Raw genomic sequence first — 72089 nt, forward strand, 5'->3', positions numbered from 1 at the left:
AAGAGGAGGAAGCCAAACAAGGGTCCGATGGAGACAAAGTCCGAGGAAGGAAGCATCACCCTAATCCTACAGGGGAGCTCTGGGGTGGATGTTCTAGTTCAAAGACACCCCAGTCCAAGGCAGGGGAGCTGAGTTTTCATACTCCCATGACAGAAAGTCAGTTGTTACGGGCTGCCTGCCCTATGGAGGTTGTACCTCTGGTTCTCTGCACCTGTCAGCAAAGTGGCTCCAGTTGGTCTAAGGCATCCTGCACAGAAGAGCTGCGAAGTCTCCTTGTTGGATGCCATACACAGCAAAGGTGGGAAACTGGGGAGAGGGCAGGAGGTGGGAGGTCCAAGAAGAATTGGGAGGGGAGGAGATCTGATGGAGGGTGATCCTGTTTGCCTTACCATTGTCTGTCGCATAGTTGAAGGAGATCCATCAAGCAGACTGATTGTGGGGGTGGGGACTGTTGTTTTAATTCATCAAATTGACTTATCCTTGGCTGTGTAGATAGATATGTAAATCTATGTCTGTACACACACACACACACACACACACACAGAGGCACATACATGTATATACACTAAGAAATACAAAGTTGATGCAGCCCAGATGTTACATGTCAGATATCATAAACTGGTGACTCATGTGTTGAATGCAATCTGCAGACATTCTTGATTCGACTCTGTCTGAGTTTTTAGGTTAAAATTGTTATTTAAATATTTTAAAAGTTGGGTGATTTCAGTGAAAACTCCTGATTTCTGACCCCTTCTGACATTCTTACCTCGTGTTATTGACTACAGATGGGTAGTAGACGATGCCTCTTGAATCAGGGCATGTGCAGTCCAATTTGTCCCATTCTTTACCACCCTTGGTGATCACTCTAGTCATCACCTCTCCTCCAAGTCATCTGTGGCTCCTAAAGTCTATCACTCAGTTATGTCTGACTCCTGCGACCCCATGGACTGACTGCAGCCCACCAGGCTCCTCTGTTCACGGGATTTCCCAGGAAAGTATACTGGAATGGTTTGCCATTTCCTTCTCCAGGGGATCTTCCCAATCCAGGGATTGAACCCAGGTCTCCTGCTTGGCAGGAAGATTCTTCACTGCTTATCCACCAGGGACAGATCGGGATATTTAAATTTAAGGCTCCTGTTGTGCATAATTTCTTGACTATCACAAATCTTACTAGTTTCTTGAAACAAACTACTCATATCAGATTCTAATAACTTCATTCCTCTTTCTCCTAGGTTTCTGACTATTATGCACCCTTTCAGGGGAAGTATAGTATTAGGTTAATTCAGTCACTGTAGACCATCACCAAACCAGGTGGGTGTTTAATGACCTGGGTTGACTTCTCCTTGTTGAAATCAGCACAGCAATTGCCAAACCACTTCTTTCCTTGTTGTGCTAAAACTTCTATGGGCACAAAGCATAAACTCTTAAGAATACACAGAATTGGCAGGTAATCAATTTCTAATTATTTCTTGCCTTAAAGACATCCTAATAAATCTCTCAGCAGCTTCCAATATGTTCATTTTCTATGACAAAAGAACAGATATGAAAATGAAATCCTGAACTGGATGGGAGTTTAATTATAGTAATTTTCTGGTTGAACAAATAATTATATTGTTTCAACAAATAACTATCATTTCCCCTCAATTAAAGTCTTTTTCTCTGCTTTTAGGATTCCAATGAAAACATACATTAATGGGTCAAACCTTAAAACTGAAGGCCTGGGAAAACCCTTATGTTATAAATACCCATCTTATTTTAAATTTTCCAGAGTGTTCTCTTGGACATTTTTTTTTAATCAACTAAATGCAAAATGATCAGATTTCAAAATAAGATATTAAAAGTATTTTTTTCAGAACATTTAATCCAGGTTATAGGTCAGATGAAGATCAAACGTACATTTTTGTTGATTGCTCTTTGGCTATAATTAAAGAAGTTGAGATTATGTCTTTTAAAATATATGAAGGCATATGTAATGACTTTTTCACCAGTAAAAATGCTCTAATAATGCTCATTAAGCATATCATGAGTCCCCTAGATGAATAAGAAAAGCTATAATTCCCCCAAATACTTTGGCTGTTCATAGCAATTCACTTTTTAGTATGTAGTTATTATTAAATTTCATTCAAAAGAAGTTGACTTTATAGTACTTAAACTATGAGAGCTTAAACATTTTTTAAAAGCCTTTGGAAAGGTTGAAATCAGGTCAGAAGTCTGATTTGGGGCTGTAGTTATCTGCAGATAACTCCTTTTAAAAACTCAAATGAAAGCAAATGTTCTCTCTACTCTCTTTACTTCCCACAGTTACTCTTCTTATAATTTCTTTACTATTTATCTGACATTCTTGTTGTTGTTATTATTTACTGTGTTTGCTAGTAAATGGACAAACTTAAAATTCGATACTTGGGATCTGCCTGCAGTGTAAAATATACCGATGGAAAACTCTAACTTTTGGGGGGCTATTAAGTCACTTCAGTTGTGTCCAACTCTTTGGACCCCATGAACTGCTCCTCTGTCTATTGGATTCTCCAGGCAAGAATGCTGGAGTGGGTTGCCTCACCCTCCACCAGGGGATCTTCCCAACCCAGGGATCAAACCCATGTCTCTTACGTTTCCTGCATCAGCAGGCAGGTTCTTGACCACTAGTGCCACCTGGAAAGCCCTTGAAAAGTGGGGAGAAGGACATTTACTCTACAAAAATGTAAAGTTTGTTACTTTTCAATGACCATTTTTATTAGGGAGTTGGGTTTTTCTAATTTGTGGTTTTAGAGGCCAGGAGCGCACAAATTTAGAGTGACAACTCAGTCAATTTCCCTGGGATTGAGATCAGACCACGCTTCTCCCACCTCCCCTTCTCCCAAAGTGGGGATGTCTTTCAGTGTCCTCTGAGGCTGGAAAGGCAGTACTGTGAGTACAGAGATTTGGAGAAGAGAGAAGTCTGAGATGGAAGAAGTCTTTTGTTTTTGTCCTGGTCTGTTCCTTACTAGGCAGGTCACCTTTCTTTCTCTTAGTCTCAGTTTTCCCATTTGTGGAATGAGATTGATGATAATTTTTCTGGTTTCCTTGCAGGATGATTACAGAAGGAATAAAATTAGATGTTGTATAAGAAGGCTCACCATTGAAGGACTTGCTACGGTCTCTCTTGATCTATCATTGTTGTTGTTCAGTCACTTAGTTGTGTCCAACTCTTTGCGACCCAATGGACCGCAGAATGCCAGGCTTCTCTGGAGTTTGCACAAACTCATGTCTATTGAGTTGCTGATGCCATCCAGCCATCTCATCCTCTGCTGTCCCCTTCTCCTCCTGCCTTCAATCTTTCCCAGCATCAGGGTCTTTTTCCAATGAATCAGCTCTTTGCATCAGGTGGCCAAAGTACTGGGGTTTCAGCTTCAGCATCAGTCCTTCCAATGAATATTCAGAGTTGATTTCCACTAGGTTTGACTGGTTTGATCTCCTTGCAGTCCAAGGAACTATCAAGAGTCTTCTCCAACACCACAGTTTGAAACAAACAATTCTTTGGTGCTCAGCCTTCTTTATGGTCCAACCCTCACGTCAGTACATGACTACCAGACCTATATGGATATATATTTACTTTTTAGTTTATATAACAAGAGAGCATTTCATTTCATAGAAAATCATGTTTCTGTGCACTAGATGTCACTAGAGCTCTATGTTTCAACTGGTATCACTGCCTGGTTGCAATGATCCATTCTTGAAAAAATTTCAAACTCATTGTGCTTTTGCTTTTTTGCATTTTTTACCAAATGGCCATGAATTCATGGGTCCTTGACCCATACCCACCCTCATATCCATCTCACTAGAATTCTGCTTTCAGCACAATTTTTTGCCTTACTGGAGATTTCCTCCTCTTCATTTTCTGGAGGAATTTCTACAAAATCATTCTTTCTCAAGGGCTCCTTTAGTAGAAAATGTGAAAACCAAGAGAAAACCTGCTATGGAGTACAAATTCACAAGAACATTTTGGATAGTTATTATGGATAGATTTATTGCTTTTAAAATCAACCGTCACAAGAAATCCTGTTTGCATTGCTTTTTCCTCACCATCCTGTTATCCTCACTCCTATTTTAGTTTTCATTCTAATTGAGAAATAAAGCAGATATACCAGAGAGCACTTTGCCTTACCCAGAAATGCTTAGCAGACAAACCCTGTTTCTTCAAAAGCACTGACTGTCTCTATAGAGAAGAAAAATAAAATCTCTTGGAAGTGTAGCTAGTCTTGCTTCCCGGAAATAGTTAAAAATCTCAAGTTAAAGTGTATGGTTTTAGGGCCATCACCCATTCTTTGGTGAGAGTTACACTCTTTCCAAAGGTGCAAACCCAGTTGTGAAGCAGGGCCACATTCTAGCTGGCTTTTTTGGTCACAGCCGAGTTCACTAATTTAACTGATTTTTTAAACTTTCAATTTGAAAATCATTTACAAGTATAAGAATTAAGAAAGTGCAGAATGTGTTCAGGATTTTTTTTTCATCTTAGAACAAAGTGCACTCAAAGTATTCAATGTATGAAATTTCCCAAGATCTCTGTGTTACATTCAAACATACAAAAGTTAAATGACTTTGAAGTAAGACATACTATTCATTTTCATTTTTAGAGAATATTAATATCTACTCACATGAGGCAACCCAACCCAACAGTGTCACATTCCATTCTGTACAACTGCTGTTAGTTAGAAGGAAAATGATTCAATTATTTTTACTGGATGTCTTTTACTAGATAGTGAAGTCGCTCAGTCGTGTCTGACTCTTTGCAACCCCATGGACTATAGCCTACCAGGCTCTTCTGTCCATGGGATTTTCCAGGCAAGAATACTAGAGTGGGTTGCCAATTCCTTCTCCAATTACTAGATAAGCACTATCTCATATATGTGCTAAATGCTGCAGAGAAAACCCAGCTCTCTTAGAGCTTACAGTCAAGTGAAGAATATAAGTATTAATCAAGTAACCACATAAACAAATGAAAAACTGCAAATCTGACACCCTCTGTCTCTCTCTGTTCTACTTCCCTGCTTTATCTGTTTTGAAAGTACTTATTCTGTGATGTTTATATTTATTTGTTTGTTTATTGTCTGTTTCCCATCCTCGAAAGGCAGCTCCATAAGGGAGATGTCATCTGTCCTGTTCAGTAACTCGGCTCTAGTACCTAAAATAGAACTTGACACGTTGTAGATTCTCAGTAAATATTCTTTGGATGAAAGTATTAATAAAGTGCTGTCAGAAGTACTCAGTGTTCTCATATCCTTTATTAGAATTAGTTGATTCATCAGGGAAGTCAAGAAATACTTCCTTGCAGAAGAGATACTTGAGAAGGAAAGTGGGAATTAGGCTGAGAAACGATGGGAGATCATTCAAGGTAATAGGCGCAAAGTCCCTGTGGCAAGAGGGAATATGAAAAAAGATAAAGGACAGAAAGATGACCTGGAGGCAGAGGAGGAGAGACCAAATGAAATAGGATTGCAAGATGAAAGAGGAAGGGAAGGGTGGAGGCCAGACCATGGAGGATCTTGCAGGCTGAATTACGAAGTCAAGAAGTTGTCTTTATCCTGAAAATAACGAAAAATCATTTCAGTATTTTAAGAAGGGAGGTGACTTAGATTTGAAAAGGTTACTCACCTAGAATGAATTTGGGAAACCCAGCTAAAAGGCAGTGGTTCAGATAAGCAATATAGTTAGTGTGAACTTAAGTGCAGGTAGTGGAGATTGGAGTAGATACATGCAGAAGTAGATGCATTCATGGAAATGTAAGGTTTGGTGAAAAGTGGGGTAAAAGGTGAAGGTGGAGGAGGTGTCAGGGTTGAGCTGAAGGTTATGGTTGAATCATGGGATAATGATGGGGATGGTGGTACCATCCAGTGGAATAGTGGTACTTGGAAGAGGATCAAGTTTGAGAAGGAAGATGATGAGTTCAGTTTTAGTTACATTGATTTCACAGTTTCTTGGGCACCCTCAAGAACTTATTAAGTTAGAGACAGTTCAGAGCTTGGAAAGCCTGGGCTCAAGCAATAAATATATGAGTATTCTAAAGAAGGTGATTAAAACCGTGGACTATGGGACTTCCCCTGTGGTCCAGTGGCTAAGACTCGACACTCCCGATATAGGGGACCTGGGTTTGATCCCTGGTCAAGGAACTAGATTCCACATGTAGCTACTAAGAGGTTGTATGCCTCAACTAAAGATCCTACAGGCTGCAACTAAGACCCACTGCAGCCAAATAAATATTTTTTAAAAAATCATGGGCCAGAGAATAAATTGAGAAGAGGAGGGATGTGTAGTTTCATATAAAGATCTCTGGTTGTTGGGGAAAGGATGGAAATGCCAACCAAGCCCTGACACAGGCTGGCAGCCCTGGCCATTCATGCCCACATCTGAGGAGTACTAGATAACCTTTGGTGCTTACTTGGTAGAACATTCAATGGACCATAGACAGCAGCCTTCTAGAACTTTCTAGATTGAAGCATAGCTGAAAGTCAACTTCCTCTTCTTCCTTATCAAGGGAAAGAAGAGAAAAATCTTATGATATTGTTACTTTGATAAAGTATTTTACCAAACCTATACTTTTAAAGTTGGTGATGGACAGAGAAGCCTGGCATGTTGCAGTCTATGGGGTTGCAGAGTCAGACATGACTGAGCCACTGAACTGAACTGATACTTTAAAACATTCTTTCTTTATGGTATGTCTGTATATATTCAAAACATAAAACTACTGTGGTAATTTGTTCCCATTCAGATCAGATCAGATCAGATCAGTCGCTCAGTCGTGTCTGACTCTTTGCGACCCCATGAATCGCAGCACGCCAGGCCTCCCTGTCCATCACCAACTCCCGGAGTTCACTCAGACTCATGTCCATCGAGTCAATGATGCCATCCAGCCATCTCATCCTCTGTCGTCCCCTTCTCCTCCTGCCCCCAATCCCTCCCAGCATCAGAGTCTTTTCCAATGAGTCAACTCTTCCCATGAGGTGGCCAAAGTACTGGAGTTTCAGTTTTAGCATCATTCCTTCCAAAGAAATCCCAGGGCTGATCTCCTTGCAGTCCAAGGGACTCTCAAGAGTCTTCTCCAACACCACAGTTCAAAAGCATCAATTCTTCGGCACTCAGCCTTCTTCACAGTCCAACTCTCACATCCATACATGACCACAGAAAAAACCATAGCCTTGACTAGACGGACCTTTGCTGGCAAAGTAATGTCTCTGCTTTTGAATATACTATCTAGGTTAGATATTAATGAAAAGATTTTTTTAAATACATTATTTGTAAGCATTTAAAGGTAGATGTTTTTGTGATTTTACACAGGTGGTTGATGAGACACTTGGAAAGTAAAATTATGTTTATAACTCAGATCAACTGAGGGGTTTTTTGAGCCAACAGCTGCCTGAAGGGCTTTGCAACTATTACCTCCTTTACTTAACCCTAGGAGGTGGCTACTATCATTCCCATTTGATAGATGAGGGAACTGGCATAGCAAGGTCAGCAAATTGATTCAAGGTCACACAGATGATAAATAGTGGATCCAGAATCTGAAGGAGAACTCCCCTTCATGGGAAATACTCATAATAACTGTGCCAGATTTTATTAGAATCTACCATGCACATTTTAAAATGTTTTGTATTTTGAATTATGCTGAAAGCCTTTGCATGCATGTGTGCTAAGTCGCTTCAGTTGTGTCCAACTCTTTGCAACCCCATGGACTGTAGCCCTCCAGGCTCCTCTGTCCATGGGGATTCTCCAGGCAAGAATGGACTGGAGTGGGTTGCCATGCCCTCCTCCAGGGGATCATCCCAACCCAGGGATCGAACCCATGTCTCTTATGTCTCCTGCTTCAGCAAGTAGGTTCTTTACCACTAGCAGCACCTGGGAAATCAGAATGCCTTTAGTATGAGCTTTATGCACTACTTAGCGATTTGCAGATTCTGCTGCTGCTGCTGCTGCTGTGTCGCTTCAGTCGTGTCCAACTCTGTGCGACCCCATAGACGGCAGCCCACCAGGCCTCCCATCCCTGGGATTCTCCAGGCAAGAACACTGGAGTGGGTTGCCATTTCCTTCTTCAATGCATGAAAGATTCTGGTGAGCTTTAAAAAATCTGTTTGGGCCTGCTACCCTATTTCCCAACCAAATTCCCTTTGGGTTGTCTGGAATGAAACAGTCCTAAAAGGCCACTCTGGCCTATAGGTTGCTTTCTGGCTTGTGGAATAATATGTGATACCCTGATCAAGTTGTAATATAATGCTTTGGGGTCTCTTAATCATAGAAGAGATCATTTTCTCAACTTGAAGCAGAGGTATGTCCAGACATGAGGGCACAGGAAAAGTATTTAGCAAAATTCCCCACAAAACCAAAGGTGGAAGATTTGGTGGTTTATGTCATTGGCAAAACTTTGGAGTAGATGTCACAGCCATTGTTGAAATAATACTTCAAATCCTAACAACTCCAAAAGGCAACTACAACCACCACACTCAGGAGTTCATCTGAATCAACCGCTCTGGGCACAAAGGAGACTTCAAGAGGGGGACACAGGAAACTCAGGGTCAGACCCCTCTCCCCATCGTTTTTTCCCTGCTACAGGCTCCCAATCACACTCCCTCCCCTAATTACAGCTCTAAATCTTTCAGCATTCACTGGTCCCTCCAGCCACAGGATTTGGCAAGGAAAGTAAAGTGGAAATTAATTTAAGTTTAGATCCAGAGCAAAGACTTCATTGCTGATTTCCACTCACTCATCATCTGATGAATGGTCAGGGGGAAGATGGGCTAGAAGAAGAGGATAGAAGAGTTTCTGTATAGTCACTAAATGTTGAGAGAAACAAACACTATCCATGGCCAAAAGAGTATGAAATTCATGCCTTCCTAATTCTGTACTAGTAATAGTAACTTTAATTTTTCGTTTTATTGTTTTCAATTTTTATTGAAATGTAGTTGATTTATGATGTTATGTTAGTTTCGGGTGTACAGCAAAACAATTCAGATATATATATATATATATATAATTTCTTTTAGATTCTTTTCCATTATAGTTATTATAAGATGTTGAGTATAGTTCCCTGAGCTGTACAGTAGGTCCTTGTTGACTTTCTATTTTATAGGTAGTAGTGTGTATATTTTAATTCCAAACTCCTAATTTACCCCTCCCTCTGCTTTCCTCTTTAATAACCATAAGTTTGTTTTCTGTCTGTGAGTCTATTTCTGTTTTCTAAATAAGTTCGTCTGTATTGGGTATTTTTCTAGATTCCACATACAAGCGATCTCATGTGATATGTCTTTCTCTACCTGACTTACTTCACTTAGTATGATGATCCCTAGGTCCATTCATGTAGCTCTAAAATAATAATAGTAGCTTTTAAATTATGATAAATGTTCAAGAGCCTTTCCAATTCTGTAATAATGATAATAACTTAAAAATTATGATAAAGGTTAATATTGAATACGAGTAAAGTGCCAGAAACACCTCTGAGCATTGCAAGAGTATTATGTCTTTTAATCCTCACAACATAGATAATCCTAGGTATTATCTATCTAGGAGGTAGATAACATTATTTTCCCTCCATTTTGGATGCAGAACCCAAGGCCCTGAGAGGTTAAATAATTTGTCCAAGTTCACACAGCTGATTATTTTCAATCCATAATTTGTATCCGTATGGAGTCACACAACTCAGTGTAGAGACTGCTCTCTTGACCACCAGGAGCATTCACTTACCAAGGGGTGACTGTCTTCTCACAAAGGCTGGAGAGGAGGGCGGGGACGGTTCCTCAGGACTGACGGACTCAGCGGGCCTGGGAGCACAGCTGGAAGTAAGTTAGGTTGGAGGCAGCATGGGAGGGACGAGAAGGAACCAGCAGTTCTCTGAAGAAATGATGGGCAATCTGACTCCACTGCCAGTGAGGCTGAATGGGCCCATTCTGGGAGCATGGGGCCGAAAGCGCAGGCGAGCTTCTTATGGGGCACTTAGCTAAGCCCCGCTCTGCTTTATATGAGACTGTTGCTTTGATTGCCTTTGCCTGTGAAGTCTGTACTTAATAAATCAAAGGGATCTCACCAAGGGCTCTTCACTGTGAAAGTGTCCAGTCCTGCTGTTGTGAACTCCCAGGACAGTCTCTCCAGCCTGCTCGGGGCACACAGCCTGCTCTGCTGGTTCAGTTCTGCTCTCTTCATACTTGGTGTCCATTTTTGCAGCTGGTCAAAGTGTGGTCTGGTGTCATTGCTCTCCCTACCTGCCTCCACAAATAAGGAAGATTGGAAAGATTTGTCCTCAGTGAAATTTTACTTTGTTGCTGGCACATGGTAATAGACATTGAATCAATCACTCTGTGTGTGTGTGTGTAAGCAGATGAATAATAGAAACATTGGAGGCTCTTTGCACACCTCCAATCTGGGCACAGGACACTCACTTTCAAGATGGGAATAGTCTTCGCTTGTAGGGCATAAGCAACTCCAAAACCTCTTGGTCATATCACCATGAACTTTACCTCGCCAGCATTTCCTCCCCAGAATCCTGCCACGGAGGCAAACAGGAACTTCCTGCGTTGAAGGTCAGATGTTCTGAATCACCCTCCATTCACGTCAGGCATTTTAACATTTATTCTGCTTTGGAGAAAAACAACCGGCCCGTGTACCATTGCCCTTGGTTTTTTTCAAGTGTTCAGTTTTTCACCAAGCCCCACCCTGAGCACACCCACTAAGATTACAAACATTCAGAAAATTGCAGGCTTTTGCCAGATAATTGGCAGTGCTTTTCTGAATAAAAATACAGCCACCCACACGCCACGTTTGCTCCAGTTGGCAATGAATCAAAAGTCAGGCACACTCTCAGTGGTGACCACAGGTCTGCTCCATCAGGTAGAGAATTTTTCTAATAACCTTTTAGTCTCCCCAAGCATCTCAGTAGCACTTGGGCTGATTGTATAGACCAGGTTATTAACCAGAATGGCAAGGTGCGCTTTACTGTGTTTTCTAAGTACAGCCAGCATTGTCTGATGCCAAGAAGAGAAATGGCCAAGTTGGAACTGTGCACTCAGCAGGGATTCCCTGGCCCTTGCTGAGCATGTCTCTCCCCGCAAAGACTATACTTTGCTCCTAAACTTTGTTCTCGAAGATCCTGCAGCTCAGATTTAGGCATTTCCCGCCTAGCTGCTACTTAGTCAAAAATATACCTGTGTATTGACTGACAAGCAGACACAGAGAGATGTTTATGTTAAATGAGAAAATCAGATTATCAGTGTTATACAATGTATTATCCCAAGTTTGTAAAAACAATAACATAAATATATACAGAGGAAAAATAACTGTTAACAGTGATTAGTGATATTATTAAGTTTTTATTTGATCCTTTTCACTCATTTATACTGTCTGCATGCCTGCTCAGTCGTGTCTGACTCTTGGCAACCCCATGGACTGTAGCCCACCAGGCTCCTCTGTCCATGGCATTTTTCCAGGCAAGAATATTGGAGTGGGTTGTCATTTCTCCAGGGGATCTTTCTGACCCAGGGATTGAACCTGCATCTCCTGCATCTGCTGCATTGACAGCTGGATTCTTTACCACGGAACCACCGGGGAAGCCCATACCGTCTACATATATTTATTTCTCTATAATAAATAAATTAATAAGCAAAAGAAAAGAAAACCTACCATCTCTTATGACCAGTTTAAAATCTCAATCTTTCCCGTACCTGAGCGTATGTAGAAGATACATAAAACATACATAGAATATGCAGAATTGCACGTGTGCCTTTGTAATACTTACAACTTTCCTCCTTGAACTATAGATTTGAGAAGTGTTGTCTCATCTCATCTCCCACAGCAGATTTAAGCACTTTGAGAGCAAAGACTGGATTGAGTCTTGTTCTGTCTCCTGCAGCACCAATGTTCACTTCCCAGTCCCTGTCAGGCGCACACAGCCAGGGGTTCCTTTTGAGAGAATAATTATGCACATCCTTGGACACATTCTGTGTTTTCTGAAAGGTCCCACCAAAATTTTCTCTTTCAAAATTAAAAATCCTGTTTTGGGATTTCCTTGATGGTCCAGTGGTTAGGACTCTGACTCCCCAATGCAGGGACCCTGGATTCTACCCTGATCAGGTAACTAGATCCTACAAGCTGCAAATAAGACCTGGCAGAGCCAAAAAAAAAAAAAAATCCTGTGTTTTTTTTTCAAAAATTATGATTCTAAAAGCTACACACTCCAGTGTTCATCGCAGCACTATTTATAGAAGCCAAGACATGGAAGCAACCTAAATGTCCATTGACAGATGACAGATGTATAGATAAAGAAGATGTGTATGTATACACAGTGGAATACTACTCAGTCATAAAGTGAACAGAATAATGCCATTTGCACCAACATGGATGGACTTAAAGATTATTATACTAAGTGAAGTAAGACAGAGAAAGACAAATACCGTACTTATGTGGAATCTAAAAAATGATACAAATGAACTTATTTACAAAACAGAAGCAGACTCAGACAAAGAAAACAAATTTTTGATTTCTAAAGGGGACGGCAGGGGACAGATAAATTAGGAGTTTAGGATTAACAAATACATACTACTATGTATAAAATAGATTTAAAAACCAAGGACCTAATATTTAGTACAGGGAACTATATGCAATGTCTTGTAATAACCTATAATGGAAAAGAATCTGAAAGAGAATACTTATATATTACTGAACCATTTTGCTGTATACCTGAAACTAACACAACATTGTAAAACCGATTATTCTTTGGTTAAAAAAATCTGTCTTTTTAATGAAATGAATAACTAAAAAGCTTCACATAGGTATTTTGCCATGGCTAGTATATTAAAAAATAACAACATCAATATCACTAAATAGAAGATGCGGTGACATTAGCTCTGGGACTCCAAAAAGCAGGCACATTGAGAACTACAGGGATGTTCAGTTTCTTACAGTTAATGCCTAATTTTCCCAAACCATAGATGCTGCTTTTAATTTCTGAAAGCTTTTAATTTATTCTGAGATGCTAATATGTCAAAATTCCAACGATTAGCCAGGGAAAGGTGAAGTGAAACTCGTGATTCTTTCTAAAAAGAATCATGACTTGTGACTTATTTAGTGTGTTGGCTTCCATCTAGCAGAATTCCTAAAAGATAATCACAGATTTATCTACTATGTGAAAAATAGGATGCAGAAATACATCAAATAAATTTATGTGTAGGCTTGGCAAGTGGTGAAGATCAGATAAGCCTTTGTGTTCCACGACTGAGGAAAAGACCCTTGGCTTTCAGAGCTGGGCCTCTCTGCTCAACATTCACATGGACCCTCATTCAACTCACATTCCGGTCAGCACCTAGGGGCCTGCAGAACCTGTTTCAAGTATACCTTCACCACATCACTGCCAACTCAGCCCGCCTCTTTAATTTCCAGCTTCAGCCATGCCTTAAACATCTTTATAAATTAGAGGGTTTTATTGGGTACCAGACAGCAAGGTCTGATTCTTTAATGACTTTTATTTATACCTTCAACAAACATATATGTGCCAGGCTAGTTCCTCTGAATAAAGTGGTGAGCAACAGAGGCAGCAAGCCTGGCTTTGGAGAGCTTCTGGTCCAGCCAGGGAACGCAGACACTATGCTACAGATAAACAGCCAAATAGTTGCTTCCTTCCGGTTGTCCTAAGTCCTATGGAAGAAAAGCATAGTGGAGAAGACAGTGAATAATCAGCATTTCTGAACCAATCTGAGGAGTCAGGGCAGCTTCTCTGCAGAAGCCAAGCCCTTAAGGGTAAGTTCAGAGTCTCCCCAACAAAGAGGACATGTAATGGCATAGGGTCAGGAGTGTGGAGCATCCTAGGAACTGAGAAAAGCTGTTGAGGTCATGGAATGCCTTGCAGGTCACACAACCGGGTATTTATCCACAGAGTAATAGAGAACCAGGAAAGGTAGTGGTGCAGGGGAACAACACATGCAGGTTGCTTAAAAACCTCTCTTGTTGCTGTGTGGAGAATACATGAGGGGTAAAGACATCAGGGTAACCTGTCAGAGGCCATTGGGTCATCGAAGTAACAGGTGACAGGGCTGCAAACAGCATGCAGCATCGTGGAAGTGAGAATGGGCAGAGACGAGGGATTCAAGATACGTTTTAGAAATATATACATAAAACACACAACAATAACAACAACCAAAATTGCATCTGTGTCACTCTGTAAGATGTACTAAAACTAATGCTGGTCATAATAAAAGATTTCAGTGTAATCCTTGTCTATTTTCATTTCATAGGTTTATGAGACTAGAGACTTCAGTGGACAACATAAATCATATATATTCCATGACTAGTTTGTTTTCTTAAAATTCTTCTCTAAACTTTCTAGAGGGACATTATAGACCACCACTCCTGGAATTATCAAGTTTAAAGCAGTGATGAGTGTTGAGCTCCAAGTATATGCCAGGCCTTCTGTGATATTGAAAAATATATGGTCCCTGTCCCTAAGGGGTTTGTGGTCCATGGTAGAAAGTGAGCTCTCTTTGGGACAGAAGAATAGGAGTGCAAGGAACTGAGTCTCAGAACTGTAATTAATGAACGGGGTTGGAAAGAGGAACTAGAAAAGGATTCTCAAATAAGCTGTTGAAGAGATAAGAGGAGAACCAGGCATCACAATGGAAACTGAGAAAGAGGAAGAGATGAGGATTACTACGACTGAGGGCTAAACTGGCGCAGAGGTAAGGAGTGAGAAAAGCCATGAGGAAGAATCTAGTGGCAGAAGACAGGTCCGTGATGGGAGACAGGGCAGGCAGAAGCCACTGCAGCGAGCCAAGAGAGAGGAGAAGACAAAGAAATACGACCACCATTATTGATTAACCTTTATTGATTAATTTATGTGTTCCCTGGTTCCAGGAAAAATTTAAGAACATTTAAAAGGATTTACATATACTGCAGGGAAACATAAATTGAGAGAGGAATGAAAGAAAGGAAAACAAGGGTGGTGTTCTAAAACGAAGCCAGAAATGTGGCTAAATATGTGGCTTTGGCTGCACTCAAAGGAGGGAATTTGATCAAACGGTATGAACTACGCAGCTGCAGATGATAATCCAGTCCCCGTATGTAGCTCTTCTCCTTATTCTATTGTTAACTTGGGTTTTTTCCATTTCAAAGTCCAGATTGTGTTCCAAACTGGGTCCATCTGTCAATATTTATAGAGTTTTTGCTATTTGAAAGGTATCCTTAATTAAAAGATGGACAGAATGAGTGCCAAATGTCTTCGTGGAAGCTCATCACCACCACCATAAGGCAAATCAAAGCTTATACCCTTCAGACAGAGGCTGCCCAGGTGGCGCAATGGGCAAAGAATTCACTCGCAATGCAAAGACACAGAAGAAGCGGGTTCAGTTCCTGGGTCGGGAAGATCCCTGGAGGAGAGCATGACAACCCACTCCAGTATTCTTGCCTGGAGAATCCCATGGACAGGGACAGAGGAGCCTGGAGGGCTACAATCCACAGGGTCTCTCATTTTGATATTTGGCAAAACTAATACAATTTGTAAAGTTTAAAAATAAAATTAAAAAAAAAAAAAAAAAAGAGTTGGACATGACTGAAGCGACTTAGCACGCACGTACCGGACATGACTGAAGCGACTTAACACGCACGTACCCTTAGGACATGTCACTACTGCCTCCTGTGAAAATAAAGGGAGGAACACTTGAGGATAATATATAGTCTCTTGATAACAAGAAGGGGATGGAAAAATGGAGCTGTTCCAAGTGTAGGTAACAATCTCAATTTAGACCAAAGAGAAAGGAAAGCCGTAGTAAAAGAAGCAATGGAACAAAGCAATGTTTGTCACCTGGCTCCTGGTTGTCTGCCCCACTGGATGCAAAGCCTCTTCAGAGCCTGGCCTCTGTTCACTTCTCCAGTGCCACTGAAATGTGCTAGGTTCATGGAAGATGCTCAGTGCTTGGGGAACAAATACATGTTGAATAGTAGAACAGCACGACTTCTGGCTCCAAATGGGTGTTTAAATAGTTACAACTATTGAAATCAAGCAGATAACTTCTCTCAGCCTCAGTTTTCTCATCTTTGAAAGTAGACTGCATGCAGCAAAGGTCACTAATTACACCCCACCTTCCTTCTGTTCTTTCTTATGGCTGTTTCTTAGCTGGAGACTCCTAGTCTCTCAGCTGATCTCTAGGGATTCTGCAGTCTGGCTCATAGGGAATTCTGACTTGTACTCTAAAGGAGCCTTATTTAAGCCCAGAGTTGAGAAGGAGATGGCCCTGGTGACATCCCACCAGTCCTGAAGGTCAGCCATGGTGCAGCAGATTAATCGTGTATGAGTAACTAAGAGCTAGCTTGGGCTAGGCAATCTCAGCTGGCAAGCCTTGCTTTAAATGACTTTCTATCTGGAAATACCCAGAAAAGAGTAATTAAGGTCAATTTGTAGTGCCCAGAACATACCAGGGACTTCACAGCTTCATAAAAAGACTTTGAGCAACAAGTCAAAAAAATTGCCATTATTTAGTACACTGGTACTTTGAAAACTGTCCTTTGATGTATGTTTTTTAAAAAATATCCTTTGAAAAATATTACAAGATTGAGTGTACCATTAAAAAGGGATAAAATATAGTGTTATTTTGAAAAAACACTGAAGCACTTTGTAAATAACATTGATACATTCTGATTTTTATTAATCAGATTATCCACTATTAGGATATTTCTTTTGTCTGAGGAAAGTAAGTGTTTACTCTCCCAAGCCCAACTAAACAAAAGGATTCACAAAGTATCCTTTAAATAACACAATGGCCTATTGTTTATAAAATATGATTCAATATTCAGAAATTAGAATTTAAATACATATGCACCTATCACAATGTCCAAAAATGAAGGGTTGTTTCAATGTGCTGACCTAAATAACATGGAAAAGGCACACGACCAAGTGAGAGAACTTGACCTTAGCTGCCTTGCTATTCAGTGTCAAAAACACCACCACCAATAGCATTTGCAGGACCAGTCCTCACCACAGATTATTACATGCTCTATGTAAGTCCCAAATTTCTCTTTCCAAAGCAAGAGAATTTGGGGGTTCTGAAGATGCTCTAAAGGGGAAGATCTAATATTACATGATATCACTCATATGTGAAATCTAATTTTTTAAAAAGACACAAATTAACTTATTTACAAAACTGAAACAGACTTACAGACATTGGAAACAAATTTATGATTCAGTTCAGTTCAGTGGCTCAGTCGTGTCCGACTCTTTGCGACCCCATGAACCGCAGCACTCCAGGCCTCCCTGTCCATCACCAACTCCCAGAGTTCACTCAGACTCACATCCATCGAGTCAGTGATGCCATCCAGCCATCTCATCCTCTGTCATCCCCTTCTCCTCCTGCCCCCAATCCCTCCCAGCATCAGAGTCTTTTCCAATGAGTCAACTCTTCTCAGGAGGTGGCCAAAGTACTGAAGTTTCAGCTTTTACCAAAAGGCAAAGTGTTGGGGGAAGTGATAAATCAGGTGTTTGGGATTAACACTCACAATACTATATATGCGGGAGGAGGAAATTGCAATCCACTCCAGTATTCTTGCCTGGAAAATCCCATGGACAGAGAAGCCTGCAGGCTACAGTCCATGAGGTCACAAAGAGTCAGACACTGCTTAGCAACTGATCGACAACAGCAACAATAACAACAACAACTATATATGAGCTAGATAACCAACAAGGACCAACTGTATAGTACAGGGAACTCTACTCAACATTCTGTGATAACCTATATGAGAAAAGAATCTGGAAAAGAATGAATACCTGTACATATATAACTGGATCACTTTGCTGTACAGCAGATACTAACATAATGTTGTAAATCAACTATATTCCAATAAAATTTTTTTTAAAAAACATAAAGGAGAAGATCTCTCAAGCTCCCTACATAAATGGATATTACTAAACACACACATCCCCAGCATTAGGAAATGAGTGAAACCAGCTTAAAACAAATGTACTCCCTGTCCTATGGGGGCCCAGTCAGCCATTGAGGAGTCAGATGAAGAACACTGGGCATCTGTTAAATAAAACCTGAGTCATGTGCCTGAATTCTCATCAGTCCCCTCAATGCTTATATGAGATATGGTTAATTTATAGTAGAATGATTCTATTCTTGGTGGGGTGTGGTTTTTAAGCCCCACAGGTGACTCTTCCATCTTTTCCAGGCTTTCCTGCTCACCCCTATTTAGCTGTAGCTAGTGGCTCCTGCTCTGTTAATGGTCTGCTTACTGGCCAGAGATGAAGTCACCACATTGGCTTTACAAGCTCTCACAGCTGCACGGCATCCCCTGAGACTCTTACTGGGGCAAGAAAATGTGCCTGCAGAGCTTCGAGCCACACTAGTCGGTTCTGGTGGTGCCAGAGAGAGCCCTTTTTTCCTGAGGGGGCCTGCATGTCTCTTAAAGGTCAGTCTCCAGGCCTCCAGGCCAGTGCGGAAAGCCATGCCACGCCAGAGCCTTCTGCGAGGCCTGGCCCTGCGTGACCGCAGAGGCTGGGTCAGAGATTTTTGCATCTGTGTCCTGTTATTTCCTCTAATAATAATTGGAGCCTTGTGGGGCCAGGTTCCCAATGGATAGAATATCAGATGCGTGTTCACATCGTTTTAGAACTTTTGGTTTCTCCTGGTCCATTCCCTGTCCTCTGCTGGAAGACAGTGAAGAAGTCTATTTTCCTCTGTCTTTGAAATCAGTCACTTTCTTTAAAGCACTAAACAAAATAGGGGAAAATTCATTCCTTTTAGCAAAAGAATAGGGGAAAGAATTCATTTAGCAAAAGAACAGGATGAGAGTAGTAAGGGAGGATGAGGATAAAAGAGGAGAATTACAAAGGTCATTTTCATATTGCAACACCAAATATACACTTGCCTGGTGGTACTGGGATAAAGAATCTGCCTTGCAATGCAGGGGGTGCATGTTCAATCCATGGTTGGGGAACTAAGATCCCACATATCTTGTGGTGCAGCCAAAAAAATTAAAAAAAATAATATTGTAAAATGTTTGATGGAGAGCTATTTCCTCAGGCAGCCTCAGTATCAGGTATCTATTAATGTGGAGGTATAATATATAGGTTCGATCCCTGGGTTGGGAAGATCCCCTGAAGGAGGGCATGGCAACCCAGTCCAGTATTCTTGCCTTGGAGAATCCTATGGACAGAGGAGCCTGGCTACAGTCCATAGGGTCGCATAGAGTCAGACACGGCTGAAGCTACTGAGCATGCGTAAGTATATAGCTACTAATATTTAGTTGATTATACTATAATAATAAAATTAAAATTAAATTAAAACACAGAAATGGAATTTTAAGATATACTAACAGAATATTTCTTTTAAAAATGGCTACTTAGATGCCTTTTCTATTGCCCTGTATATTAGAAGGATTATATATTTAAAGGAATTCTTTTATGTTTTTTCGTAAGTCAGTGGGCTTCCTCCCCCCACTTATCCAGGGTTTACTTGTCTGGGGCAAATCTCTTTCAATGACAACCTTCCTAGGGAGAGGTGAGAGGGAAGAAGAGATCAGGGAGCAGGGAGCCCAGCGTTCACTGATTTGGGATATTCTGAGCAATACAATGAACTGAAAGGTAAGCTGGCTCCCTGCTACCTCCCACTTAAGTCTGGATGCAGAGACAATGGAAGAAGGAACCCGCTGAGAATTATTTGAGAACTTGTATGATCATTCCACTTCATCCTCTAAATAATTAGTAGGGTATAAAGAGATATGGGGCTTCCCTGATGGCTCAGCAGGTAAATAATCTGCCTATAATACAAGAGACACAGGTTTGATCCCTGGATCAGGAAGCTCCCCTGGAGGAAGGCATGGCAATCCACTCCAGTATTTTTGCCAGGAAAATCTCATGGACAGAGGAGCTTAGCAGGCCACTGTCCATGGTGTCGAAAGCAGTCAGACACGACTGAAGTAACTGAGAACACAAGAAGAGGTATGCATTTGGGAGTACTTTTTTTTCATTTAGAAAGAGCACAGACAAGGAAGGATAGGCTGAATGGACTTATTGTAAAGCAGAAGGTTCATATCTGGCTGGTAGTCAGGAGGTTTGGTTGGGGACCCTCAGGCCCTGGTGGGACTGTTTGTTGAGGAGGTCTCTGGCACAGGCCTCAGAGGCTAGCTGAGCGTAGCCGGCTACCGCAAAGGTGACCACGTCTTAAGATGTATCCCACATCCCACCTTGTTATCCCAAAGGGATCTGGAGTCTTGCAGGAGCTCGCCTCCTGTAAGGGGAATTGGCAGCAGATGCCAGGATGTGTTTTCATCTGAACTAAAACCAGGAATCATCAACATCTTGACCAAAGGCAGGCTGAGGAGGCCATGAATCTACAAAGTTGCACATCGTCTAAGACTGGGAGTGGAGAGTTGGTCCTTTAGTTGGTTTTCTTTCTTTCTCTTTCTTCCTTCCTTTCTTTTTTTCTTTCTCAGGTCTGAGTTATGGCACCCGAGTTCTCTAGTTCAGGTGTGGGCTCAGTAGTTGTGGCTCAAGGGCTTAGTTGCCCTGCAGAATGTGGGATCTTAGTTCTGAGACCAGGGATCAAACCCACATCCCCTTCACTGGAAGGTGGATTCTTAACCAATGGATCACCAGTGAAGTCCCCCCATCCTCTGGTTGACAGGAAGATGTGCTAGCAACAAGCATACCTTTTACAAGAAAGATGCAACTACTCAGAGCAATTTATATTCAACTGAAGTAGATGGAATAAAGTGGTAAAAGGATCTTGCCTTGATAGCACTTTACCCTGGAATGATTTAAATGATACTTCAAAAGCACTAAACTGCAGGCACCCACATGCCGCGCTACTGGGGAGGATAGACTAGACCAAACTTCTGGAGGACAACTTGTCAATGCATGTCACAAGTGTTAAACATGTGTAATTCTGGTAATTCTACCCCTAGGAATGGATACTATAGAAACAATCATATATACCCACTAAAGTCTTGTAGTGTTATTTTTAAGTGAGAAATTTTTAAGTGAAAGGCCTTGTAGAGTTATTTTTAGTGAGAAAAGAAGGCAAAAATACCTAAATCTTTCAACAATGAGGGATTGCTTAAAAACTTGTACCTATGCTTTAGAATATTAGGCAGCTATATTTTAAAGAAATCCAATAAAGTTTGTTTTAAACGATTAAAATATTTTTGTAGAAAAGTTTAATGAAATAATGTTCTTGATATGATGTTAGGTTTTTAAACGGTAAATAACAAAACAGTATATATATACTATGAACCCACTTTTGGGAAAAAAGCAGAACTACGTGTTCATTCATTTATCGAGCACCTAAACAAGGGAGGAGGAAGACTTAAACATGATAGGCACAGGAAGTTGATTATGATTATATCAAGTAGAAGGGAATGTTAAAAAATATTAATAGTGGTTATTTCTGTGGCATGATAATGCTGGTGTCCTTAATTTTCTTCATTGTCCTTTTTGTATTTCCTAAAATTTCCACAAATGCATGTGTATTATTTTAAAATCAGAAAACTGGAAAAACAAACTATATGTGGTTTCCCACTGAACTTTTAAGAGTTCAGTACATGAGAAAGCACTAGTTCAGGGTGATCAGCATTTCCAGATATTCTTTCCTTTACTGGGGAAGCTGACAGGGTCAGTAACACATTGATGAGGGGAGGGGTGGGAGAGGGGCAGAGCAAGGAGAGAAGCTGAAGAAAATGACCACGTGTAGGGACTCCAGATGGCTTCCGAGGAAGTAACAGGCCAGGGTGGAGGGAGTCAATCAGACCTAGGTTAGAAGATGAAATCCTAAGAACGTCTCTCACTCCCAGGTCTGTAGCTTATGTCCTTTCCCAATTCTTGGGCCCAGTTCCTTAAAGTAAAAAGAGCTAATAGTCCCTCTCACCCAGTAAGCTGAAGAGTTGCTCTGTGTTTAGGGATCTTTCAGTAAAGATCACTACAGTGTGGACAATTGAGCTTGGGCCTTTGGGAACTCTGGGAACAGATATGTGGATAAATGAGTGAGTGAAAGAATGAATGGGTTAATTAATATGGAGTTATCCAAAGAGTGTCAAGTATAGTCACTGCTAAAAGAAAAAAAAAAAAAACAGGATATTTTTAGATTCAGAAAAGTCATATTCTCCTTGATAATGGACAAAAATGACATGAAGCTAAAGCTTAAGCAGAGTTTTGTGAAAGAGTAGTTGCTAATAAACAGATAAGCTCTGTAGGTCTAATTCTCCTTTAAAAATGTATTTATTCCTCCAATTAACAAATATTCCTGAACACCTCCCCTATGTCAAGCACTGAGCTGAAGTAGGATTACCAGTGAGAATGAAGCAGAAGTGATTGTGGTTGGAGCTGTGAGCTGTCACAGAAACTGCAGGGCTTTTTTTTATGTATTCAATCTTCATTAACTAAAGAGACATTTATGAACCCTTCACCATTTGCACCAGGCACTGTGGTCAGCACAAAGAATATACGCATAGCCCTTTCTCTTAACGATCAATCAACCTGGGGGATGGGGAGAAACATGAGAAAATCAGTAATAGGAAGCCCAATTCAGCTGGGAGGGGGCAGGAAAGCTTCTGCAATGAGTTGATGCTTGTGCTGGGCTATGGAGGAGTCATCGTTCATTCATTCACTTGCTCCTCTAATCAACAAATAAAATTTGGGCTGAGCACTAGGCCCAGGTGCTGAGAACAGAATGGTAGTCTAGTGGGAGGGAAAAATAATAAATACATAAAATAATACACGAACAAGTACATCAGATGATTATGGCTATGAAAGACATGGGGAAGGATACAAACAGGATACTGGGATGGAGAGTGGTAGTGGTGGCAGCCAGCAGGCACAGCACTCTTGAATTTAGAATGAGTGGGAGAACAGTCAGCAAAGGGCTCTCTGAGGAGGCTTTATTTAAGCAAAGACCCAAAGGTGGGGAAGCACATCGGCCATGAGAAGAACTAGGGAAAAAGCATTCTTGACCAAGAGAACAGCAGGTGCAAAGGCCCTGAGGCGGTGACAAGAGGCAGGAAGGTGGCCAGTGTGGGTGGAGCATGGGTATTCAAGGGGATGGTGGACAGGTGAGCTGGACCAGGCTGTGCTGGGCCTTGTGAGTCGTGATGAGGGCTGGCCACCAAGGGCAGAAGAATGGCAGACTTGGTTTATGCTTTAAACCACCCGTATGTTGGGTTGAGGGGAGAGGTGTGAAGTGGGTGAGGGTAGAAGGAGAGAGATCTGTGAGGTGGCTTCTGCAGTAGTCACCAGACCATGTGGGCAGGGAGATGAGACTGAATTAGTGAGGAGGATTGGAGGAACAGCAGTGGAAGTCTTCTGAGTGGAGGAAGTAATTTGTTCAAACAAGAAGAGTGAACTGACATTCTAGGAAATGTCAAGCAGTTCTTTGTAGCTTGGAGATGAAGTTAGAAATGTAGGAAAGTGTCACATGATAAGTGGTATTCTATACCAGAATAAGGAGAATAGGTATTATTCTGAGGGCAGAGGGAAACCTTTGGAGAATTTTCAGTAGGGAAGTTCCATGAACAGAAACGAACATTGGAAAGATGTGTTGGAGGATGGATTCAAGGCACGTGGAGGGAGCACTGAAGGTACGCAAGACCAGTGGTGTTGAGACCAGCTAGGAGGCCAGAGCTCTTAAGATGGAATGAGGGACTTCCCTGGTGGTTCATTGGTTAACAATCTGCCCACCAGTGCAGGAGACATGGGTTTGATCCCCAGTCTGGGAAGATCCAACTAAGCCCATGAGCCACAACTACTGAGCCTGAGCCCTAGGGCCTGCGAGCTGCCCTCACACTCTAGAGCCTGTGCTCCAAGTAGGAGAAGCCACCGCAATGAGAAGCCTGATTGTTACAACTAGAAAAAGCCCTCACAGCAACAAAGAGCCAGCGCAACCAAAAATAAGTAAATAAATATTAAAAGATAAATAAATTTATTTTTTTAAAAAAGAAGGAAGGAGACAGAATCCTGGGTCTGCTACTTACTGGCTGTGTGACCTTGGGCAATTTACTTAACCTGTCTGAGCCTTGGTTTACTCAACTACACAAATGGGACTATTACTTGATAAACTTTTCATGAGGGTTTCATTAATAGTAGTGATAAAATTACCATTTTATCATTTCGTGAGGATTATAGTAAATACATTAAATGGTAAATGTAATGAGGATTACATTAAATGTATAGGAGAAAGTGGGGCTTGTAGCTGATAGTCTTAATCTCTTCTCCTTTACAATCTATAGCCTAAGTAGATGTTTCCAAAGTGCATCCCCAAATACTAAGTGTTGCAAAAATAATTATCCACCCATCTATTGTCTGACATTGCTCCTCCAGACAATCTGAATAAACCATAAAAAGGAAAGTAAATCAAAATGGGGAGTGGGGGAGGGAAATGGCATTTCCCAATTTCTCATAAACAGCAAATTTTAAAAAGCTGGCTAAATTTTTCTTCATCCATCAAATCAGCATTAAGAATCAGATAAATAAAATAAATCTCAGCTGTATCTCTGTTAGATAAAACTCTATAACCTCTTTGAAAGTATTAGAGAAAATCTAACGCCTGGACAGCAAAGAGAAGTTTATTCACTTAAGACTGTGCCTTGCGTGGGTGGCAAAGGGAATTCTGAAATACATGTTGTGCTGTGCTAAGTTGCTTCAGTCATGTCTCACTCTTTGCAATCCCACGGACTGCAGGCTCCTCTGTCCATGCAATTCTCCAGGCAAGAATACTGGAGTGGTTGCCATTTCCTTCTCCAGGGGATCTTCCCGACCCAGGGGTCAAAATGCATGTTATGCATCCCTTATCTGAAACACACAGCTAGAGGTGTTTCAAATTCAGAAAAGTTCAGATTTGAGAAAGGTAATGTGGTAAATATGCTGTGTGTTACTTAATGCCCCTAGTGTGTGGTTATGACTATTTCTGCAGTGAAATAACCATACTAAATGGGATACATAGAAACCCATAAAGAGCTTCAGCTTAGTGTAGATGAGAGTTTCCTATTAACGAGTTTGTGTCCAAGTTGGAAATACTTCTCTTGCTCAGACTTTGGGGACTTTAGAATTGTTTTTAAGAGATTAGAGTTTGAATGCCTTTCCCTGGATTTTGTCTACCCCTTAACCTACCCCCTTCCTTCATAGGGCTCACAGGAGCTGCAGGGGGTCTGGGTTGTAAAGATTTACACCCAGCTGCTTCTTTACCCAGACACCTTCTCCCTTAGGATCTCCAGGTCTTGCTTCTGAACTTGGCCCCTGCGTTGGAGCCTTCCTCATTCATGGGTCCCTGGAGTTGCTCCCTGAAATCAAATCTCTGACCCTGTCCCTACCCCATCTACCACTCATATCTGAATTTCAGTTCTACAAGGCTCGGGATCGCTGATATCCAATAGGTATTCTGAGGCAGCTAAGTGATTTGGGGTCTGTGTGACAAATTTCTGGGACAGGGTGGGAAGTACCTTATATCATCAGCCTGCTCTTTCTAATCTCAGCTCCAGCGTGTCCAGACATTTAAAAAAATACCTATCTATTAATAATATCTCCTGTAGTGGGAATCAGGTTCTTTACCACTAGTGCCACATGGGAAGCCTGGTATAAAGTTGTATGTCACTGGTATCTCAATAAAAAATTCCTCTCTCTTTGAATAAAACTTGGCTTTAAGAGGGGCTTCCCTGGTGGCTCAGAAGGTGAAGCGTCTGCCTGCAATGTAGGAGACCTGGGTTCGATCCCTGGGTCAGGAAGATCCCCTGGAGAAGGAAACAGCAACCCACTCCAGTATTCTTGCCTGGAAAATTCCATGGACAGAGGAGCCTGGTAGGCTATATAGTCCATGGGGTTGCAAAGAGTTGGACACGACTGAGTGACTTCACTTTCACTTTGGCTTTAAGAGTCACTGCCTGTAAAATCGTATCTTGAGTCATGAACGTGAAAATGCAAAAGAAAAATGCTCATTAATAGTTTTTGAAATATCACCTCCTGACACATACCAAAAAAGGGAAAGGATTTACATGAGGGTATTTATAGTGTTTATAACTGTATGACAAAACTGTGTGATTTTTAAAATCTCATTTTGATGTCAGTTTTTTTTTTTTTTTCCTATGATGAACATGTACTACTTGGTTAACGTTTTTAAAGTCTTTTAAAAATATGCCTGTAGCACTATCAGTTGGGAAAAGGCAAATTATGGTCTCTGTGGGAACTAATTTAAACTTGTCAGAGCAGTTAGATTAATTAGGTCTTAACTGACATTTAACAGCCAGGGTGGCAGGCCTGATAGTACTTAGCAAGGACTTAGAAAATGAGGCATAATGGAGTACAGATTGTACTCCTGCAAAGCAGGCTCAATTCAGGGGAAACAGTGTCAAGCAGAGCTCCTCAACCTCCTCTGCATTTAAGTTCGTTCTTAGAAGGTGCATAGGTGAAATTTCTAAGATAAAACACAAGCCCGTTTTTGTTGGCATTCCTCCTTCGTGAATTATGACAAGGGAATTACTGCAGGCTGTACTGGAATATTTCATGTGTGGATCATTGTAAATAAATCCTGGGGCACTTTTTTCCCATAATAAAGAGGGATGTGGAACTCTCTTTTTTATTAAATAGATTTCCTTGAAAACCTCCAATGTAAGAGTTACATTTACAATGTCCAAGAGGAATGCTAAGCTTGAGAATTTCCAGGAAGGTGTGAAACTTCGAAAGTAGAGGGGAGAGAAGGAATTGGCTGCCATCACGGTCACCCAGCCCGGCCAGGTCAGGGACAAATCCGGGTGAAGGAGGAAGTGAGGGGACAAAAGAGAGGCACAATGCGTACCTTGTAGAGTCATCTGAAAGAAAGTACAGCTGAATGGCCCAAGCAGGAAACATAAGCCTCAGCCCTCAGGAAAGGAAAAAGGTTCACAGGAAATTCTAAGCTATATTTCTCTCCAGGTAGGTCTGGAGGGAGCATCTGGCCCCTTGCGTATGTGAAGCAATGAGAAATAGCTCCCCCATCTCCAGAGTGCAGAGGAACTTGCTAAACACTTTTCATTTTTCACTGTGATGCCTCCACAGCCACGTCAGACACTGAGTCAAAGTGTAGCAGAGGGGGCTGCCAAACACTTCTGGGGCAAAGGTTTCTTGCTGTAGCTCTGCCAGGCCCCAGACTATTACCTGTCTGCTGCCTTCTTTGCTGAGTCTTAATCACTTCCAGCTGTGTTGGCTCCTGCAGCCCCTCGGGCCCCTCCCCGTCTGGCCTCCCTGCCCTCTGCCTCTTGTGGAGGAAAAATTAAGTATCGCACTTAAATTCCCCCTTAGGACCTAGGGATCCTGAGCAGGAGCCTCGCCACAGCATCCATCTCCAGCAGCAGACAGTGGGGGCTGGCTCGCCTCCCATAGGGTCTCCTTGCTGCCCTGGGGCTGAGCCCTTCCCCTAATCAGTTACAGCTAAGCCCAGAAAGAAAAGGTACAGCGTGGCTCCATGGCAGAGCACCCCTCGCCTCAGGCTCTACCCAGGTACCCAAACCCTGTCACTTCCTTCTTAAGAGATTGGTTCTTAAGGGCTAAATTTTACCCTCTCTCCGGTGGCTCAAACAGTAAAGAATCTGCCTGCAATGCAGGAAATCTGGATTCGATCCCTGGGTTGGGAAGATCTCCTGGATAAAGGGAATGGCAACCCACTCCGGTATTCTTGCCTGGAGAATCCTATGGACAGAGGAGCCTGGCAGGGCTCCATGGGGTCGGAAAGAGTCAGACATGACTGAACAACTAACACTAAACCCTCTCCAGCCTGTCATCTTTTGAAATACACATTTTTCACCAGGGTAGCTGGTTATCTCCATCAAGTCAGTTCAACACAAGCCTTGGTGGATTGGAGGGATTGGTAATCTGTGGCTAGAAGGAAACTGGACAGTGCCTGGCATTGTATCACGATTACCCTATTCCTTACACACGTAGACTTCACTGATCAGTTGCAGAGCCATTTTCTTGCCTGATACACTCAGGCTAAGGCTTCAGCACCTTCAACACAGCATACCAGATAGACACCAATCTGGAGAGACTGATAGATTGGGTGAAGTCTCTGCCTGTTTAAGCTAAAACCATGGGATGTATATTGGGTCAGTAGGCAGGGATTACCTACATCAGTGCTTCTCAAAATTGACCTTACATCAGAACCACCAGGAGAGCTCATTAAACACAAATGGTTGGACCCCACCCCAGGGTTTCTGGTTCAGTAGGTCTGGATAGAGGTCCAAAGGATGCTGCTACTGGCCTGGGGACCACACTTAGAGAGTCACCGGTCTGCACCATATCGAGGAAAGAGAACTCTATTCATCAGGCAGTGTGGGATCCTTGAAAGACTTTAATCTAGGTGGGAGGGGGTTATGGAGCAAGTTCACACTTTCCAAAGCTCAGACTGTGGTAGTGTGGAGGGCTGCCTTGAAGGGAGTGCAGCTGGGAGCAGGAAAGCTAAACAGAGGCTGTTGGCATGATCCAGATAACCTTCACGATGAGGTGTTTCACATAATCTTACAGAATGAGATCCTGGCAGGAGAATTGGGCTGGGCAGCCTCCAGGAGTCTGAGAAAGGTATCAATAGAAAGTTGAGAAAGCTGGTTTAGAAGAAAGCACTAAAAGGAGACAGGGAGCCTCGAATATGTGTTGGCCGTTTCCCAATTTTGCCAAGGGCTGGCGGGTTCCCAGAACAGGAGAATGCGACCCTGCAGACAGGGTCTGCAGAAGTGGCACTTGCCAGGCAGACCTGCCAAGTCTGTATGACTGGCTCTCTCCCCTCCACCCTCCCTCGCTTTCCTGTGGGGAGGTGTAACTGGGGAAGGGCTGCTTAGAGAACAGGTGGTGATAATTACCAGGAGACCAGCAGTTTCCCTACCTCATCCTTCAAAGTGTCAAAAAGGTTGACTTAGGAAATTACAGAGTGCAGGAAGCTTTCCTGATCTGTTCAGTTCAGTACTCTTTGGTGGAGCCTGGTCATTCTGGTTTAGTGGTTGATGTATACTTTTGGAGGGACACTGAACGATAGCTGAACTCTACTAAGAGTGCTTTTCTAAGGATAGGCCTAAACTTACCAGCACACACATAGTAGAAAAGAATTCAGAATTTTACTATGCACTCCAGATATGTAAGTGAAACTACATCAGAATCTGAACAAACAGTAACAATAATAGCTGCAAAAGGCATCTTATCAGGCCCCCGTTCATCAATTGTCAGTGGATTCACGTGGTTTTTGACGGCCCTTGACTCAGCAAAGAAGCCACAAGCTTGGTAAGACTGGCCTACCACACTACTCTGAACCTGCTTTGTGGATTTTCACCTCTGACTCTCCCCAGACAGTTCTCCAGCTGTGAGACCCCCCAGCCTTCCCTCCTTGCATTAAGGTCTCTCTCAAGTTTAACTACATTTGTAAATTTTTGACCATAGCAACTCATGGCCATCCCTCTCCCTTCTGAAATCCTATGGCACTTCTGGCTGAGTGTGTCCTTTGGTCCTTAGTTTTGACCTTCTGGTGTTAGTTCTCATTTTAGAAAGAAAGTTCTAGCTCCCCAGGTGGGTAGTAGATTCTTTGAAGGCTGGAGCTTCTGGGTCTCACGTGTCTGAAAGTGAAGCATCACAGTCACATGAAACTTGAATGGGTAATGTGGAGGACGTGATGGTTCCATTCCTAATCTCTGCAAGATGAAGTCTGCAGCTGGGCCCCACCTGGAACCAGGAACATGAATATTGCCCGCACACTCTCTCTGCTTCTTCATCTTTTTACAGAGTGCAGGAAGCTTTCCTGATTTGTTCAGTTCAGTACTCTTTGGTGGAGCTCCATTCTGTCAAACTGGCATCCTCAATAGCACTGGGAACTTGGCCACTTACAACTCTCAGGCTCATTTTGACAATCAAGACACCAAAGAGGGACTGGCCCCCTTCCTTCTTTTCAAGTTCAAAAAAATTAGACTCTTCTAGCTTAGGACATTCCTATCCTTGGACAGATAAATAAATTGTGGCTGTCAGTAAGTTCAGTAGCTCAGTTGTGTCCAACTCTTCTCTTTGCGACCCCATAGACTGTAGCATGCCAGGCTTCCCTGTCCATCACCAACTCCCAGTGCTTGCTCAAACTCATGCCTATCCAGTCGGTGATGCCATCCAACCATCTCATCCTCTGTTATCCCCTTCTCCTGCCTTCAATCTTTCCCTGCACCAGGGTCTTTTCCAATGAGTCAGTTCTTCACTTCAGGTGGCCAAAGTATTGGAGCTTCAGCTTCAGCATCAGTCCTTCTAGTGAGTATTCAAGACTGATTTCCTTTAGGATGGACTGGTTTGATCTCCTTGCAGGCCAAGGGACTCTCAAGAGTCTTCTCCAACACCACAGTTCAAAAGCATCAGTTCTTCAGCACTCAGATTTCTTTATGGTCCAACTCTCACATCCATACATGACTACCGGAAAAACCATAGCTTTGACTAGATGAACCTTTGTTGGCAAAATAATGTCTTTGATTTTTAATATGCTGTCTAGGTTGGTCATATTCTTTCAAGGAGCAAGAGTCTTTAAGTTTCATGGCTGCAGTCACCATCTGCAGTGATTTTGGAGAGAACCCAAGAAAATAAAATCTGTCACTGTTTCCATTGTTTCCTCATCTATTTGCCATGAAGTGATGGGACCAGATATCAAATCCTAGTTTTTTCCAATTTTTTGAATGTTGAATTTTAAGCCAACTTTTTCACTCTCCTCTTTCACTTTCATCAAGAGGCTCTTTAGTTTCTCTTTACTTTCTGCCATTAGAGTGGTGTCATCTGCATATCTGAGGTTACTGATATTTCTGCCTGCAATCTTGATTTAGCTTGTGCTTCATCCAATCCAGCATTTCGTATAATGTACTCTGCATAGAAGTTAAATAAGCAAGGTAATGATATACAGCCTTGACATATTCCTTTCCCAATATGGAACCAGTCTGTTGTTCCATGCCCAGTTCTAACTGTTGCTTCTTGACCTGGATACAGATTTCTCAGGAGGCAGGTAAAGTGATCTGGTATTCTCATCTGCTGAAGAATTTTCCAGTTTGTTGTGATCCACACAGTCAAAGGCTGGGAGGGGAAAGTCTATTTCATGCTTGCTTTCTCCTTTCCAAGGAAGCCTATCTTGGTTGTACCATCCCCCTTTTCCAGGTGGCTAGGTGCTTCAGAAGGAACCAGCCCCAGTTCCAGACTTGAGAGTGGGTCCTGAATGGTTGACACAAGGAGAGAGCAAACTTTTTCTGCAAAAAGTCATAGTAAATATTTGAGGCTTTACAGGCCATATCTCTGTTGCACTACTCAATTTTCTCCCTTAAATCCCATGTCTTCAACATTCTCAATGTCCCTCCACTGCAACATTTTTGCTTTTAGTTTCTGCTAGTGACTGAAATATTCTGTGACACACTCCACACATACATTTGAACCCCCTTCAGAGAGTAGCTCAGCATGACCTCCGGTCTCCCAGCTCACTAACCGGAGCACAGGCCATGACATGCCCTCTTGTGACCTGTGACTTCAATCATCTTATCTTCCTCCCTTCCTGATTCCAGCCTCACAGGCATGATGCATTCACTTCTGAGTTACACTCCTCTTCCCAGGGTTCCAGCCACCCTCCACCACATCTCTCCATTCAGGGCCACTCTCCTAGCTCCTCCCGCTGTGCTTTGCTGCTTGAGTATAAGTACAAGGCAGCTATTGTTGCCCAGCGTCTGACCACAGAGATGGCATAGGCCCCTGGTCCACATCCCCCTCACCCCAGTCCTACCCTGACTTGACCTCAGATGCAGATACAGATCTGGTCAGGAGGGGGGCTTTTCCATTTCCATCTCAGGCAGCTCTTCAGCCAGCTGCCCACCTCTTCCCACCAGCAGCTGCTTTTGTCTCTTTTTTCTCCCTGTTTATTTTCTTTGCCTGCACACCTTGTTTTTCTTTTAGGGGACCCCTACCCAGACCTGCCATCTGGTCCCCCTTGAAACAAAGTGTGGAGTGTGCAGAGGCAATTGTGGGGGGCGGGGAATCTCTTGGAGCTCAAGCGGCTGCCTGGCAGAGAAAGCCTGAGCCTCTACTGTGGAGAGGAGAGAGGGTTCCAGAAAAAGTCCAAGGCAGGCCACACACCTCATTAGTTCATTTTGATTAGTTTCTTTTATCCAGTTGTTAGGAATGGTGAACTGTGATAGATGAGGCTGTCCTGAGGTTTTTTTATCCCTTGAATTATATACAATTTGGCAAGATGAGATAAACCACAGAGAAAAGACACAGACATTGACCACTATATACAGGCTGGCTTGTAAGATTAGAGAAGATTGCCTGAAATCCCAATTCCACTGCACTTCCTCCTTTATTCTGCAAATCTGATACTTTGTTGCCTTTTGGCTCCTTGCCCATTTGTTCCATTTCTTCTTCCATCAACCTGGGCTGAGAACCAGGGCTGCTATTGACCTGGACCCAGAATCAGCATGGACTCTGCACACAGGTGCCCTGTCTAGAGGCAGGATGGCCACCTCCACCCACCTCCACCGCCACCAGGTGGCCCTGGGTCCTCCAGGACTGAAGAGAAGGAGGCAAGAGAGTCAGGACAGGGGAGGTGTGTTTGTCTGACACCGAGTAGTCTGGTGTTGGTTCTCTCTGGCCCTGGCAGAGCCTGATGAATTTTCAGGTATTTCCCTTTGTTTTAAAGTGCATTTGTGGGCTGTGTGGGTTTCCCTTGCTGGACGCCACCAACTGTAACTTAAGCAGACAGTCCCCCTCAACTTGGTGTGGGATGGTATTTCTTCAGCCTCCTACTTGTTGTGGTGTGTACCAGCATTTACTGTGTTCCTCTGTCTTCTGCATTTCCTGTAAAATAGTACATAAAGATTTGTTCAGAACCAGTTTCCGTTTTCTGAAAGATTTTTCTCAGAGATGTTGAAAAATTTCTGTAGCGTTGCATAACATTGGCAGTCTTTCTTTTTGTGAGTTTAAGATTGGTCCATGGGCTCAGATGCTATCAGCCTAATCTGGACGTGGGCTTTGCCCTAATGACTTTAGCAGGTATTGGCAATTATTATCTATATCCATTATTTCATTAGAATATCACCCTTTTATATCCACTCATGAAAAAAGAGTCCATTCTAACATTCTTACACATTCATTGGCCTAATTTCTCCTCTAAAGAAAACTTTACTCAGCAATTACTTGGTTTTCCTGGGATACAATCCATACAGGAAAGGCAGGATAAATGCTTAATCGTTTCCCTTTATTTACCTGTTTCTAGAATAATAAGTTGGTTCCCTAGCATCCTCCAGGAATTACCATTTAGAGGGTTTGTGTGTGTGTGTGTGTGTGTGTGTGTGTTTGTCTCATTATAAACTCATAGATTCTAATATATTGGGTTGGCCAAAAAGTTCATTTGGGTTTTTCATAAGATGTTATGGGAAAACCTAAATGACCTTTTTAGCCAATCCATTATTTGTTGTATCACAATCACTGAGGTTATTGTTGTTTTTTTACAATATGGGATAATTTAACCAAATTATCCCATCTTTGGTCTGTGGGAACCTCTTCAGGTTAACTCTTGGGTCATTGTGACATGACCCTAATATTCCTTAATACCTTCTTTCCTTTCTAGTAGAACAATTGATTCTGGCCCATTTCAAATATTTCCTCTCCCAGACCCAAACTACTTTTTCAAAGAGCTCTGGTTCTTTCCAGTGGGAAATAATATTTAGAGAGACATCTGAGGACTATGGATATTTATTGCTACTGGGTTGGTCATTATTTCTATACCTTTTCATTGGTCAAGGCCAGGAGTCTGTATTTACGAAAATATTTACTTAAGATGGGAAGGGAAACAGAACAGTTTTTTTTTTTTTTTTAAGTAAAAGAATGGAATGGAAAGTATCGGTGTATATTATGTGTAGGAAGGGTAAGTATTGTTTTATGAAAATTCTGTTTTATTTGCATGTATAAAAAGAGAGAGAGAAAGTGAGATAAAGAGAAAACTATTCAGTATCTAAAAAAATACATAATTTAAATCATGAGTCATACTCCAAGAAAATATTTGAAAGTGCTGGAATAAGTCAGCTATTTAAGCTGTAATAAAGAACAGTGCCATACACTGGAAGATTGCTCATCACCTTCAACCAAAAGGTCAGTCAGGTCATGAGGCTTGAAAATCAAGGATCCCTTGTCTGCATTTTGTGGGTTTTTTTTTTTTTATTACCATGAATCATATTTGTAATGAGAAAATCAAAACAAACAATAAGAGGAAAACTTAGGAACAAAAGAGTGAGCTTAGTGTCACAGGGCTGCCGTCTGGATGTTTTTTCTAGACTTTTAATGTGGTCATAAAGCTAATTTGTTCTAGTTCTTTCTTGGGACTTTAAGAACCAACATTTTAAGATGTTTTAAAATCGAAGAATAATAGTGGTCCCTAGCCAGGAGGGAAGAATAAATGGAGAGGTGAACCTACTTACTAGATTGACAGTGACTTTGCTATCTCGGAGACTTTACTAGGAGGGCTTCCCAGGTGACTCTAGTGGTAAAGAATTGGCTTCCCAGTACAGGAGATGTAAGAGACACAGGTTCAATCTCTGGGTCTGGAAGATCCTCTAGAGAAGGGCTTTGCAACCCACTCCAGTATACTTGCCTGGAGAATCCCCATGAACAGAGGAGCCTGGCAGGCTACAGTCCATAAGGTTACAAAGAGTCAGACATGGCTGAAGCAACTTAGCAGCACACACACTCTAGCTTCCACATTTGAAAAAGAGCTTGCCCTTAACCACTTTTAGCCCACTGAAGTTTTTAAAAAGGGAATTATACACTAATAATGAGAAAATAGAAAGAGAAATTAAGGAAACAATTTCATTCACCATTGCAACGAAAAGAATAAAATACTTAGGAATATATCTACCTAAAGAAACTAAAGACCTATATATAGAAAACTATAAAACACTGGTGAAAGAAATCAAAGAGGACACTAATAGATGGAGAAATATACCATGTTCATGGATTGGAAGAATCAATATAGTGAAAATGAATACACTACCCAAAGCAATTTATAGATTCAATGCAATCCTTATCAAGCTACCAACAGTATTCTTCACAGAGCTAGAACAAATAATTTCACAATTTGTATGGAAATACAAAAAAACCTCGAATAGCCAAAGCAATCTTGAGAAAGAAGAATGGAACTGGAGGAATCACCTCCAGTTTTTTAAACCTGCCTGACTTCAGGCTCTACTACAAAGCCACAGTCATCAAGACAGTATGGTACTGGCACAAAGACAGAAATATAGATCAATGGAACAAAATAGAAAGCCCAGAGTTAAATCCATGCACATGTGGACACCTTATCTTTGACAAAGGAGGCAAGAACATACAATGGATTAAAGACAATCTCTTTAACAAGTGGTTCTGGGAAAACTGGTCAACCACTTGTAGAAGAATGAAACTAGAACACTTTCTAACACCATACACAAAAATAAACTCAAAATGGATTAAAGATCTAAACGTAAGACCAGAAACTATAAAACTAGAGAACATAGGCAAAACCCTCTCCGACATACATCACAGCAGGATCCTCTATGACCCACCTCCCAGAATATTGGAAATAAAAGCAAAAATTAACAAATGGGACCTAATTAAACTTAAAAGCTTCTGCACAAGAAAGGAAATTATAAGCAAGGTGAAAAGACAGCCTTCAGAATGGGAAAAAATAATAGCAAATGAAGCAACTGACAAACAACTAATCTCAAAATTATACAAGCAACTCCTACAGCTCAATTCCAGAAAAATAAATGACCCAATCAAAAAATGGGCCAAAGAACTAAATAGACATTTCTCCAAACAAGACATACAGATGGCTAACAAATACATGAAAAGATGCTCAACATCACTCATTATCAGAGAAATGCAAATCAAAACCACAATGAGGTACCATTTCACACCAGTCAGAATGGCTGCGATCAAAAAGTCTACAAATAATAAATGCTGGAGAGGGTGTGGAGAAAAGGGAACCCTCTTGCACTGTTGGTGGGAATGCAAACTAGTGCAGCCACTATGGAGAACAGTGTGGAGATTCCTTAAAAAACAGGAAATAGAACTGCCTTATGATCCAGCCATCCCACTGCTGGGCATACACTCTGAGGAAACCAGAATTGAAAGAGACACGTGTACCCCAATGTTCATCTCAGCACTGTTTATAATAGCCAGGACATGGAAGCAACCTAGATGTCCATCAGCAGATGAATGGATAAGAAAGCTGTGGTACATTTACACAATGGAGTATTAATCAGCCATTAAAAAGAATACATTTGAATCAGTTCTAATGAGGTGAATGAAACTGGAGCCTATTATACAGAGTGAAGTAAGCCAGAAAGAAAAACACCAATACAGTATACTAACGCATATATATGGAATTTAGAAAGATGGTAACAATAACCCTGTATCAGATCAGATCAGATCATATCAGTCGCTCAGTCATGTCCGACTCTTTGCAACCCCGTATACAAGACAGCAAAAGAGACACTGATGTATAGAACAGTCCTTTGGACTCAGTGGGAGAGGGAGAGGGTGGGGTGATTTGGGACAATGGCATTGAAACATGTATAATATCATATATGGGACGAGTCGTCAGTCCAGGTTCGATGCACGATACTGGATGCTTGGGGCTGGTGCACTGGGACAACCCAGAGGGATGGTATGGGGAGGGAGGAGGGTTCAGGATGGGGAACACATGTATACCTGCGGCGGAGTCATTTTGATATATGGCAAAATCAATACAAAGTTGTAAAGTTAAAAAATAAAATTAAATTAAAAAAAATTAAAAAGGGAATTATACAAAGTCCTTTGAAAAGTATAATGCCTTTGACTACTACCCAAGAGATAGAAGATAGGAGTAGGGGGTCAGCTTTGAATATGAAGGGAATTCAATCAGGCTTAGGGTTCACGTGCCATAAACAAGGACATCAAGCAGTGGAAATGGGGCAGTTTCCTCTTAGTTCTAATGTAGATTGCAGGTGTACATATCAAAAGATAATGAAACTCTAAAAGCCCCAGGAGAGCCTAAGGCCACACAGGATTGGCTGCATAAGAGAATTCAAAAGTGGAATAAGGGACAGAAGAGCTATAAAATTGATGAGATTCATTTTTAGATATGAAGTTGAAAAGAAATGGGTTCTTGAAACTCAAAATTCGTGAGCCCTGCCATTTTTATACATTTTTAGAAGCAGTGTGTGAAAAGTCGCAGACATTTTCCTTCAATAAAGTGCACCAGGAAATGTGCAATAAAACTCAAAACTGCACAAATGCCTGCCCCAAAGCCCCCGACACCCCGGCCACTCACTCTAAACCACGACTTCAAGCCACCTGCACTTTAAAACAGCCCTGGGGACACGGCTGGCCAGACAGAGCAGGGAGTGTTTCAGGAGGGGGATCGTTCGCTCTTTCTTCCGTCTACATATGTGTCACTTCACTCTTCCACACCACGTGCTCACTCATTGTCCCTCTATACCTGCTGTGTAGACGTGGGGAACTCAGCACCTCTCTGAATCCACTCACACAAAGGCATTAGTAATTAAGGCAGCTGTTGCTACACAGTGAGAGAGAGACAGAGAAGAGGCTCTGCATTAGCCGCCCCGCAGCAAGCCACTTAAATTCCTTTAAGATGTCCACAGACAGAGAGAACAGACTTGCAGTTGCCGGAGGGGAGGAATGGGATTGGGAATTTGGAATTAGCAGGGGGCAAACTATCATACATAGGATGGATAAACAAATAGACAACAAGGTCTTCCTGTATAGCACAGGGAGCTATTGTCAATGTGTGGTGATAAACCATAATAGAAACGAATACGATAAAGAATGTGTGTGTGTATATATATATACATATATATATATATATATATATATATATATAACAGAATCACTTTACTGTATAGCAGAAGTTAACACAACATCATAAATCCATTATACTTTAATAAAATAAATTTTTAAAAGGAGGTTTATGTTCTTCAAAGTCCTGTCTCAAGCTCACCCTCCACCCTGAAGGGTTTTTCTCCCCCTCTGCTTCTTCTCTGCCAAGTGTGTGCCTGTCTGTCCTTTCTGCTGACTCTCACCCTGAGATGACCCCAGGAAATTCAAACTCTTCCACCATCTATTTGGCAGATCAACTTAGCTGCCTCTGCTCCTGTTTCTAACGTGGGAAACTCATTGCTAGGATCTAGCACAAGAAAGAATTCTCCAGTTAATAGAACCTATATGCCTTGAAAAGCAGACTCCGTAATTCATACATTCAACAAGTATTTGCTGAGTGCCTGCCATTTGCCAAGGATTGTTCTAGGAGGTGAGGTTGGAGCAATCAGTGATCATCATTTTTTATTAGCATGATTTTGGGGGTCTCATCCCTACTCCATCCATCTCATCATGACATTTCTTCCTTTAAAAAACAATTATTTATTTGGCTGCGCCAGATCTTAGTTGCAGCCAGTATCTTCCATTTTCATTGTAGCATGCAGGATTTTTAGCTGTGGCATGTGAACTCTTAGTTTCGGCCTGTGGGATCTGGTTCCCTGACCAGGGATTGAACCTGGGCTGCCTGCATTGGGAGCATGGAGTCTTAGCCACTGGACCACCAAGGAAGTTCCCAAGACATTTCTTCCTGGCACACATGGTATTCTCTGAGAGAGAATTCTGCTGGATGAAGTTGTCCACACCTTACTATATTTATTAAAGTTGCATACATTCTTTTATATTGTTAATATGTTTTTAATTAAAAGCCACCCCCCAACTGAGACAATACTGTTTCCTATCTAACATAATAAAAGGTATTTTTAAAAGCAATACAAGCTGGCTTTGACTCCAGAACTGACTGGGGTGAACAAAAGCACCAGTTGAAACTGTCTGACCCTTTGTCAAGGAAAGAGAATTCTCATCCACTGTTCTGTAAGGCAACTTGACCAATGGATCAAGAGCCTGAAATCTTTCCATACATTTTGACTCATTAGTCCTACTCTGAAGAATCTCCCCCACAAAGATAATGCCATACGGTTATTTGCAATTTTCAGAATTGTAAAATAGCTCAAAGACAATGGAAGGTTAGAGCAGAATATCTTGGAAGGGTGTGCTCTAAACAATGCATAGCTTCAAGGCACAAATTTTTCCTTACCTTAGCAAGAAAACAAAAACTATTTATTTATGCTGCTGCTACTGCTGTTGCTAAGTGGCTTCAGTCGTGTCCGACTCTGTGCGACCCCAAAGACGGCAGCCCACCAGGCTCCCCCGTCCCTGGGATTCTCCAGACAAGAACACTGGAGTGGGTTGCCATTTCCTTCTCCAATGCATGAAAGTGAAAAGTGAAAGTGAAGTCGCTCAGTCTTGTCGGACTCTTTGCGACCCCATGGACTGCAGCCTACCAGGCTCCTCTGTCCATGGATTTCCCAGGCAAGAGTACTGGAGTGGGGTGCCACTGCCTTCTCTGATTTATTTATACTTATATATAATTCCTCCAAAACCAGTGCATATTAAAAATACTAGTAGAGAGGAGGAAGGGGAAGGGAGAGAAGCGCTTAAAGAGGCAGGAACGGGTGTGGGAGTGGGGTAGGACCCAGGGCTAAGGCAGCACCCACCCCGTCTCTCGCCTTAGTGGATCATGCCAAGGGCGGCAGCTGCAGCAGTTGCAGGAGCGGGGTTAGGGGTGAGGAAGTGACTGGGTGGTACCAGCTCAGGAGATGATGCCATTTCCAGTTACAACACAGGGATCACAGCAAGCACAGTCGCCACAGAAGCACTGAGGCATTACTTCTCCCATCAGCTTCAGTCATTTCAGTCGCTCAGTCGTGTCCGACTCTTTGCGACCTCATGGACTGCAGCACACCAGGCTTCCCTGTCCATCACCAACTACTGGAGCTTACTCAAACTCATGCCCATTGTGTCGTTGATGCCATCCAACCATCTCATCCTCTGTCATCCCCTTCTCCTCCTGCCTTCAATCTTTCCCAGCATCAGGGTCTTTTCCAATGAGTCAATTCTTTGCATCAGGTGGCCAAAGTATTGGAGTTTCAGCTTCAGCATAAGTCCTTCCAATGAATATTCAGGACTGACTTAGCAGGCCCCAAGGAGACTGACTGCCTACTTACACAGAAGCTGGTTGAGACTCTGAAGCCCTTCGGGGTTTTTGAAGAGGAAGAGGAACTGCAGTGCAGGATTTTAATTTGGGGAAAATTAAATAACCTGGTAAAAGAGTGGATATGAGAAATCAGTGAAAGCAAGAATCTTCCACGATCTGTAATTGAAAATGTCGATGGGAAAAATTTTACATGTGTATCTTATAGATTAGAGTACATACAAAAGGTGCCAATATTGATGTGTTGTGTGTTGCACTGAGACTTGTTGATCGAAGTGATTTTTTTCACCTCATTCTATGATAAGCTGAAATTATAGGAAGAAGTAAAAGATTTAAGAGCTGTTGAAGAGGCATTTGTACCAGTTTTCAAACTGTTTTGATGGGATAGAGATTGGTATTTTGTTTGCAAGATTAGCACTGCAGACTATTCCAGAAGACTTGGACTTAACAGATGACAGTCTGCTTAAAAATTTAAATGTAAGGTGTATAATAAGTCTTAACGGTTGCAGGGTATCCAATGAAATTTTATATCTAGTACCAAACATTGACTACTTCAGATTAACCCTGAAGTCTATCAAACTGTGGGCCAAATGCCACAATATCTATTCTAATATATTAGGTTTTCTTGGTGGTATTTCCTGGGCTATGCTAGTAGCAAGAACTTGCCAGCTTTATCCAAATGCAATATATCAACTCTTGTACATAAATTTTTCTGGGTATTTTCTAAATGGTATGCGTTTAGATTATATTAAAATAAAATTGATTGTAGACTCTGAAAAAAAATCCTTGTAGAAAATAGTCCCTCATGAAAAGAGAAAATATATATACATATAAACACATACGTATGTATGTGTGTGAGTTTGAGGGTTATTTTACTCTTCTGTAATTAAAAAATTATTTCCTTAATGAAGATGCATTATTTTGTTTTTAAAATCATTTTATTTAAATATATTTGACATAGAGAAATAAATTGTATACATTTAAAGTGTGCCACTTGATGTTTTTGTGGTTATGTATACATTGTGATGGAAAAGGAAATGGCAGCCCACTCCAGTATTCTTGCCTGGAGAGTCCCATGGACAGGGGAGCCTGGCAGGCTACAGTCCATGGGATTGCCAAGAGTTGGACACGACTGAACGACTAAACAACAATGTCCATTGTGAAGGCTTCCCAGATGACTCAGTGGCAAAGAACCCGCCTACCTATGCAGGAGATGCAGGCGACGAGGGTTCAATCCCTTGGCTGGGAAGATACCCTGGAGAAGAAAATGGCAACCCACTTCAGTATTCTTGCCTAGAAAATCTCATGGACAGAGGAGCCTGGAGAGCTGGTCTGTGGGGTCACAATGAGTCAAACACAACTTAGCAACTGCGAATGCACTTACTTTGTGAAAGGATCTCCACAGCCAACCTAAATAATTCATCCACCACCTCTACATAGTTATCCTCTTGTGTGTGTTCAGAAGATTTAATTTGAGATCTATTCTCTTGGAAAATTTCAATTATTCACCAATATCACAATTAACAGGCTGTACACAAAATCTTCAAAAAATATTTATCCCATCTAACTGAAACTTTGTACCCTTTGCCCAATATTTTTCAGTTTCTCCCGTTCCCCATACCCTGATACAATCTGATTTGATGATTTTGACTCTTTTAGAATCTACATATATGTGGGCTCAAGCAGTATGTGTCCTTCCATGTCCGACATTTCATTTAGCATAATGTTTTCTTAAGAAAATTAATTTTGGAGTTTTAGTTCATGGGAGGAATTCTTTCTCCAAACCCTATTTCTTCCATGAAATGTTCCTTGATTAGTTAATTGAAAGGATTAATTTCATCCTTTTCCCTTCAGATTTTTCTGCTGATTCCACATCTCCACGCTTTCACATAGATTTTCATGTGTTTGTGGATATTCTCTGTGTGTGTTTCAGGACTGCCCTTCCAATTAAATAGATTGAAAACTCTTCAAGAGAAAGAATCTGTCTTCAGTTCCCTCTGTATTTTGCTACCTATTCTTTAGTTCCCTCTGTATTTTGCTACCTATAAAACTACAATTTATTTTTTGAGTAAGTGTACGGATTAGATTTACTAGGTCAGCATTTCTCAAATCGTGAGCCATGAGTCTCTAGTTCTTGGAGGTAGTCCACAAATGAAGAGTTTCCTAAACAAATAACTTTGGGAACACTGCACACTTTGCATATTAGCATATTAAAGTCTCTGAAAAGGCCTGCAGTAAATGAACCTGCTTAACTTTAATTCAACATTTCTCAAACATATTTGATATGAATACTCTTTTTTAAAAAAAAATAGTACCTATTGACATTGGGCATTTTCTGGGATACTTTGTGGGAAATACATTTTTAATTTTATTTTATTTTTAAAATTTACATTATTGTATTAGTTTTGCCAAATATCGAAATGAATCTGCTACAGGTATACATGCATTCCCAACCCCAAACCCTCCTCCCTCCTCCCTCCCCATACCATCCCTCTGGGTCGTCCCAGTGCACCAGCCCCAAGCATCCAATATCGTGCATCGAACCCGGACTGGCGACTTGTTTCATATATGATATTATACATGTTTCAATGCCATACTCCCAAATCTTCCCACCCTCTCCCTCTCCCACAGAGTCCATAAGACGGTTCTATACATCAGTGTCTTTTTTGCTGTCTCATACACAGGGTTGTTGTTACCATCTTTCTAAATTCCATATATATGCGTTAGTATACTGTATTGGTGTTTTTCTTTCTGGCTTACTTCACTCTGTATAATAGGCTCCAGTTTCATCCACCTCATTAGAACTGATTCAAATGTATTCTTTAAGACAGGGATAAATATTATATCTTATTCATCTTTGTATTTGGCTTTTCGTAATGTTGTCTGACACATAGTGTTGGACTATGTGCCCCAAAATAAATATTTTTGGGTGAACGAATAAGTGCCTGAAGGCGAGCTTCTGTGAACCAGTGTGACATGTTAAGCAACTGTAGGCTAAGGGCAGACTGATCAGGTTTTAAAGAATCTTCAAAAGTTTTTTTAACCTGAGTCCACATGGAGCTAGTCAATATAAAAATGTTTGAAAATACCCTAATCCCAGGATGAAGACTAAATCAGACCTGGAAGATTTGCTAAGGATACGTAGTTTAGACACCAGGAACTAGGTATGCACAGAATATCCAGACTACAATTAGTACATGAGATCACTTAGTCCAATTCTTCTTAAACTTTCTCATTGACATACTCCTATTGACCAAGGATCCTGACACGTGCTCTAAGGGAGGTCTGTTCTGTGGGAGAAATCTAACTAGCCAAATAAAAGCAAGAAATTTTTGGAATTTTGAATTTTATCTTGAAATTTAAATGTCAGTTTTACAAATAAAGAAGACGTGGAATATATATATATATATATATGATGTTTGTTTTAATATAAAAGTAATGCTTTACATTTTTAGCTGAGTGGTATGATACTTCCATTCAAGATGCAAGGACTTATTCCCATTCTCTTATTTAACATGGGAGAAAACTCTCATCTAGAGAGAGAAAGTGACTTGTTCAAGACCACACAGAGAATGTTTGGCAATCTGGGGTTGAACCCCAGGTCTCTTGAATGCCAGTTCCACGCTATTGCCCAACTAGATGAGCCCTTTCATCTCACACTATACCTACACAATGTCATTTGATCTAGTAATTCCACTTCTAAGAATCAATTCTAAAGAAATAGAAACACAAGGAAAGACCCAAAGATGTTCAGTTCAGTTCAGTCAATCAGTAGTGTCTGACTCTGCAATCCCATGGACTGCAGCATGCCAGCCTTCCCTGTCCATCACCAACTTCTGGAGCTTACTTAAACTCATGTCCATTGAGTCGGTGATGCCATCCAACCATCTCATCCTCTGTCGTGTCCTTCTCCTCCCTCCTTCAATCTTTCCCAGCATCAGAGTCTTTTCAAATGAGTCAGTTCTTTGCATCAGGTGGCCAAAGTATTGGAGTTTCAGCTTTAGCATCAGTCCTTGCAAAGAAATCCCAGGGCTGATCTCTTTCAGAATGGACTGGTTGGATCTCCTTGCAGTCCAAGGGACTCTCAAGAGCCTTCTCCAACACCACAGTTCAAAACCATCAATTCTTCGGTGCTCAGCTTTCTTTCTAGTCCAACTGTCACATCCATACAAGACCACTGGAAAAACCATAGTTTTGACTATACGGACCTTTGTTGTCAAAGTAATGTCTCTGCTTTTTAATATTAGCATTAAAAACTACTTAAATCTTTAATAATGGGAAGATAGCTAAACAAAATACATATGACAGGATATTTTGTATTGTGTGTGTGTGTATGTGCACTCAGTCGTATCTGACTCTTTGCAACCCCATGAACTGTAGCCCACCAGGCTCTTCTGTCCATGGGATTTTCCAGGCAAGAATACCGAAGTGGGTTGCCATTTCCTTCTCCAGGGAGCTTCCCAACCCAGGGATTGAAACCAAGTCTCTCACATTTCCTGCATTGGCAGGTGGATTCTTTACCAACTGTGTAGCTATTAAAAGTGATGCTTACAGGGAACTCTGCTCAGTGTTATGTGGCAGCCTGGATGGGAAGCTAGTTTAGGGGAGAAAGGATACACATATATGTAAGGTTGAGTCCCTTTGCTGTCCACCTGAAACTATTACAACATTGTTAATTGGCTATACGCCAATATAAAATTTAAAGTTTTCTTTAAAAAGTGATGCTTATGAAGAATTATGTATTATGGTATTAAAATATATAGTATACTATGTACAATATATAGTATTTAAAAAGGAAACAAAATCAAGATTTCCTACTCTGTAAGTTATTATATAGAACATCTATTCATATTATTAATTATTTTCTCTCAAATGCAATATTTTAAAACACTGAGTTGTCATCTTTAGGCAGTAGGGTAATGGATGATTCAATTTTTCTTTATACTTTTCTATGTCTTTCAAATTTTATGCAATAAATACATAGTTAGAACTAAGCAGAGCATGGAGCTTCCCAGGTGGCACGGTGGTAAAGAATCCACCGCCCAGTGCAGGAGATGCCAGATCAATCCCTGGGTCAGGAAGATCCCCTGGAGTAGGAAATGGCAACCCACTCCAGTATTCTTGCCTGGAAACTTCCATGGACAGAGGAACCTGGTAGGCTACAGTCCATGGGGTCACAAAGAGTCAGACATGATTGAGCGACTGAGTATGCACACATAAGCAAAGCAAGATTTTAAAATACATTTGTAATTCCCAAACAAACAAACAAAAAATTCATGGGAAAACAAACACAGTACTTGGCTATTTTAGCCATGTGATGCTGAATTCCCTCCTAAGTCCTGCTTTCTCTGACCACCTATTGGGCCCAAATTGCATCTATTTTCACCCAGCATCTCCAAGTCTGCTAGTAAAGACTGGGTAGCTGAAAGAGGGTGCTGCTGACAAAAACAGTGCATGCCTGAGCTTCTGATGAACCTTGGAGGAAAACCCCTCATGTGTCTGGCTTTAGCCTGATTCTTCCTTATCCCCTCTCTTTCCTGTCTCCCTGCTTGCACTTTCACTCTAGAAAGAGCTGGCATATGTGTGGTGCCTCACCTTCAGCATCCTAGGCAGGTCTTGCCCAGTAGCATTTGTCAGTGAGGAAGCATCATCAACCCAGGAGGCTGCAAACCCAGGGATGGTTTCCTATACAAACAAATGAAACTGGACTTCTGTTTCTAGAGAGAAGAAACACAATGTCCTGCAAGGCAAGTGTATTGAAATCAAACATGAGGACACCACAATATTCCAGCACAGTGGTTCTCAAATCTGAGCACACTTGACAATCAACTGGAAGGCTGGTGGAAATATCAATTGATGGGCCCACCAACCAAGTTTCTGATTCAGTAGATGGGGGAGAGGTCTGGGGAGCAGTTTGAATTTCTGCCCAGATGCTGCTGCTGCTGCTGGTGGTCTGGGGGTCATGCTTCAGGAGTCACTGCTCGGGCAGAATCACAGACCTGGTTAACACATGGAACAGGAAGGCGTCTGTGACCTTGGGACCCATGTATGGCTTTTAGCAGAGGAAGCTTTGTACTCACATACTTCTTTCCTTTCTTTAGCCTAATTATTCTCTCTGTATTTCCATATTTCTATGATGTTCATTCACTCATTCAACAATTTAAAGACTACTCACTTTTCACTTTCATGCATTGGAGAAGGAAATGGCAACCCACTCCAGTGTTCTTGCCTGGAGAATCCCGGGGACGGGGGAGCCTGGTGGGCTGCCGTCTAAGGGGTCACACAGAGTCGGACACGACTGAAGCGACTTAGCAGCAGCAGCATAGTACACTAGACAGTAAAGATACAGCAATAAACAAGTCAGACAAAATCTAACCTGAGGGAGCTTCTACCCCAGTGGAAATAGTTTGCATTAAACAGTTGTGATGAGCCTTTCTAGTCTCATTCAAAAATATCCTATTCTATTACAGAAGATGTGAAACTCATGATGTGTATTAAGCATAGATAATGAGTAAGCAAGTACCTTGTAAGACATAGTCAGAATTCATAAGATATATTGAATAAATATGTTAATAAGTAGAGCAAGCACTTCAGTGTTGAATATTAAAAGGATAGAAGAACCAAGAGAAACCTAATATTCATGAGGTGCCAAATATTCCTGAAACACTAAATAGACACAAACCATGTGAAGCCTTTAATTTTCATAGAGTTTTAATTTGGCCACTCATTGGTGAGACCCTCTCTGTTCCCATGTGACCTCTGCCCACAAAACACAAGTATACTCCAAAGGTGCTCATTGGGGTGATTGACAGGCTACCACTGTGGCCAAGGGGACTCGTTCCTACATCTGTCCTATAGGGCAAGTCTGTATTTTGGCCCCAAGTACAGGCCGACCTCCAAGATATTGTGAATTCAGTTCCAGACCACTGCAATAAAGTGAATACCAGAATAAATTGAGTCCCAGTGTGTCTACACTATACTGTGGGCTACTAAGTGTACAAGAGCATTATATCTAAAAAAACAACATCAGATCAGATCAGTCACTCAGTCGTGTCTGACTCTTTGCGACCCCATGAATCGCAGCACGCCAGGCCTCCCTGTCCATCACCAACTCCCGGAGTTCACTCAGACTCACGTCCATCGAGTCAGTGATGCCATCCACCCATCTCATCCTCTGTCGTCCCCTTTTCCTCTTGCCCCCAATCCCTCCCAGCATCAGAGTCTTTTCCAATGAGTCAACTCTTCCCATGAGGTGGCCAAAGTACTGGAGTTTCAGCTTTAGCATCATTCCTTCCAAAGAAATCCCAGGGCTGATCTCCTTCAGAATGGACTGGTTGGATCTCCTTGCAGTCCAAGGGACTCTCAAGAGTCTTCTCCAACACCACAGTTCAAAAGCATCAATTCTTTGGCACTCAGCCTTCTTCACAGTCCAACTCTCACATCCATACATGACCACAGGAAAAACCATAGCCTTGACTAGACGAACCTTTGTTGGCAAAGTAATGTCTCTGCTTTTGAATATGCTGTCTAGGTTGATCATAACTTTCCTTCCAAGGCGTAAGCGTCTTTTAATTTCATGGCTGCAGTCACCATCTGTAGTGATTTTAAATATACTTTATTGCTAAAAAATGTTGACCATCATTTGAACCTTCAGTGAGTCATACTCTTTTGCGGTGGAGGGGCTTACCTTGACATTGATGGCTGCTGACTGATCAGGGTGGTGACTGATAAAGGCTGAGGCGACTGTGGCAATTTCTTAAAGTGAAACAGAAATGAGGTTTGCCACATTGATTGACACTTCCTTGCACAAACAATTTCTCTGTGGCATGAAATGCTCTTTGAAAGCATTTTACCCACAGCGGAACTTCTTTCAGAATTGGAATCAATCCTCTCAAACCATGCCACTGTTTTATCAACTAAGCTTAAGTAATAGCCTAAATCTCTTGTCATTTTGACAAGCTTCACAAAAACATCTTCACCAGGAATAAGTTCTATCTCAAGAAACCACTTTCTTTGCTCATTCACAATAAGCAACTCCTTATCCATTAAGTTTTTATCATGAAATTTGCAGCAATTCAGTCACATCTTCAGGCTTCACTTCAAAGTCTAGTTCTCTTCCCATTTCACCACATCTGCGGTTACTTCCTCCTCTGAAGTCTTGAACCCTAAAAAGTCATGAGGGTTGAAATCAACTTTTTCAAATTCTTATTAGTGTTAATATTTTTACCTCTTCCTATAGACCTTCAGTGACACTCTGGTAAAGAATCCATCCTGCAGGAGATGCAGGAGCTGTGGGTTTGATCCCTGGGTCAGGGAAGATGCCCTGGAGAAGGAAATGACAACCCACTCCAGTGTTCTTGCCTGAAGAATCCCATGGACAGAAGAGTCTGGCCAGCTACAGTCCATGGAGTCACAAAGAGTCAAACACAACAGAAGCGACTTAGCATGCACACACACATAAATCACAAATGTCCTTAACAGCATCGAGAACAGTGAATCCTTTCCAGAAGGTTTTTAATTGACTTTGCCTAAAACCACCAGAGGAATCACTTTCTATGGCAGCTGTAGTCTTATAAAATGTATTTCTTAAATAATAGACTTGAAATGAAATTACTTGATCCATGAGCAGCAGAATGGATGTTGTGTTGGCAGGCATGAAAACAGCATTAATCTCATTGTACATCTCTATCAGAGCTCTTGGCTGACCAGGTGCATTGTCAGTGAGCAGTAATATTTTGAAAGGATCTTTTTTTTTCCTGAGTAAAAGTTCTCAACAGATGTGCTGTCATCCAGGCTTTGTTGTTCCCTTTATATATTACAGACAGAGTAGATTTAGCATAATTCTTAAGGGCTCTAGGATTTTCCAAACAGTAAATGAACATTGGCTTCAACTTCAAGTCACCAGCTGCATTAGCTTCTATAAGAGTCAGCCTGTCTCTCTCTTCTTTCTATTAAAAATTGTGAAATTACCATTTTTGATTTAACATTTCTAAATTACATGAAAGACATGTGTACAAATATACACACACACACACACACATTTCCTTCTTAGTTTTCTCATTGCTAACATATGTGTATGTACTCAGCCGTGTCTGACTCTTTGTGTGACTCCAGAGACTGAAGCTCACCAGGTTCCCTCTGTCCATGGAATTTCTAGGCAAGAATACTAGAGTGGGTTGCTATTCTCTCCTCCAGGGGATCTTCCCAATCCAGGGATCAAATCTTCACCTCTCAAATCTCCTGCATGGGCAGGAGAATTCTTTACCATTGTGCTACTTGGGAAGCCCCTTGCTGAAATATGCATTCATATATTTATATATTGCATTCAGTGTATGTCAAAACCATGATAAATTGGGTTCTTTAAATCTAGACTACGAACATTTGCTAAGAAATTTGTAGCATAAAATTTTATAAATATTACTTCAAAATTTTACAAGCATGGCTTTTAATTGTAGTTATTAGGACTTTGAAACTTTGAAGCCAAGCATTGACTTCTCCTCTTCAACTATGAAAGTCCTTAATGACATCTTTCTGCATAAGGCTGTTTTGTCTACATTGAAAATTTGGTGTTTCGTGGAGCCACCTTCACTAATGATCTAAGCTAAATCTTAAAATATATCTAGAAGGCATAACTTGCTGCGCTGTCTACATCAGCACTTGCTGTTCACCTTGCACTTTTATGTTACAGAGACAGCTTTTTTCCTTAAACTCATGAACCTACTTCTGTTAGCTTCAAACTTTTCATCTGCACCTATCTGGCAGACTTGATATGAAAATAAAGAATGAATGAGTGAGAGTATCTGGGGCATGATCTGGCATAGATGATGCTCCCGTGAAGGCTATTATTATTCCTACCCATCTCCTCCCTATAAGACATTACTGCATCCTAACAAACAATGCAAAATCTTTTAAAAGCTGCCTCCAATTTCCCTTAAAGGATTTTCTTTCCTACCCTCCAGCACTAAGTTACATTGCCAAGTTATGTCACCTAATGGGCCTGGACCTTGTCACAGCTTTATTTCTGTTTCTTTCCCAAAAGCCCGGGGTCTCACTCACTCCTTATTTATTTTAACAAAGAGTTTGGGTATAATTAATATCCAACTCATAAAGTAAAGACCATGCCTGGATTTCATCCACTGACACCAACATTTTGTCCTAGCCTCATCTACCATCACTTAATGACAAACAACACATATTTTCTTCTATATAGTCAATGTTTTTGAAGTCCTCCACCAACCCCTCCTCCAAAGATGAGCCCCCCTTCTCGCTCACTTGGAAATCATGGGAACTCCCTTCCTGTTTGAAGTGTTCTATAGCACTGACATCCATGAGCTCCAAGAAGCAGCTGTCTGGGTTGGGACAGGAAAAGCTGGAACACATTTAGCAAGGTTTTGTTTTGGTTTTCAAAATGCAGCCTTCAGGGTTCTCTTTGCTTCTTGGACCAAGGAACTAAGCTGTTGAGCCCGGATGAAAGCCGCACTTTGTAGCACCAGCTGAAAGTTATTTCACCATGAAGCCAACCTTGGAAGGTCTGGAAAACTCCATATGGACTGCAGCCTTAGTCTCCAGGAAGCACCCAGCTCATTCTCCTCTCTCAGTTGGCCTGCTATATAATTACAGCACGTGTGCTTGAAAGGTAACTGTATAGAAAAGATGCCTTGCTCTGCATTTTCTTTTTCTGTTAACCTTTATGTGGATAATCCACAGAGACGCAACTTAATATTTATTCCATCTGTGTATTCCCTGTCCATTTAGGATGAGAGACAGCTAAGCATGTCCTGTGCCAAGAAGGACTCAAGAAGTCAAATGGCATTGTTACCCTCAAGGGGCCAATGCATGGGAAATGTATCTCCCCTGTGCTGTGGAGGCCTCCACAACACTGAGTCCTCTTTCATTCTCCAGCTCTCCTGTCTTGCTCCCCAGAAACTGACCCATCTCCCAGCCCCAAATCCAAAGTCCTTACACAAGTAGATACCAGATTTGCCATTTTGTCAAACCTAGAGACAAGCTTGGATTCTCTCTTGGCTCAACCCATGTGGAAGACATGCTGCTTAGCCTCGAACCTGATCTTAACAGAGATTTGGAGCCCATGAATTACTTTAAAGTAAGAACCTGCTGTCACCTTTCACCACTAATAGAAAAACAAGGAAATTTCAGCCTTCTTTTGCTGCAGAAGATGAAGAATTAAACCCATGCTGTGCAACAGAAATATTATACAAGCCCAAAATGCTTGCTGTCCTTGAATACTTAATTGCTCAGTCATGTCCCAATCTTTGTGACCCCAAGGACTATAGCACACCAGGCTCCAAATGTAATTTACAATGATCTAGAAGCCATGTTAAAAAAAATTGAAGAGATAAGTAAAATTAATGGTAATAATACTTTTTAGTGAACCAAATAGATTCCCCCAAACTATCAATTCAACCTGCAATCAATATAAACAATTATCCATGAAAAAGTGCTCTCTGTCATACTAAGTGTGCAAAACCTGGTGTGCGTTAATTACCTAGTGCGCTCAGTTACTCAGTCATGTCCAACTCTTTGTGGCCGCATGGACTGTAGCCTGCCAGGTTTCTCTGCTGTGAAATTTTCCAGGCAAGAATACTGAAGTGGTTGCCACTTCCCACTTCAGGGAATCCTTCCAACCCAGGGATCAAATCTAAGCCTCTTGCATCTCCTGCATTGGCAGGCAGATTCTTTACCACTTGTGCCACCTGGGAAGCCCCATTTTACACTGGGTCACATTTCAGTTTGGGCAATTCACAAGTCAAAGGCCCAGTTGCACATGTGACCAATTGCTGCCATACTGAACAATGCAGGTTCCAAATGAAGTGGTTGGGGGAAACAGAACATCTGAGTGAGAAAGTTAGTGAAAACAGTGTCCTATTTTATATCTTTGGGAATTCCCTCCTCTGGAAAAGAATATTTTCAATATATCCTAACCTCCTTGGGATGAGATTGGCCTGTATCTGTAGGAAGGAAACTTCCTTCTTCACCTGTCTCCTCTTTCGCAGAAGTGTTCCTCTCATTTCCTGTGCCCCCAGGATTTCTTAAAATGCAGATTCTGATCTAGAGTTTTGCATTTCTAACAAGCTCCCTGGTGACCTGGTTGCTCATCTTTGGATCCCACTTTGAATAGCAAAGTTCTGAAGGCTGCTGCCCTTCCAAGTCATATATGTGATTAAAGGAAGGTGGCATATACTGAGATGGGAAGATGTGAACTTGGAGTCAGATTGCTGGGATCTGGTTGCTTTGGTCCACCTCTTAGCTGTGAGGGTTGGGCAGGCTGCTTACCCTCTCTGAGCCTGTCCCCTCATCTATAAAAAACAGGCAGTGACAAAGTTACTGTGTTGCATGGTGCTGGCACAGTAGGGAATAATCAGCCAAGGTCAGAGATTTTAGCTTTAGGATGTGAAAGTACAATCTTATATTGAGAAAAGAAGGGACTTATCTTTCTTTGATTTCACAAGAAATAGGTGCAATGTAAGCATCACCTCCTTAAGGAAGGCTTCCTTAACCTTCTAGTCTGATGTAGATGTAGATGAACTCCCTGTTTCTCAAATGCCTGTATCTCTCATATAGCCTTTATCACATAATACTGCAACTATGCACTTAGTTCTCAGTCTCTCCCACTGGAATTGAAGTAATTTGAAGGCAGCAAGGACAGTCTCATTCCAGTGCTTTCTGATTACTGGAGGACTGATGCTGATTTAGCTGCATAAAATCCCTTGAGGAATTTGTTTAAAATGTAGATTCATAGGCTCCATCTCTATAGTTGGTTTCAATGAGTCTCCTTTGGATCAAGACATCTATATATTTTCAAGGCTTATCAGTTTTCTGCCTGCCAGCCAGGTTTGGAAATTTCTGGATTCTTCTACTTTGTATCATCAGTTCAGTTTAGTCACTCAGTCATGTCCAACTCTTTGCCACCCCATGGACCGCAGCACACCAGGCCTCCCTGTCCATCACCAACTCCCAGAGTTTACCCAAACTCATGTCCACCGAGTCGGTGATGCCATCCAACCATTTCATCGTCTGCCGTCCCCTTCTCCTGCCCTCAATCTTTCCCAGCATGTATCTTTTCCAATTAGTCAGCTCTTTGCATCAGGTGGCCAAAGTATTGGAGTTTCAGCTTCAACATCAGTCCTTCCAACGAACACCCAGGACTGATCTCCTTTAGGATTAACTGGTTGGATCTCCTCACAGTCCAAGAGACTCTCAAGAGTCTTCGCCAACACCACAGTTCAAGAGAATCAATTCGTCAGCACTCAGCTTTCTTTATAGTCCAACTCTCACATCCATACATGACTACTAGAAGAACCATAGCCTTGATTACATGGACTTTTGTTGGCAAAGTAATGTCTCTGCTTTTCAATATGCTATCTAGGTTGGTCATAACTTTCCTTCCAAGGAGGAAGCATCTTTTAATTTCATGGCTGCAGTCACCATCTTCAGTGATTTTGGAGCCCAGAAAAATAAAGTCAGCCACTGTTTCCCCATCTGTTTGCCATGAAGTGATGGGACCAGATGCCATGATCTTCATTTTCTGAATGTTGAGCTTTAAGCCAACTTTTTCACTCTCCTCTTTCACTTTCATCAAGAGGCTCTTTAGTTCTTCTTCACTTTCTGCCATAAGGGCGGTGTCATCTGCATATCTGAGGTCACTGATATTTTTCCCAGCAATTTTGATTCCAGCTTGTGCTTCCTCCAGCCCAGTGTTTCTCATGATGTACTCTGCACATAAGTTAAATAACCAGGGTGACAATATACAGCCTTGACGTACTCCTTTTCCTATTTGGAACCAGTCTGTTGCTCCATGTCCAGTTCTAACTGTTGCTTCCTGACCTGCATACAGGTTTCTCAAGAGGCAGGTCAGGTGGTCTGGTATTCCCATCTCTTTCAGAATTTTCCACAGTTGATTGTGATCCACACAGTCAAAGGCTTTGGCATAGTCAGTAAAGCAGAAATAGATGTTTTTCTGGAACTCTCTTGCTTTTTCCATGATCCAGCGGATGTTGGCAATTTGATCTCTGGTTCCTCTGTCTTTTCTGAAACCAGCTTGAACATCTGGAAGTTCACGGTTCACGTATTGCTGAAGCCTGGCTTGGAGAATTTTGAACATTACTTTACTAGTGTGTGAGATGAGTGCAATTGTGCGGTAGTTTGAGCATTCTTTGGCATTGGCTTTCTTTGGAATTGGAATTAAAACTGACCTTTTCCAGTCCTGTGGCCACTGCTGAGTTTTCCAAATTCGATGGCATATTGAATGTGGCACTTTCACAGCATCTTTAGGATTTGAAATAGCTCAACTGGAATTCCATCACCTCCACTAGCTTTGTTCGTAGTGATGCTTCCTAAGGCCCACTTGACTTCACATTTCATGATGTCCGGCTCTAGGTGAGTGATCACACTATCGTGATTATCTGGGTCATGAAGTTCTTTTTTGTACAGTTCTTCTGTGTATTCTTGCCACCTCTCCTTAATATCTTCTGCTTCTGTTAGGTCCATAGTATTTCTGTCTTTTATCGAGCCCATCTTTGCATGAAATGTTCCCTTGGTATCTCTAATTTTCTTGAAGAGATCTCCAGTCTTTCCCATTCTATTGTTTTCCTCTATTTCTTTGCACTGATCACTGACTGAGGAAGACTTTCTTATCTCTCCTCACTATTCTTTGGAACTCTGCATTCAGATGTTTATACCTTTCCTTTTCTCCTTTGCTTTTCGCTTCTCTTCTTTTCACAGCTATTTGTAAGACCTCCTCAGACAGCCATTTTGCTTTTTTGCGTTTCTTTTCCATGGGGATGGTCTTGATCCCTGCCTCCTGAACAATGTCACGAACCTCCATCCATAGTTTATCAGGTCTAGTCCCTTAAATCTATTTCTCACTTCCACTGTATAATCATAAGGGATTTGATTTAATGTCTAGTGGTTTTCCCCACTTTCTTCAACTTAAGTCTGAATTTGGCAATAAGGAGTTCATGATTTGGCAACAAGGAGTACAGTCAGCTCCTGGTCTTGTTTTTGCTGACTGTATAGAGCTTCTCCATCTTTGGCTGCAAAGAATATAATCAATCTGATTTCGGTGTTGGCCATCTGGTGATGTCCATGTGTAGAATCTTCTCTTGTGTTGTTGGAAGAGGGTGTTTGCTATGACCAGTGCTTTCTCTTGGCAAAACTCTATTAGTCTTTGCCCTGCTTCATTCTGTACTCCAAGGTCAAATTTGCCTGTTACTCCAGGTGTTTCTTGATTCCTACTTTTGCATTCCAGTCCCCTATAATGAAAAGGCCATCTTTTTGGGGTGTTAATTCTAGAAGGTCTTGTAGGTCTTCATAGAACCGGTCAACTTCAGCTTCTTCAGAGTTACTGGTTGGGGCATAGGCTTGGATTGCTGTGATACTAAATGGTTTGCCTTTGAAACAAACAGAGATCATTCTGTCGTTTTTGAGATTGCATCCAAGTACTGCATTTCAGACTCTTTTGTTGACTATGATGGCTACTCCATTTCTTCTAAGGGATTCCTGCCCACAGTAGTAAATATAATGGTCATCTGAGTTAAATTCATCCATTCCAATCCATTTTAGTTTACTGATTCCTAGAATGTTGACGTTCACTCTTGCCATCTCCTGTTTGACCACTTCCAATTTGCCTTGATTCATGAACCTAACATTCCAGGTTCCTTTGCAATATTGCTCTTTACAGCATTGGACCTTGCTTCTGTCACCAGTCCCATCCTCAACGGGATGTTGTTTTTGCTTTGGCTCCATCCCTTCATTCTTTCTGGAGTTATTTCTTCACTGATCTCCAGTAGCATATTGGGCATCTACTGACCTGGGGAGTTCCTCTTTCAGTATCCTATCATTTTGCCTTTTCATACTGTTCATGGGGTTCTTAAGGCAAGAATACTGAAGTGGTTTGCCATTCCCTTCTCCAGTGGACCACATTCTGTCAGACCTCTCCACCATGACCTGTCCGTCTTGGGTGGCCCCACACAGCATGGCTTAGTTTCACTGAGTTAGAAAAGGCTGTGTGGTTCATGTGATCGGATAGGCTAGTTGTCTGTGATTGTGGTTTCAGTCTGTCTGCCCTCTGATGCCCTCTCTCAGCACCTACTGTCTTACTTGGGTTTCTCTTACCTTGGACGTGGGTTATCTCCTCTTGGCCACCACTCCTGACCTTTGATGTGGGGTAACTCCTGTCGGCTGCTGCTCCTGACCTTGGACGTGGGGTAGCTCCTCTTGGCTGCTCCTGTGCTGTGCACCCACTGGGCCTGTGACTTTGCATCATCAATGCTATCCAATGTTTGGTATAAAAAGTTAGCTCTCAATAAAATGTTTGCTGGGTAAATGTTATCCTTTACACTGACACAGTGTGTCATGGCTTTCAAAGGGCCGTCCCATATCTCCTGTATGTAATCTTTTAAAATAGTTTTGTTTTATTTTTTGGCTGTACTAGGTCTCTGTTGCTGCAGGTTTTTCTCTAGTTTTTTTTTAATCTAGGCTGTTCTCTAGCTGTGGTGAGTGGGGACTACTCACTACTTGCAATGCGTGGGCTTTTCATTGTGGTGGCTTGTCTTGTTGTGGAGCACAGCGCTCTAAGTCTGCAAGCTTCAGGAATTGTGGTGCATGGGCTTAGTTGCCCCACGGCATGTGGAATCTTTCTGGACCAAGGACCCCCTGCATTGGCAGGCGGATTCTTAACCACTGGACCACCACGGAAGTCTCCCGCATGTACTCTTATCTTCAGGGCTGGATTGTGTTTTGGGCCCGATCCTAATTCAATGTGGAAGACCTTCTTTGAGAAAATAATATAAAATGAGATGTAAACATGAATCTTTCTTTAGAATAAGAAAAACTACAACAAATGCAAGTTTTGAAAACTAATACATTACAAAAAATCAATGAATTCTTTAAGCAATTAATTACCTGATATGTCTTTGTGTTAGTTTCCCCCTTTTCATTAGGCTGCATAGTCTTTTATCACCTCTTTATGTAACAACAGTTTTATAATATTATTTATAATATAATCTTTCAATAGAGAAATAGCAATATAATTTAGTCATTCTTCTAACATGGTTGATCAAAAAAATTTTTTTTTATTATAGATGACTTTAGGATACCTAAAACCTGTAGTTTTCCTAAACTGGTATGACTAGAAATACTTTATTATATCTGAAAATGACTGAAAATCTGCTAATTATTTCATTAAACTCAAACTAAATGTATTCTCTTCTTGACTTCTCCTGAACTGAGTTCTCAAAATGTCACTCCATTTTCACCCAAGACAAGGGGAAATGTGATAAGAGAAAGCCAGGGTCGAAAGGAGCATTGCTCATAACCAACTGCTATTAAAATCTTCTTTTGCCATGAAAACCTCTGACCATCCAAATACATTATCAGGATTCATTTGGGTTCCTTGGAAGACATCTTTGCAGGCAAGTGTCCAGATGCCCAAGCTCAGAGAGCTTCCCGGTGGACCTACCTTTGCACATTGAACACTCACAGTCCCTGTACGAATTAGAGTGCCCTGATTGTGAACAACAGAAACAACTCTGGGTCAGGAAGAATACATTTATTGACTGTGTGTTGGGTCCTCATAGAACTGAAGGATGAGCTGAACAATACTTTCTCAGAAACCAGTGCTGGAATCCAAGAAATAGAAACAGATGGTCTTTTCATACTTTCCCTGTGAGGAAAAATGAGACTCAAATGTTTTTCAGCCTTTGCTTCCTTAGCTGAAAAATGTACTTCCAGGGATGACACGACTGATTGAACAAGCAGGGCTCCTGGGCCAGCCCTTAGCCAGGAGAAAATGACACTGCTTGATGGGCATGTTCTGCAGCACTGGGTCCCATGGGCAAAGCCTAGCTACCCAACACTGAATTGGGTGCTGCTGTCAGAACAAGGGGGACTGGAGATCAATAGATGACCTCCACACCTCTTCTTCTGGGCTCCCATCAGGCTTCATGCTGCATTTATCACTTTATATTGTAAACAATTGAGTGGACATGTGTGTTTCCAGTTGGTTTTGCATCACGCATCTTCAGTTCCCACTTCTAAGTTTCCATGCCACTTAGTATGTACGGAACACATGTTTATTAAATGAATGAGTATTGTCATGAAGTAGTGAAAGTGTATTATTCCTACAAAGTTACTTATGAAGCAGTGTGGTCTTAAGAAGGTTAATCTACTTTCCAAGGGCCACACGATCAGAGATTGTGTGAGAGATGGGACACACACCAGATCTGGAGACAGAAGGAATTTACTGTATCTCTTCCCACTGGGGCTTGAACCTGTCCCATTAGGAAAAGTCTAGAAACTGAGGAGTCTATCTTGAAGGGAAAAACACAAGTTCTGGAAACTTCGTTGGCTACCCACCCCCACTTCTGCCTCAACCGCATCCTCAGAGGACCAACCGTAAAGAGTAGTGCTCCACATCGTGCCATACCTTGCAGCAAGACCATGAACCTGGGAGCCAGCCCCTCCCAGGGAAGCATTAAGCTACTCCTGTCCTCTAGTAAGAAAAACCTTGTCACCCAAACACCTCATCACAAGTGAGTGTGTGCCATCTGGGGCATTCCTCCCCCAGGTGGTTCTCAGTGAGGTGCCTTGTAATAGGAGGTCTAAGTCATAATGACAGTTGCTTTCTGCAGCTAGAGGTTGCCCTAGCTCTTTGAAGCGTAGAGCTGCTAGCAGGGAGCTTCCTGGGCTAAAAAGATGGTCAGGATTCCCCACAGCTGGCTCAAACTAACCCTTTTTCCAGGTGCCACGTGGCAAGATCTGAGTTGTGATATTATTCAGTGAGGGGTTCTCAACCTACAGTCTGGGTTTGAAGCACCGGGAGGGTTTGTTAAAAATGCAGATTGCCAGGCACCACCAACTCAGCATGTCCAGCGGGCCCAGTCTTTGCATGTCTAACAAGCCCCCTGTGGCGGTGCTGATGTTGCTGGTCTGAGGACCACACATTGACAGCTACTGCTTAAGATACTTCAGGAGCTTCCCCTACCCCCTCACCCCCATATAATTACTGCAAGGGATTTCACACCCTCTATCTGGCTCAGCTCTCCAGGGCTTCCCTGGTGGCTCAGTCAGTAAAGAATTCACCTGAAATGCAGATAAGCAGGGAGACTGCCTGCAATGCAAGAGACCTGAGTTTGATCCCTGGGTCAGGAAGATCTCCTGGAGAAGGAAATGGCTACCCACTCCAGTGGGAAATCCCATGGACAGAGGAGCCTGGTAGGTTACAGTCCATGGGGTTGCAAGAGTCAAACATGACTTAGTGACTAAGCTACCCCCACCACCTGGCTGAGCTCTCCAGGAGAAGATTTCAAGGTGTGTCTCAGAGGACTGGAGGCTCTCAAGTCATCCTACAACTGCTCTCTAGCTCTAAGGCACAGGGTGTAAGCATAGGCACACACCAGGGCTTCTCCATCTCAGCCCTATTGATATTTGGGTCCTGTAATTTGTTGTGAGGGGCTCACCTGTGCCTTTTTGGATGTTTAGAGGTCTCTGGTTTCTGCTGTCTGGATACCAGTTGCACGTCTGCTCTCTCTCCAACAACCATGACTATCAAAACTGTCTCCAGACATTGCCAAATGCCATTTGGGTGGCAAAATCACCTCTAGTTGAGAATTGCTAATATACACAGGACGACATGCTTGAGTGGGGGTGGGGGAGAGCATTAACAATTTCTGCAGCTGGGCTCTATACAGCCCCCTGAAATAAACTCTACATGTGCGTGCTCAGTCGCTCAGTTGTGCCCGACTCTTGGTAATCCCATGGGCTCTAGCCCACCAAGCTCCTATGTCCATGGAATTTCCCAGGCAAGAATACTAGAGTGGGTTGCCATTTCCTTCTCCAAGGGATCTTCCTGACCCAGGGATTGAACACACGTCTCCTGTGCCTCCTGCATTATCAGGCAGATTCTTTACAACGACACCACCTGGGAAGCCCGAAATAATCTGTAACCTGTAATAAATAAACTCCATGCATCCCTTGACATAAATCATGATCATGCCTTCCCTCTGGGACACACATTTTAGGACTGTTCCACACATTTAAGTCCTTTGATCCTGACCTGACCAGTTGGGAGAGCAGATATTACCACTATCTCCGTTTAAAAGATGGAGAGACTGAGTCTCAGAGAGGTTCAGGGTTCCCCCGAGTTTACACAGGTAATAGTAGAGGACCAGAATACCTACCCTCTAATTCCTAGGCCAGTGAGTTGTCCATCCCATGATACAACCTTTGTTCAGTCTACAAACATTCCATAAACAGTACGAGGTAATAGCATTTTCATAATTTTTGATGGTTGAGAGGCAGAAAGGACACAAAAACATTTGTTTGTATAGATTGTGGGCTTGTGGGCTTTGAAAAATCCCAATGTGGGGCTAGTTACCTGGGGATGAATTGATAATTATAGAGGCTTCTTAGAATATGGAATCAGGTAAGCCTAAAATTCCCTAGGAAATGTGCCTGATCAACCCGATGAGGGTCTTCTGATGGCTGGTCTGGGTCCTGTGCCTTTCAAGCAGAGCAAGGACACCCTGCCTCAGTGTCCCCAAATCACCATTACCCTTTCCTATGTGTCAAATCATTTTTTCAGTAGATAACATAAAGTAACATCCGTGAAACAAATTCTCACTCTCCATCCCCTCCCTTAGTTTATTCCAGAGAGGATTTGATGCCAAATCCCATATTAAAATATCACTCCACACAGAAAGCCTAGGAGGTATTTATTAGAAATTGATTCAAATATCTCCATATGTAGACACTACTTTGCCACCTCCCACCATAACTACCAATTTTCACTGGTTTGTTTGGATGAGCATTTATGCAAAGACTAAGTCTTGGGGAAGTATTTTCGCTATTACTTAAATTTAGTCTTCCTGCCTAACTTCCACATGACTTGAAAGAAATTTCAAATGAGAACAAATCCAAGAAATCTTAATTAAAGTAGCCTGGAAAATACACATACAAAAACCACAGCTTTTGTGTTTTTATGCTAATTTTAAAGTTGAATTTTATGCTAATTTTATGCTAATTTTAAAGGGGGTACTGAGTGTGCTTGTGCCTATGTGTTTATGTATATACTTGTGTACATATCTGTTTCCCAGGTGGTGCTAGTGGTAAAGAACCCGCCTGCCAATCCAGGAGACATAAGAGAAGCAGGTTCTATCCCTGGGTTGGGAAGATCCCCTGGAGGAGGGCATAGCAACCCACTCCAGTAATCTTGCCTGGAGAATCCCATGGATGGAGGAGTCTAGTGGGCTATGGTCCATGGGGTCTTGAAGAGTCAGACACAGGTGACTTAGCAGGCAGATAGGGTGTGTATGTATATATATGTGGTGTGTATGTGTGTTTGTGTCAAGGTGTGTGGTGAGACTGTATGTATTGAAGGATTATTATGGGGGAGGAATAAGATTTACTGGTTAGAACACTATAAATGAGACCAAATTTGTCCACAGTTTTCAAAGCTGGTTGCTGTTTATTTCTCCTGCCTCCTTGGCTTACGAAAAACTTTCAATATGAAGCTAAAATACTTGAGGGCTGCTGAGTGAGCCAACAGGGCCAGCCCACACAGAGTGATGGACTTCAGCCCTAGTGAGATCAAAACAGACTTCTCAGTCAGAAAGGATCCCTATCAGCCCCAGAGAAACCCAGTAATGAAAGAGCTTGGGTTCTCCCTGCAAGGTGAGATTGTCTCAATGTTCTACCATGCTCTTGGAGCCTCCGGTGATGCCAGGCAGATGGAGTTAACAAAATAATCTCCCAGGCAGAACACTCATGGCCATGTGGCAATGAATTTGTGTCATGCCTGCACTTGCCAGAGTGATTTTACCCTTCAAACAAGAGATGAAGTGACTCTAACGCCTTCTACTCATCTCCTTATGGCCCCTCATGATCATTTATTCCCTGTGGTGGGCATTTCTGGTGATTTCATATTTTTTTCTGTGAAATTGAAGAGGAATAAAGGGAGAAATGGTGAAATCCTAAATCCTGACTTACCTGAGTCTGGTAGAAGAAAGGAAAATTCTATGGGAAATATATAGAAAGAAAAGACAAAATGAAATGAATACATTTTGCAGACTTTGAACACATCTTATAATAATAATAAAAGCTTCTTGAACTAATTTTTAAAATATCTTTTGTTCTGGGTATATTGTGTGTTTCTGTTCATATACTTGAGAAAGTTCATGTCAATAGAGAGATCTGAAATTATTAATGACATCAATTTCATTGGAATTGTTCAAATAATTGAAGTAAGCAGTTAAAGGCATGAGTGTTGAGTTACCAGTTTCAACCTTGTCAGCTGTGACACCTAGCCCCACTCACCTAAACTAGGCATTCATTCATTCATTCACTTATTCATTCATTGTTCATTCAGCACACATCTATTGGTTTCCTACTCTGTGCCAGGCACGGTTCTAAGTAAGCCCCATTGAGGGTATAGTGATAAATAAGATAGACATGGTCTCTCATGGAATTGACATTTTTGATGATGTGTAGAGACAATTAAAATATACACAAATCAATAAATGAAAAATAATACCAGCTACTAAATGATACTATTAGTATCTTGTCTTTCAGACCACAGCTGAAACATTGCCTCCTTAAAGAAACTTTGACTCTTCAACTTAATTGATATAAATTAAATTGTATTGATCTACTATAATGATCAATCAACTGTATTGATCTAAATACAAAGGGAAGGTATGACTTACAAGACAGACTCATCCATGAACATGTTGGGGGAAATCATTTGAAATCGAGAGAATAGAAAGTCACTTAGATTGAAGAGTGCTTGGAGTGTTAAAGAAAGACTGAGAGATAAATTCAGCTTGGCTCAAGTCCCTGAGGTGGGAGGACAGTGCTATGGGTGCTGGTAAGTAAAGGGGAATTTAAAGGCCTTGGTGAAGAATTAAAGACTTACTATGAGTGTGATGGGAAGCATATACACTATCTACTGTTGTGTAACAAATTATGGATTCTGCAATAGAACTGATGCTGCCTCAAAGCCAGTTTTAAGTTTTATTCTTGGCCATTAAAAGAAGCTGAGAAAAAAAGAAGCTGAGAACTTTCAAAACCTGTCAGTCCTCCAGGATCCTTTTTTTTTTTTTCAAACAATAGTTCTTGATTTTGTCTCTTTCCTCTTGCATTTAAATATAAACAGGAAGAAGAAACCAGGAGGCTCCTTCAGCACTTGGTCTGGAAATTTCCTTCCCCAGCTCAGCCAGATCACCGGGCACATATTTTGATTTCCACAATCCCACAGTTTAATGTTGCTGACCTTTCTACCATTGTGTATCTCTTCCTCCCTTTTCCAATGCCATTTTCTTCCTTCCCTTCACATTCTCTCTGGTAGCCTCCTTTGGAACCGTGGGCTTCGTTAACCCTTAGTCAAAACTCCTGAGCTTTCATTAGCACATTTTCCTAAAAGTTCTTTATGTTTCTCCCACTTTCTGATTCCAAAGTTATTCCTGTTCTTAATCCCAGGTTCCTGTGCCTGACCCACAAACAAACTGAAATGTCAATGTTGTTGGAGTTTGGAGCAGAGAAAGGTTCATGCAAGGAGAATTCATAAGCAAAATGTGGTGTGTAACCCTTCTCTAATTGGTTCATAGTGAAGCAACAGGGTGGCGTTCCAGAAATCTCAATCAACAGCCTTCTGGTTCCAAGCAGTCTGGGATCCATAGGCTGCGCTCAGCCTGAAATTACCGTCCTCCACCTGGAGGGGGGCCTTAGTTCCTGCAGAAGAACAGAGATTTTGCATCAGATTGTTATGCACACACCCAGAAGAGGAACCAGGCCCAGGCCCTCTCCCCGAACCATTGTTTCTTTCTGCATTCCCTTTGGAACTCAGGGAAGGTCTAGAAAAATGAAAACCTTTTTCTTACAAACAAGAAGCAGGGGACACAGAAAGGCCTTTATCTTTGGAAGGACCCCACAGGGTCTAGCTCCCTATCAATCGCACGTTTGGTTTTTGTTATGGCAGCACCTGACTTTCATGTACCAATATGTACAATGGTTATCAGTTGCCATGTAACAAATTTCCCCCAAATCTAGGGGTGTAAAATAAAAGATGTTTTTTTATTTCATATAGTTCCTGAGAGTCAGGCATCTGGGAGCAATTTTTTTAAAAATACATTGCTGGATTTATTTTGTTAGTATTTTGTTGAGGATTACAGCATCTATATTCATAGGGGTGTAGGTCCATCATTTTCTTTTTCATGATGTCTTTGTCTAGCTTTGGTAACAGGATTACATTGATCTCATGGAATGAGCTGGGGCCTATTTCCTCCTTTTCTAATTTTTTGGATGAGCTTGTGAAGAATCGGCATTAATTCTTCTTTAGATGGTTAGTAGAATTCAGAAGTAAGTCATCTGGGCCTGGGCTTTCCTTTGTGAAAAGTTTTTAAATCACTAAGTCAATCTGTTTACTTGTTCTAATTCTATTTACATTTTCTATTTCTTCTTGAGTCAGTTTTAAGATTTTGTGTTTTTTAGGAATTTCTTCATTTCACCTAGAAAAGTTGATTAATCATAGTATTTCCTTATAATCTTTTTTATTTCTGGAAGTTCAATACTAACATCTTCTCTTTCATTCCTGATTTTAGTATGGTAATTTGAATCTCCACTCTGGTTCTTGTTAGTCCAGCTAAAGTTTTGTCAATTTTGTTGATCTTTTCAAAGAACCAACATTTGCTTTTGTTGATTTTTCTATTTCCATATTCTCATTTACTGAGAGAGGCTCAGCAACTCCACATTTGCCCTCTAAATATACAACATCACATTGTATATAGCATTAAATGGTTAGGATTCCATCTTTTGTGAGATCCTTCTCCCAGCTTGTGTATGAGCTCAGATGCAAAGAATTTTACATATTCTGCAGAGGTTTAAAAAAAAGACTGAGAAATTCAGAAGGGAGAAATGGATGCCCAGTTCCTATGCTGACTTTATTTCCTGCATTTTGAATCGCCCATTTTGTAACACTGAAACATTTCCACTGGGAAATCCTTGTTAACATCAAGGCATATACTCATCATTCCAGATAATAGCTAAAATGTCTCCCCTAATAAAAATGAAGTTCCAGCCAACATTTAAGATGAGCTCAACAAAAGACAAAAGCTTTCCTCAAGATTTCCAGGTGCATATTTCAACAGTTGGAGCCAGTACAGAAATCTGTAGTGCTGCAAAATAACTGAAATTGTGATTATCCTTGCAAAAATATTAACACAGACACTGATCTTTGCACACCAGGTGTTTTCTAGTTACCTCATCCATTTACAGACTCTTCCTCTCCTCATAATTCTCTGTCCTCTTCCCAACAAAGACCTTTACGCTGATATGTTATAACCCTAATGCTTTGGGTTTGCCACTCTCTCCTACTAATCACTGGATTTCTCATCAAAACTCTGTTGACAAGAGACTGGCACATTTATTGGGTTTCCCTGTTGGCTCAGCTGGTAAAGAATGTGGCACATTTATTGAGTGTTTCCTATACGCATGCAGGGCAGTGGGCACAACTAAAGGACATCCCAAAGAAAGAAATCAAACACTTCAATAATAAATTTAGTGTGTGAGGGGATTATTGTGCACTGGAGGATGAGTTGAACATGTACCTTCCTCAAAAAACAGACAGAACAAGAAATGTGTAACATTAGAAACATGATTGGAGAAGGAAATGGCAAGCCACTCCAGTGTTCTTGCCTGGAGAATCCCAGGGACGGGGGAGCCTGGTGGGCTGCCGTCTATGGGGTCACATAGAGTTGGAAACAACTGAAGTGACTTAGCAGCAATAGCAGAAACATGATAGAACTGTCAAAAGTACACTAACTATGCTGTGATAAATCAGAACTGATTTTTACTGTTTCTTCTATAATGTAAAAGTACAAATTGCTCTTGGGGAGAGAAAGAGAAAGCAAGGAAATTGGTTGCACTTTGCTAGGACAATGAGACATCTATCGAGACAGGTAACTGATGTAACTGATGCTGGTGGTCCCAGGACTGTATTTTGAGATCCTTGGACTCATGGAGGTCCTGCTCTCTGCGAGGCATAACCTCTGTCCTAGAGAAACTTCACATTTAGTTGGCGAGTCAAAACACACTCAAAGCAAAACAAGCTGTAAAGAAAGAAATAGCAATATTTATTCACTCAGCAAAATTTATCAGGGGCCTATGAGTCTGGCAATTTACCAGCAAAATAAGGGGGCATTAAAATCGGGCCCTTCTTGTCTCAGTTTACCTGAGGTGTCAAGATATAGAAGCCACATTCTCAAGAGAGATGGGAGACCACCAGACAAGACTTGCAACATGAGGTTGTGGAGAACTGGGATTTTTCCTTAACTGACGCTCAGTCTCCAGCCTTTGAAGCTGAGAAAAGAGTTGGAAGCAGGAGAAAGACTGTCAGAACTGCTCGTGTGCGGTGAGGTCCATCCTCGCTTCCCTCAAAGGGGGTGGGCGGTGCTTCCTCTAAAACAAAAGTCAAAGTGGCGGGGTCTGCAGTGAGTGAACCTGGGTCACTGCAGTTGAGGGAAGAAGTGCATTGGCTACTGGCTAATACCCGGGGGAATCGAAAAGAATTGGAGAGGAACAGCTGGTTTGCTGGAGGGCCCTTTCTGTGCAACTGCTCTTTTTCTGCCAAAGGGGGTTTTTTCTTTCCTGCCCACTTTTTGCGGCACTTTTCAACCAAGGGTTTCTATGTGATTTAATTGTTGAACTCTTCAATGCCCTGGTGAGGTAATTTCGTATCATTATCCCTAATGTCCAGCTGGACAAACAAAGGAGATTGGATGCGTTGACTTAGATCACACGGAGGCCAGGTTTGGACAGAGAAAATGGGCGATATCCTCCTGCAGCCAGAGTGGGAGCTTGGGGCAGGTCTCCCCGGGGAAGACTCCAATTCCTGCGCCAGGCCTTGGAGCACGCCTCCTTCAAGCTCAACAGTTTATTGGGTGTTTTGCAATTGGCAGGGTACATGCGCTGAGGGCAGCTGTGTGATGAAATCTGAGGGAGGGAAAGTTTTTCTAAAAAATATCCTGTTTCTAATTTTCACCTGATTGGTAGAGAGGAAGAAAAATGTGCTGCTTTAATTGGCAAGGGAAATGTGCACCTGAGACTGGGGTTTTCTGGCTTTATTTTAAATTTTTAGTTAAAAGATATATGTAATGTGTGAATGAGTGCTTGCACATCTTAGCTTGCAAACTTTTGGCAGCAACAAACTGTGCCCCAGAGCTCTCTAGAAAGGCTGCCCTATGTATGCAACGGGAAGCTTCATGACTACAAACAATTAAAGAAGCACTGAGTTATCACAGGAGTGGATACAGGGCAGGTGGACACAGAGATACAGTCCCTTCTTCCAGATTCAATGGATTAGATCTGATAGAAAGAGTGCCTGAAGAACTATGGATGGAGGTTCGTAACATTATACAGGAGGCAGTGATCAAGACCATTCCCAAGAAAATGGCAAAATGGTTGTCTGAAGAGGCCTTACAGATAGCTGAGAAAGAAGAGAAGCTAAAGGCAAAGGAGAAAAGAGAAGATACACCCATCTGAATGCAGAGTTCCAAAGAATAGCAAAGAGAGATAAGAAAGCCTTCCTCAGTGATCAATACAAAGAAATAGAGGAAAACAATAGAATAGGAAAGACTAGAGATCTCTTTAAGAAAATTAGAGATACTAAGAGAACATTTCATGCAAAGATGGGCTCAATAAAGGACAGAAATAGTATGGATGCAACAGAAGCAGAAGATATTAAGAAAAGGTAGCAAGAATACACAGAACTACACAGAAAAGATCTTCATGATCCAGATAATCATGATGGTGTGATCACTCACCTAGAGCCAGACATCCTGGAATGTGAAGTCAAGTCGGCCTTAGGAAGCATCACTATGAACAAAGGTAGTGGAGATGATGGAATTCCAGCTGAACTATTTCAAATCCTAAAAGATGATGCTGTGAAAGTGCTGCACTCAATATGTCAGCAAATTTGTAAAACTCTGCAGTGGCTACAGGACTGGAAAAGGTCAGTTTTCATTCCAATCCCAAAAAAGCAATGCCAAAGAATGTTCAAACTACTGCACAATTGTACTCATCTAACATGCTAGCAAAGTAATGCTCAAAATTCTCCAAGCCAGGCTTCAACAGTACGTGAACTGTGAACTTCCTGATGTTCAAGCTGGATTTAGAAAAGGCAGAGGAACCAGAGATCAAATTGCCAACATCTGCTGGATCATCAAAAAGCAAGAGAGTTCCAGAAAAATATCTACCTTCTGCTTTATTGACTATGCCAAAGCCTTTGACTATGTGGATCACAACAAACTGGAAAATTCTTCAAGAGGTGGGAATACCAGATCACCTGACCAGCCTTCTGAGAAATCTGTATGCAGGTCAAGAAGCAACAGTTAGAACCAGACATAGAACAGCAGACTGGTTCCAAATTGGGAAAGGAGTATGTCAAGGCTGTATATTGTCACCTTGCTTATTTAACTTCTATGCAGAGTACATCATGTGAAATGCGGGGCTGGATGAAGTACAAGCTGGAATCAATTGCCAGGAGAAATATCAATAACCTCAGATATGCAGATGACACCACCTTTATGGAAGAAAGTAAAGAGGAACTAAAGAGCCTCTTGATGAAAGTGAAAGAGGAGAGTGAAAAAGCTGGCTTAAAGCTCTACATTCAGAAAACTAAGATCATGGCATCCGGTCCCATCACTTCATGGGAAATAGATGGGAAAACAGTGGAAACAGTGTCAGACTTTATTTTCTTGGGCTCCAAAATCACTGAAGATGGTGACTGCAGCCATGGAATTAAAATATGCTTACTCCTTGGAAGAAAAGCTATGACCAACATAAACAGCATATGAAAAAGCAGAGACATTACTTTGCCAACAAAGGTCCATCTAGTCAAAGCTATGGTTTTTCCAGTAGTCATGTATGGATGTGAGAGATGGACTCTAAAGAAAGCTGAGCACTGAAGAATTGATGCTTTTGAACTGTGGTGTTGGAGAAGACTCTTGAGAGTCCCTTAGGCTGCAAGGAAATCCAACCAGTACATCCTAAAGGAGATCAGTCCTGATTATTCATTGGAAGGACTGATGCAGAAGCTGAAACTCCAATACTTTGGTTACCTGATGGAAAGAATTGACTTATCGGAAAATATCCTGATGCTGGGAGGATTGAAGGTGGGAGGAGAAGGGGACAACAGAGGATGAGATGGTTGGATGGCATCACTAACTCGATGGACATGAGCTTGAGTAAGCTCTGGGAGTTGGTGACGGATAGGGAGGCCTGACATGCTGCAGTTCATAGGATTGCAAAGAGTCGGACTCGACTAAGCAACTGAACTGAACTGCCTCCAGGAGTTTATATTATTGATAAAGTTCCATTTTAATTAAGAGTAGATTCTAAAATTAGTGAATAGAGAGTTCACCACTTCGCTGGTGGTTCAGTGGTTAAAACTACACTCCCAATGCAGGGAGCCTGGGTCTGATCCCAGGTCAGTGAACTTTCAACAGATCCTGCATGCTGCAACTAAAGGCTTGGACAGCCTTCTGTGCACCCACACCCTGGCAAAAAAGAAAAAAAATAAGTTAGTAAATAAAAAATCTCACTTAATCAAAATTACCCTCGAGCATAGTTAAGAGTTTCCCTTCCAGTGCAGGGGTTGCAGGCTCAGTCCCTGGTCAGGGAGCTAAAATCTCACATGACTCATGGCAAAAAAAGAAAAAAAAATCCAAAACATAAAAAAATAATAAATATTGTAACAAATTCAATAGAGATGTCCACATTAAAACAAAATCACCTTCAAAAAATTCTTTGACTTGTCCATGAAATGTCGCATACGTGAGTTGTATATACAAATCTGTACAGTAATTCATATATTCTTTGCATTTTAAGAACTTTAAGAATCATAATGTGAGGAACGAAAGATCATGTAGTTTTTCTGAACATTCAAACTTGCCTACCTGTAAGACAGCTGTGACTAGGGCATAGACTGTAGTATCATACAGTGGATTGGCTTAGATTGTGTGCCTAACAAGCAACCCTAAAACTCAGTGGATTAAAATAGCAACCATTCGTTCTCATGGAGCTGCTGCTTAGTTGAGTGTCAGGGCATTTGCCTGGCCTGGGCTGGGACAGCTCAGCTTTACTCCACGATTTCTTCATCCTTCCCTGAGACTAGTGAGCTATATGAAACTAGTGGTCATGTTCTTTTTTCATGGCGGTGGCAGAGGCTCCAAGTCACAAGATCAGAGAGTCAGAGGGATAGAGAGGATAGGAGCAGAAAGAGCCTTTAGTTATAATAAAATAAATAAACTTACCTCTGGTGTGCAACTGCCCCAAAGGCAAGGAGCTCATCTCACTCAGCACTGGGTCCCTGCCCTTGCCTCACCTTGCTCTTGGTAGGTGCTTAGTAGCTGCTGACTGATGAATGTTAATTACATTGGATCTTCAAGGACACAGTTTACATTGATCCTGAAGGCCAGGTGGAATAACACACTGGTGCCATCTGTCCAAGTCAGGATAGAAGCACAGGCTTGATTAGCAGGCAGCTTTGATCTCAAAGGAACTTCTGATTCTTGTGACATTTTCTGAGAAAAACTTAAGCTTGTGAGCTTCCTGAGGCCAGATCCATCTCTTAATTATCATATCTTTCCAGAGACCAGCACAGTGTCCCAGGAGAGCTAGATCTTTACTTCTATACTCAGCCATAACCCTGTGAGATTAGTGACACATTTTTATGAAGAATGGAACCATCAGGGAGCAAAAGCATTCAGGTTAATCCTACATGGGGACAGGGGAGTTTTCAACAAGCTTTCAGAGAAAAGGTGAAGGTTTCCTCTTCTTTTCTGGTTGAAAGGCAAGTGCCTTGTTTTCCACAAAAACACCTGTGGCTTTGATCTCGGATTTCTTCTATAGATAGAAAATGAGCACTGCCTTTAACAAGGGAATGCCGCAGGGCTAGTCCGTGCTGTGTGTAAAGTCTCATACGTCTCCTGAGAATATGCCAGAGCTCTGTCCTTCAAGCCTGCAGTCCGACCAGACATCAGACAGCATCTAATATCAGAACTGAGGGGAAGTGGAGGTGGTTTCTCTGCACTAGCCGCGGGCTATTGGGAGACGCAGTCTGGCTTTCAGAGAGCCTCGTTTCCTTGTCTAGTAAGTGGATGTAGATAGCCATGTCCTTAACACTATGGACAAAACAGGGAGATTGGTTCCCAGGGAGAAACTTGACACTGACCTTCAGAGAGAATAGGACTTAAAGTTTGGGAATCATTCCCCAAGTCATACTACTTCAGAGAAACTAAGAGTTGCACAAAACTTGAAGACTGTAGAATTGAGATGGAATTTAAACAAGAAGAAAGAGAGGTTAATGCCTCTGGGAGACGAAATAGTTGGAAAAAAGAGACTCAAATGGAGAGGTGGTAAAAATGAGTAGGCAAAGGAGGGGCAAGAACTTAGCAAGTCCGAATTCTTTAAAGGTTTTTTTTTTTTTTTTTTTTTAAGTCTCTATCAAATTTGTTACAATATTGCTTTTATCCCAAGTGTGTGGGATCTTAGCTTCCTGATTAGGGAACAAACTCACACCCCTTACATTGGAAGGTGAAATCTTAACCACTGGACTGCCAGGGAAGTCCCTAAAGGCTGCTGAGAAGGGGGAACACAGACTCAAACTGTGTCTATTTTGGTCATTGTTGTTTTCCCAATATCTGCCACATTACAGTGTTTGAATGAAGATAGATAATAGATACATAGATAGATGATATCTATATATAGGTATAGATATGCTGTTACTGCTGCTTAGTTCAGTCATGTCCAACTTCGTGGCCCCATGGACTGTGACCCGCCAGGCTCCTCTATCCATGGAATTCTCCAGGTAAGAGTACTGGAGTGGGTAGCCATGCCCTCCTCCAGGGGATCTTCGCAACCTAGGGATCGAACCCAGGTCTCCTGCTTTGCAGATTCTTTACCATCTGAGCCACCAGGGAAGCCTCACCTATGTATGTGTGTATATAGTTCAATTTTTAATTATATAAG

The 72089-nt window shown here is 41.7% G+C and overlaps 1 long non-coding RNA gene and 1 pseudogene across 6 annotated transcripts; one reads left to right on the forward strand and one right to left on the reverse strand.

The window, feature by feature from the left end:
• Positions 1-5239: 5239 nt before the first annotated feature.
• Positions 5240-17593, reverse strand: LOC133249539 (uncharacterized). Of its 6 annotated transcripts, none has more exons than XR_009737005.1 (9): positions 17491-17593; positions 15803-15912; positions 15576-15634; positions 13482-13644; positions 11750-11913; positions 10398-10527; positions 9706-10220; positions 6413-6499; positions 5240-5558 (listed from the first exon to the last, which is right to left on the reverse strand). It is a non-coding gene; the product is annotated as an uncharacterized LOC133249539 (long non-coding RNA). The 6 variants fall into 6 exon arrangements; XR_009737004.1 differs by having other exon boundaries at positions 10372-10527; XR_009737006.1 differs by having other exon boundaries at positions 9706-9782; positions 10046-10527.
• A 21982-nt stretch (positions 17594-39575) lies between these two features.
• LOC133249152 (poly(A) polymerase type 3-like) lies at positions 39576-40814 on the forward strand (annotated as a pseudogene).
• Positions 40815-72089: the final 31275 nt, after the last annotated feature.

Source organism: Bos javanicus, chromosome 6, assembly GCF_032452875.1.
Source record: "Bos javanicus breed banteng chromosome 6, ARS-OSU_banteng_1.0, whole genome shotgun sequence".
NCBI classification, from domain to species: domain Eukaryota; kingdom Metazoa; phylum Chordata; class Mammalia; order Artiodactyla; family Bovidae; genus Bos; species Bos javanicus.